General features: G+C 33.2%; 1 protein-coding gene across 1 annotated transcript; it reads left to right on the top strand.

Moving 5' to 3' along the window:
• The first annotated feature begins 43,834 nt into the window (after positions 1-43,834).
• On the top strand, positions 43,835-59,270 carry LOC139523693 (uncharacterized). Its single transcript, XM_071317903.1, has 3 exons — positions 43,835-44,019; positions 49,802-50,177; positions 55,833-59,270. Exons 1-3 carry the CDS (start codon positions 43,912-43,914, stop codon positions 56,555-56,557), a joined length of 1,209 nt encoding a protein of 402 aa, XP_071174004.1. The 5' UTR covers positions 43,835-43,911; the 3' UTR covers positions 56,558-59,270.
• The last annotated feature ends 12,819 nt before the right edge of the window (positions 59,271-72,089 follow it).

Genomic DNA, 72,089 nt, shown 5'->3' with positions numbered 1-72,089 from the left:
ATCATCCAAAGTCAGTTTGACAGATTGTGTTTTTGGAGAGAGTGTGAAGAGTGTTCCTGTTGTTTTTTCTCTGTTGATGGTAACACACCACTGCTTTGCCCATGTGACTATAATATCTAAAGCTGTTTGTATTCTATATTTAGCTGTAGATGCATACTCTTCTGAGCACCAGAGAACAAGATCGTCTGCATAAAGTGCTGATTGTACCCCTTTTGGTAGCTCTGGTACTAGGTCGTTCATAAAGAGTATGAATAGAGTTGGTGGTAATACTCCTCCTTGTGGGACCCCTTGTTTTAAGAGTACTTTCTGTCCACATTGCCCATCTACCAGCACTCTTGCTCTTCTATTATACAAGTAAGATTTGGTCCATTTGTACATTCTTCCACTGATGCCATGTCTAAGCATTTTTGCAAGGAGTCCATCTTTCCATACCTTATCAAATGCTCTTTGAAGATCTACAAAGACAGCCAACGTTACTTTTTTGGATTGGAAGGCATCTTCTACCACCTGGGATAGATGTGTAGTCTGGTCTTCTGTGCTTTTGTATTGTCTAAAACCAGCTTGTTCATTTCCAATGATGTTCTCTGATTCTAAGTACATGTGCATGCGCTTGTTTATTATGCGCTCCAACAATTTACAACAGCTGCTTGTTAGGCTTATAGGACGGTAACTTGAGGCTTTTGACTTGTTCTTTCCTTTCTTTAGTATTGGCATCATTATTGAGTCCTTCCAGCATTGTGGGACTTGCCCTTGTCTCCAGCTAAGATTGAATATGTCCAGCAAAGTATTTAGTGATGAGTTCCCTAGGTGTTGTAGCATCTCATTTGTGATGTTATCTGGACCTGGAGACTTTTTCTTCTTAAGCTTTCTTATAGATTGTTTCATCTCAGACATTGTGATGTCAGTCTGCATGATATCATGTGCTGGTGTTTCCTTTCTTTCTCTAATTTCGGTTCTTATCTCTTTTTTATGTGAGGTTGGGATGTTAGTATTGCTTACTTCTTCATAACCTTTTGCAAATGTATTTGCAGCAGCTTTTCCTGTGATTGTTTTTCCTTCATCTTCTAGTGTTATCTTTTGGCCTTTATTTCCCTCATCATTTAGAGCTTTTGTCAAGTTCCACAGTTTTGTTGTATCCTTCTCCATGTTCAGAGATGATGTTTTTTCTCTCCATCCTCTTCTCTGGCATTCAAGTTTTGTTTTGAGGTGTTTTGCCTTGCTTTGTTGAAGTTTGATGTTATTCTCCTGGCTGGGGTTTGATTCAGCCTCTTCTCTTGCTCTTGTGAGTGCATCATGTGTTTCCTGAATTTGATTGGACCAGTATTGCTTGTAGTCCTTTCTCACACCCCTTGGTATACTTTCTTTTGCCGCTCTTACTATGCTTGTATTGAAAATCTTGACAACATTGTTGATGTTCTTTCCTTCAATAACTATGTCCTTTGTAAGTTCATTTGCTCTTGTTTCAAATTTTCCCCAGTTTGCCTTCTTGTAATTCCATCTTGGTAATTGAGCATCAATAGTAGTTTTTGTTCCTCTGATGGATAGTATGACTGGGCGATGGTCACTGCCCCCTAGCTGGTCACATACCTTTCTACTGATATTCTGGTGTATATCGTCAGTACAGAAAGCTAGGTCTGGTGAGAATAGAAGGTTGGTGTATCAGTTGGATCATTGACAAGGATAAGATGGTGTTCATCTTGTCAATCTTCTATGGTTTCTCCTCTTTTGTCTATTGTGGTGTATCCCCAGCTATGAGATTGGCTGTTAAAATCTCCTACCATGAGAAAGTTACTGTCTGATGTCTGTATGGTATCTAGGGAGAGTTTTTTATCATTTGGACAATAGAAGTTGACAATGTTGTAAGAGCTTTGCCCGATGGTGACTTTGCTTTCAAGATATTCTGCTTCCTCCATATATGTTTTAATCTCCCTGGCATTTATGTTGTTTCTTACTAGGGTCATAACACCTCCTTTCTTTCTTTCTTTTCTGTCACTCCTGAAAACTTGGTATCCTCTGACTTTAAAAGGTTTTCCTTCTTGCAAGTGTGTTTCCTGAATACAGCAGATGTTAATGTTATTTTCATGTAGAAAATGCTGCAGTTCATCTCTTTTGTTGGATGCCCCTTCTGCATTCCAGTGCATGATGTTAATGACTGGTTGTTCTTTCAACTTTGGCTTGGTGTTTTTCCGGCCAGTAGCTCTTCTTGTTCGTCCCCTGACTCCACAGGACGAAACAAAGGTACCTCCAGTAGCATTTGATGGGTTCCTTCGAGACAGGGAACCCGGCACTGCACCTGCCTGGTGGGTCCTCACAGGGCGAGCACCATATCGATTGGTTGTGATTTCAAGTGTCATTATGGCTGTTTGTGCGTGGTATTGTGGTCTGTTAAGAGTGCGCTATATAGCCCAACACCGCCGTCTTCAGCACTCTAGGTTTTCTGTAGGGGTTACCTCACCCTTAACTTCTGAACAAGTGATCTGATCCTGGAAGTACAGGAAGGATGTTGCAGATTCCTAAATCTGGATTTTCCTCGAGGTTGTCTCCTGAAGCCTTTCCCTGGCGTACGGGTATGGCCGCAAGGCAGCGGAGGTTTTGAGTCAGAGTTTTCCTTCTCCTAGATGGGCTACCCTCCAAGGTTGACGAACCCCATCTGCCCGAGACTAACAAGTTCATGAATTGCGAGCTTAAATTACAATATCCTTTATAATCGTGCGTATGTGTTATGCACACTTTACATTAAATAGTTAATCAGTGTTGCTAAAAGGTTGACGGTAAAGTGTTTCAGAAAAATAATTCGTTTCTAATTACAAATGCCTACAGGTCAATCACACTTGACGTCACAGGCTGCATTACGTCATTTGAAATTTTGTCACAGTGCAGTAAACATGGCGTTCTCTTGCACAAAGTATAAAGATTTGAAGAAAGTATTGCATGTGTTTCATTAATATTCTGCTTTGGACATGACTCTAACGATGGAAAATATAATGGTAGCATACCGGTAAGTCAAATTTCTGTATTTTTCACAAAGCATCAACATAGAGGGGGATAGGAGGGTTCCTGATCCCGAAATCCCGGCCCGTTTAAAAACACGAAATCGCGAGGTGCCGAATTTAAATAAAGTAAATCCGACATCCCGAAATCACGAGCTTAAAAACACCCGATCCCGGAGTCCCGATAAAGGCCCTATCCATGCATCCATGACCCCCCTCGCCATAGTAAGTCAGAACATTAGAATGATACGATATGAATCAGTAGATTGTTCGTCGATCATCATTTTTAAGTTCAACGACAAGTTATAATAATTATATTTATTACTTAGTTTAGTGGATAAAATAAGTCATTATTCGCACAGTGTTCATCATGAAAACGATCACATTGATTTCAAATAATTTTAAGAAAGCACTGAGGAGTAGTCCAAATAATTATGACGTCTTGAAAGTCTATAATATTTTTTCGTCATGATTATTTGGACTATGTGAGGAGACATTTTAGGAGCTGAGTGACTGTTAAAGTTATTTGTAAATTATCTGAACAAGCTCATGTCATTTCCCTGTGGTTACCTTTAATTTCTTATGTGAATTTAGGGGAAGGCGACCCGTGTCAGTCACCTCTTTAATAGCTTATGAAGGCTACAATTTAGGTCAAAGCATAGTCCAAATAATTATGACGTCTTGAAAGGCTATTATAATTTTTTTCTTTGACGAATAGCCTTTCAAGACGTCATAATTATTTGGACTAGTCAAAGCAGACCTTTATACATGTATAGTTTGGTGACCCCGGTAACCAACCTTTTTAAAATTGATCCTACATTAGATCCGCAAATGAATAAGTTCACTTTTTTTGTTCTATTTCTAGCTTCTCTCATGTGATAGCGGTACCTTTTTGGTCACTATTTATGTGTTGCGTTTAAATATGAATTGTAACACTTTATAGTGACTGAACAGGTAAAACAAATACTTCTCAAGAAACAGAAAAAGAAAACTACTTGGAACAGCACCCGGCTATGTATAGCTATTGTATGCATAAAAACTCGGATTGGAACATCATGGACGATATAAATGTTAGTCATGTACTTAATATATCAATTATACATAACGCATTTTTTTTTAAAAGTCTATCGGCTTTTTCATGCATTTTTTGTTTACATTTTGACATCAATCGTTCAAAAAGGCTAAACTAACTTTGTGAAAGTTTCAAACAATGAAAAGTGTTTCATTCGCCAAAAATCTCGTGCGTTTCTGCGAAAAAAATCACGCGCAATTTTGTGAATGAAAGGGGAAAGTAGATCCTTACGCGTTGTATTCGCGCATGTCAATTGCGTACTAACCCAATAATTTTTATATCACGGCCAGTCCACTGATACTGACTTTATCAGCAAGTACACATCAAAGGAAAAATATACAAATTACCGATAATGTGAAAAGAAAAACTTAAGTGTCATAAATCAAAGGAACCAGTATTTCACGACTGTTCAAATTGCGCAAACCTGTATAAACTGCATAACAAAGATTACCAAACAAAATCTGGGCAAACCGAAGGAAATCCAAACGGGGAGAAGTAGGTGTGGTCAATAAGGTAACATTATGCTGCGTATATATACCAGTAGTAGCATGCACATGCAACGCAAATGTTACTTTAGACAAAAAGAGGACTTCTAGATTAGACAATTGGGAACTGCGACACAAAATATGGTTGCAATGACAAAAGTGAAGGTATAGGTATTGTATCTAATCCTTCGTGAACCTCGGTGAATGTGATGTATATTTTCAACTTTACTCCTCGACGTCATGGTCATGGTCAACTTTCAACCAAAGATGAAGAACTGGATCTTCCATCACTGTAGTGGATACCTAAAGTGCATAAGTGTCCTTACAAATAACGGTATATTGCTTGGTCTTCTAACTGCTCCACGAAATTTCTTTCTAATATATTAACATATATTTTATCAGAAATCAAAGCAAGGCTTCAATGTTATTGTGAAACTGCTGATTCTAGATGTAGTGTGATTCAGATGTGGATACTAAAAAATCCAAAGATCTATTAAAGTACAAACAATCTGAGACTCTTTCATCTTGCACTAGTATTAAAACATTTGACTTTTCTACGCTTTACACAAGTATTCCATATTCCAAATTAAAAGACAAATTGAAAGAGTGTGTATTGCTTTGTTTCTTAAAAAGAATGACCAACGTAGATACAAGTATCTTGCCTTGGGGAGGGATACATCCCTCTTAATTGGTAAAGGATTATTCTGATTTAAAGATTCTCTAAAACTGACATTATCAAGATGCTGGATTATTGGATTGACAACATATTTGTTACGTTTGGAGAACGTGTTTTTCAACAGACTGTCGGCATTCCAATGGGAACAAATTGTGCTCCTGTTCTTGCCGACTTATTTCTTTATCATTATAAGGCTGACTTCATACAGAAACTGATAAGAAGTTAGCAATATCCTTTAACTTTACTTTCCGCAATATAGATGATGTTCTCTCACTAAATAATTCAAAATTTGGTGATTATGTTGAACGCATATATCCCATCGAACTAGAGATAGAGGATACAACAGATACAGTTAGGTCGGCCTCCTATCTTGACTTAAATCCAGAAATTGGCAAGTAAAACAAAACTTGCGACAAAAGAGATTATTTCAGCTTCCTTATTGTGAAATTTTCATTTCCAGGTAGCAACATTCCAGCAGCGCATGCATACGAAGTATATATCTCCCAATTGATGAGATAATCTCGTGCTTCTATTTCCTATCAACAGTTTCTTGATAGAGGGTTGCTGCCCACGCAGAAGTCATTAAACCAACAGTTCAAAATGGTGAAGTTGAAATCATCCCTTCGTATATTTTACGGACACCATCACGAGTTGGTTGACCGTTATGGAAAACATTTTTCACAGATGATATGGGAACTTTTTTCTTGCGTCGTAACTACAATCTACTACAATGAATGTGACCTACCGAATTAGACTATTTACCGGGTTTGTAATAACATGAGGAACACGACGGGTGCCACATCTGAAGCAGGATCTGCTGACACTACCGGAGATCATGAGATTATCCCCAGTTTTAGTGGGGTTCGTGTTGCTTAGTCTTTAGTTTTCTATGTTGGTCCATGTGTATTATCATTTGTCTGGTTGTCTTTTTCAATTTTAGCGATGGCGTTGTCAGTTTAATTCCGATTTATGAGTTTGACAGTCTTTCTGGTATCTTTCACCTCTCTTTAACATTAAGGGACATTACAAAGTTGATAAATTTACAGACCAGAAACCTATTCGGATGTCTAAAGACTTTTTAGTTCAGACATTTCCATATCGTATCGACCAACCAATTTGTGATAGTTACTGTGTTTCTTTCAGACGTTCTTCTGCATAACTTTGCTCAGGAAATATTTTGCATTACTAGTATGTAATTTTTTGTCTTTTTATAATTTTATGAAAAAGAAGATGTGGTATGATTGCCAATGAGACAAATCCCCATAAGAGACCAATGAAACGAATTAACGACTATAGGTTACTGTACAGCATTCAGCAATGAGCAAAGCCCATACCACATAGTCAGCTGTATAAGGCCCCGACATGACAAATGTAAAACAATTCGAACGAGAAAGCTAACGGCTTAATTCATTTACAAAAAATGAACGAAACACAAATATGTAACACATCGACAAACGCCAACCACTGAATTACAGGTTCTGACTTGGGACAGGCACGTACATACAGAATGTGGCGGGCTTAAACGTGTTAGCGGGACCCCCTTACCTTGGACAGTGGTGTAACAGTACAACATAAAAATCAACATGAACAATATACATGTGTTAGTAAATTTTCCATCCAGCGTAAATTTGATGAGACAAACACCGCCTCAGTTATCTCGTTGAAGAGTTTTCAATTCGAGTATCGGATAACATGGGTTCTGACCCCGGCCGGCACAAACTACAGACTTTGAAGTGGGTTCTTGTTGATTTTCCGTAACACGTGGCTTTAAAATGTAAAATCAAAGACTATTGAGTCAGAATAAATATGTCCACTTAGGGTAATTTGTCTTCCTGCAGACTGCAGCCTTATGAGCTAGCCCAATAAAGACAGTGACACAAACAACCCATGCAGTAACACGATGTCCACTAGAATTCAGCACTGTTTTAACATGAATTGTCATTGATATGGTCAAATTTATGAAACTGTTTACAAAACTTCAATTAGTTTGACAACCAATTGGAATTTTGAGACTTTTATGGTTTGTTTTTGCTTTAAGTTATTCGAATGTCGCTGATGAGTCTTAAGTAATTTAACACGCATCTGGCTTACAAAAGTACAAACATGATATATTTGACTTTGTTGCGTTTGAGCTCTCTCATTACTTGGCGGTCGTCGTCTAACATTCGTCGTCCATCGTCGATATCCGTTAACTTTTACAAAAATCTTCTCCTCTGAAACTGCTGGGCCAAATTTCACCAAACTTCGTCACAATCATTATGGTGTATCTAGTTTGTAAAATGTGCTTAATGATCCTCCCTGCCCAGCAACATGGAAAACATGGTTAAAATAGAGCAAAGGGGTAAAATGCAGTATTTGGCTTATACCTCTGAAACTAAAGTATGAAGTCTAAGAGCAAATGTGACAATCAGTAAACATGTTTATCAGGTTAAGATCTATCTGTCCTGACCATTTTCAGACGAATCAGACAAGCCTTTGTTTTGGCTGCTGCCCCTGAATTGGTAATTTGATGGAAATTTTGCAGTTTTTAGTTAGTATCTTTAATATTATTATAGATAAAGATACACTGTAAACAGCAACGATGTTCAGCAAAGTGAGATTTACTAATAAGTCAAATGATAAAAATGGTCAATTGACCCCATAAAGAGTTATTGCCCTTTTAAGTCTTTAACAAATGTCTGTAATCTTTTACAAAAGTCTTCTCTTAAAACAACCGAGACAAGTTTAACCAAACTTGGCCACAATCAGCATGAGGATATCTTGTTTTAAAAATGTTTCCGATGACCCTGCCTGTCATCCAACATGGCAGACATGGCTAAAAATTGAACATAGGGGGGAAATGCAGTGTTTGACTTATATCTCTGAAACTAAAGCAAAAGTATAACGGTTGCATTATTTCATGCATCAATTGTAAATCAAAATATCAGGTTAGCGACACAGGCTCCTTAATTGGAGCCTTTAGTTTCCGTTGATATTATTAGGTCTTTTCCACTCCACTTTTTCGTGGAAAGACCTTTTGGTTTTCTTCTGATTATTATTTTTTTTTCTTCCGCCTAATTTTTTTTCCTTCTCTGTTTTTTTTGTTTCGCAAGATGTCGCTTAGATAAATGAAATATGATATAGAGAAGTTTATGCGCTTTTGAAACTGACTAAACCGAATACTTTCCCATATAAGAGTTATCTCCACAAACACTGTTTTTCTTGTTATTGCTTAATTTTCGCAACCGTATAAGAAACCGACAAATTTATTTTACCAAATTGCTCGTTATATCCTCAGGATGATTTGATTAATTTTGACTGAAGCTCCTGAGACTCCAAATGAGAGTTATTTCCCCTTTTATATTTGATATAAGTGATATGCATTTTTAACTGGAAAACCATAAGTGGTAGAGGCCTAGGGTCTTTTTATTTGAGGTCCTTGGTCCAAAAAAAATGAAAATGAGGTCAAGGTCAAAGTCATGATTAAAATTTTGATTTTGGCTTGTTATCTCTTATTTTCAGAAATCATATAAGATATCGACAAAATATTTTCACACAATTGTTAGTTACGACATGTCATAACACATAATTTTTTGTCGAATGGGTACGTAAACATTTGACGCAAGTTTTCCCACTTTTTATATCTAATATCATACGAATGGTAATATAACTCATTAACAATATAAAGTAGAGGACAAGAGTCTTTTGATTTGAGGTCCTTGGTTTATGACCTTGAAATTGAGCTCAAGGTCATATGCTAATCAAATTTTCTAGATTTTGACCTTTGCTTTTACCTCATATGTACACATAATAAAGCCATGGGACTTTTTGCATTAAGTTGTGAGCAATGTGACCTTGAAAAAGCCAACCGGAAGTGACCTTTTGTAAACCGGAAGTAGCTTTTTTTGGTACTAAATCAATGTAAAAGTATATAGAACCATATATTTTTGGAATCAGTGTCAAGTAAACTATCAAACAATACCAGAAGTAATTTTTTTAAACCGGAAGTAAAAGATTATCTCCCTTTTCTATATACTTTTTTTAAAGAAACGATATATTTTTGGAATAAGCGTTCAATAAGCTGTCATTTGACGCTGAAATTAACATTTAAAACCAAATTTTAATATTTTCATATAAAAAAAGGTCTTAACTGGTGGAAAGACCATCAATGGTTCTCTGAACAATTGGTTTTTAATTATTTGTTGTATTTCTTTGACATGTGGATATCTAATTAAAAGACTAAACGCATCTTTTATTTATTTAAATATCTAAAGTTAATATAGGACTTAACTAAGGAGGATACATAAATGATTGACTGTCCAGAGGCAAATACTTCAAGAATGCATATTAATGACGGAAAGTTATGTAGAGAATAATTTTCAGACAAGAAATACGAAATCGCATGCGTTTTCGTGATAAAAAAAGAGCGTCGGAAAGACGGGAGTCAATTACAAATAATACAAACAACACCATGGCCGTATTATTACTCAATATACACAATAGTGTTGGATATTTTTGTTTGATTTTTATAACTGTTACAAATTGTCACATGGTGTCTTCTTATGTCGAACAAATTGCAATATATGTTATTATTCAAAGTTCTGTAATTTATGTTTTGTCATACGTAATGAACGCCTAAAATGTTAACTATACATGCCACACTTGATAGAAATACGGACATGAAAGACAGCACTTTTTTTTATAAAAGCGTCAACAGAAATTAATACATTCCAAAACGATGCTTCATTATCACTTCATTATCACTGAACTAGTATATATATTCATTTAGGGGCCAGCTGAAGGACGCCTCCGGATGCGGGAATTTCTCGCTGCATTGAAGACCTGCATTGGTGACCTTCTGTTGTTGTCTTCTCTATGGTCGGGTTGTTGTCTCTTTGACACATTCCCAATTTCCATTTTCAATTTTATTTCGTCATTTATTGAACTTTAGAAGTGTTTCTGAATGCTAAAGTTGTACTTAAATGTAATGGTGACACCAATATCGAACTGAGTAACAAACTTAAGAATCCGATGACCGAACAGTTCGAATACAACGACCCCGTGACAGGTAGAGTAGTGTCGGATCTAGACTATGTCGGATCCAGGATTTTGCAAAGGGGGCCGAAGTATGTAAAAAAACATTGGATCTGTTTTTGGCGAAAAAAAATTCAATGGTTCTTGACGTGGGACGTGTATATTTCATAGTTAAAGTGTAAGTGTTGGATATTTTTTTATGCCGTATTCTTCCCATTAATTGTCTATTATAAAGTTAAATGATTGGATGGATCCAAAGCTATATACAAGTACTAATATATTTGATATGAGACTTGTCAGTAAAAATGAACATGGGAAATTCTCGTTTGTTGTATGTTTAGTTAGCATAACCTCAAAGATTTCTTGTTGTAAACAAGATATACGCCAGGCTATTCAATAAAATTTACGATACGATCGGCACGAGTTAAGAAAGACAAACAACAATTTGTATCCAAATGTTTGGTTGAAATGTTTCACCCAGCAAGGGTAGTGGTGGGTTTCAAATCAACCAAAGGCTACGAATGAGTCTGAAATGACAACTATTTTATGCATGCCGATCGACACATGGAGACATAAAGGCCACATCCAGCAGGCAGGTTGCAGTCAAGCCTTGAAAAACGTATACAAGTCTAAATTGAAAACTACGTTCAAACCTATGATTGCGTTGGATAAAAACCGCAATTTTTATACGTGTGCATGTAAAACAAATTTCGTTGTAGAAGGGTCTAAATACTGCACAAACAACATTTTCCAAAAGACCAAAAAAAGTGAAAAAGTATATTTAAACAAAACGCATTTGACTAACAGGTCGAACAACTGTTGTTCTTAAACCCTGCTGACTGCCATTGGCGATTGCCAAATAAAATTGATCACAAGATGTAACAAAATGGATCTTAATATAAATTTAATACTAAACAGAAAACCGAATAAACTTGTGGCCAAGATGTTATGCCACGAACACAAGGTGTCAATATATATATATATATATGAAATTTATAAACAGACATTCCGGTCAGATATGGGATTTACATGCCTACCCCCGGCCCAAAACAATTGCGCCCACTTTTTATTCATCATGATATGTTCATTTATAAAAGCAAAAAAGTGGACAAGACTTTTTGTTTAAGGCAAAAATCATGTTCAGAATTAAAATAATTTTCTCTAAAATATCTCGTACGCCCTCTACGCCCCCCTCTGTATTCGCCACTGTAGAATGCAAATTACCTGTCACCAATTCGATAAACATGTAAAAATATGAGAACAACGAAAACAAATGAATTTAAGGTCTTTTTGTAATGTTACCATTTTATCAGAGTCAATCCTACACTGCAACAAGTGTATTACGATATTTCTCCACTCGAGACAGTCAAATTTGATTATTTAAAGTGCGAGGCACCTATGAACTTCAGAATCTACCGTAACCGGACGTATAGCGGATAAAACGGATGTTGAAAGAATGTGAAACGGACTTCTACCGGACGTATAACGGATAAAACGGATGATGAACGGATGTGAAACGGATAAATGCCAATTTAAAATTTCGTTTCAGAAATGCGAATTATTGGTATTTCAGATTTCTTGAGTGTCATAAATGCTTATTATTAATTATTAATCTTAAAGTAACGCACGTCCTCACTATCAAGCTGTTGTGATTCAGCCAAACCTTACCCTTTGGCGGCATTTTGAATACCAAACCAAAACCAGTTACAAGGTTTTAAATATTTATGCGATTGACATGTATTATTATTTTCGTCTGTAATTTTTATGCATATCTTGTTCGTCCGTTTTATCCGGTACGCTTCCGTTAGGTGTCCGTTTTATGCAGTATTCGTGCGCTGGATGTACGTTCGACATCCGTTCTGTCCGGTACGTTTCCGTTTCTCCTCTGTTGCGTGTCCGTATATATACAATCGTTACTCTTTCGTTTTGTTTGGTCAGTACACCAACGGACTCCAAACGGATAACAATTTTGTCAACGGAAAACTTTTTTTTCATACGTTAGGGATCCGTTAGTGCTATCCGGTAGGATTTGACCACAGATTAAGATGCAGATTTACACGCGTGTGGTCAAGGGGAAATAACTTAAATAAGTTTGTTTTAGTATATTTAAGCTTATACTGTTGATTGATCAACATGATTTTTTGTAATACATGCTATTATCTTGGCCCCTTTAATGAACCTTTATCATAAAAATTTTATTTAGATTGGTAAACTAAATTATTCATTAAATAATGAACAGGATTAATTTAGCGAAAGAGAAGAGATAACGCAAGAAGCACGTTACCCCTAAAATGTCCATTGTGTAGTGCTTGTTTATCTGATTTGGTCAAACTTGCCTAATATTCATAGCACCATCACTACTGCATAGTGTCATCTACAATTCACTGCTTGTAAGCTTAAATAATACATTATAAAGAAAGATAAGAGAGATCTAAGAATCACCAACATATAATACAGCTCACTTAAAACAAAGTGGTTTCCTCTAAAAATTCATGCAGAATCTGATGGTCAGTAGTTGTCGTTTAATTTGTTGATGTGGTTCATGAGTGTTTCTCGTTTCTCGTTTTTTATATAGAATTATAACCTTGGTTTCCTCTTTTGAATGGGTTTACACTAGTTATCTTGGGGCCCTTTCTAGCTTGCTGTGCAGTGTGAGCCAATGCTCCGTGTTGAAGACATGGTTTGACCTATTATATAATGGTTTACTTTTATAAATTGTGACTTGGATGGAGAGTTGTCTCATTGGCACTCATACCATGTCTTCTTATATATATCTATTCATGTATAATAATTCAAATCCATTAAGGTTTTGTTTTTGAAATGTAGTGTAAAGTGGTAATGATACTACATGAATAAAGGATATTTATTTCATTATATAGTTTACTTATGTTATCGTTAAAAGAAGAAAGAAAATAATTTAAATTGTCAATGTTCAGACAGTAACACTGTCTCCGCAAAAAAGATGTATTTTTTTGTGATAGATACATATATAATCATGAATTTCATAAGGATTTTGTTGGACTGTTTAAGAAGATTTTACATTTCTCTAAGTTTGTATGTACAAGTTTTCAGCAAAATACTGGCTATGGATTAAGCTCAGCCTCAAGCATACATTTACTTAATATGATATGAAAAAAGCAAAACTAAATCAGCTAATTTAGCATAATCATAGTATATTACATATTGTAGCATATATTAACTATCTATAACAAGCTATGACATGCATTTACTTAACATATCAAAAAAGCAAAACTAAAGTGGCAAACTAATAAATTAACATATACTTATCTATAATAAGATATGGCATTCATTTATGAGGCAAATACGAAAAGCAAACCATAGATTGTAAAGTAAGCAAATTAAACAATTCAAAATAAAATTAATAAACAGCTGTGCTATGAGTGCATGATACGCCCGTCACATTTTATTTTAAGAATAAAGTTCAATAACTTCGAATTCTCAATGTCTTATCAGAAATTTGTGAAAAAACTAACGAATAGATATAAACCAGTCACCAATTGAAACCTTAATGAAAACTGTTCAAAGCATTTTAAAGGTGTTGTCGAAAACTTGAAAATCACCCTTTATTTATAAATAAAATCCCATATCTCGAAAGTGTAAAATCTAAAAATTACAAAATTGAATGGGAGCTTGCATCAATATAATTATATAAACAATGACCAAAGTTTCTTTCTAATTGGTGAAATCATTTTTGAGTTATTGCTGTTTATACGGGTCTCTAAAGTCATATGGCCCCCTTAATTTCTAATTCGTGTTTGCACTTAGTCTCTTTTTTCTAATTTTGAATGGGTTATGAGAGTGCAAGAACCTTTCCAATCTAATTAAAATATTGATCTCTGATTACGTTATGCTACATATGCAGTATAACGTAATCAGAGATCAATATCTTAATTCACCCCATCCTATAAGTATTTGCTTTATCAATAAGAAAGTTATAAGTGTTATTTGTCTTTTAGAGATTGTAACAACGTATACTGTATGTACCGTACAGTATACTACAGTATGCTGTTAGCTTACTTGAAGATGAAATTTCTTTTCGGAAACACTCGCTTTTTTTTAATTGTAACAGATTATACAGCATATATACTGTAAAGTGTGCTGTTAGCTTATTTAAAGAATAAAAGTATTTTCGGAAACACTCTTATTTGTTATGTTTAAGAAAGAACGTGGTATTTGAATAAGAAGAAAGCTGCGGCCATTTTAACAAATTTGGTAATTTACATTTTAAAAGGTAGATAGATTAACTACACATACTGACAGCGTGGGTTAAAATATAATAGGGCAATACGCACAATATTAGTCTAGTTTTTCGATTAATTTTACGCAGCAAATAATAAGAAAAAAATGAAATTTATAAGCAATGTTGTTTGATTTGGTTTATGTTTTTAAAGAAAACTAGTTGATTAACTGTGTTATCAGATTTCTTTTTTCAATTTGATTGAATTTCAGTTTAACTTCGACTGTACATACTTAGGGAAGATAGTAAACATTTTGTGAAGGCAAGGAATGGTCACGATATTTTCCATTTGTTTACTGCTTAGGAGGGGGAGGACATGGGTAAGAGAGACAGGGAAAAGGGGGTAGGAGAAAGGAGAGGAAGGCTGGGAGAAGGAGAAAAAATAAAATATCTCTCCTTTTAAAAAATTATCTAATATTTCAAGAAAAAATATCTCAAAAGGAGATGTTTTATTCTAATGGGAGAAAGAAGAACGGGGGTAGGAGAAAGGAGAAGAGGGGTGGGAGAAGGGTACCCCCTGTCCCCCCCTCGCTTAGAAATAACATGGGTGACCCTTAAAAGCATGGGATATCATGACCCATCCAAATTACACCCCCAAACCCCCTTTACAGGCCATCGAGTCTTCTTTTTTTTTTTGGAAAAATAACTTTGACCGATTATGATGTTAAATTATCAAATTTACAAACTATCTGAAATTTAATTAGAAATATCCGTTTGGGCTCTAGATAATAACAAAGAAATGAATCAGAGTGCAACAAAATTAACTTATAAATAACGTATCATTGTTTATTTGCCAAACTAGGCCCAAGACCACAATTAATGACCCCGCTTTTCGTTGTCCACGAATATAGTTCCTTTTAATTAGAGTGTATTTTTCCTTAATTTTTTTTCTTTCCTTTCCTCACTCATTCCTTAAATCTTTTTGGGTGGAAATGAAAGAAGAGAGGTCAAATAAATTTTTGGAGGTTGTATTTTAACTGATTTTGATATGGAATGAGTGATTAGGTCAAGTGCAAAAAGGTGATATTTACAGTTTTCGGAACATCTCTTGACTTGTCAATAGGGGTATGGATGTGTATTGGCTAAATTTGTAAAAATGATTGCTTCAATCTTTCTGAATTTTGGATATATATTTGGACTAGGACAATACATTACACACACAAAAAATTGGACAAAAGTGCATGGTGCATTTTTTTTAATGATGCAAAAGGTTATAAAGAACTGATAGAGGAATTAATTGTGGTCTGTGGCCACTAAGCTGGAAGATTTGAAACACTTCCGGTAGGGGCGTGTACAATAATGAAACCATCTCGGTGAAAGCATGACTTTTTCTGGATTTTGACAACGAAAAACAAGCAAATAAAAAAGAATCTAAATTACTTATCTCACTTTATTTTTACGACGAAACTGGAACGAAACTATAAGAATAAACTTTCATTCTTAACCTAGTGGATGCTTGTCAATTAGAGATGATGTTAAAAAATTTGTAAAATTAAATTCTTAATTTTTTTTTTACTGAAGATCATGGAAATTAATATAAGGTAGTTGTGGCCTAAATTGTGTCAAGTTATGGATAAATTGATAGTATTTTAGGTAAAATGCCACACATATAGTAAGAGAGGGGATGAATAAAACAAAATCCCAATTTTGAAAAAACAAAAATATTAATAGACCTTTACAGATTTACTTTCTGCTTTCTAATTATATTTTTTACATTAAACATCAGAGCTGTATGCCATAAAATAAATGGCTTATAAATTAAAAAGCATATATACTATCATAAATTCAATAGGAATATCTAATAGGAAATTTGTCCTAAAACTCTTAAATAAGTTTAGGTTTTTGCAGTGCTATGCATGAGTCAATAAATCTATGATTATAATAATTATAGTGAATACTTTAGCTTGGTCGATAAAAGTCCCAGATTTCAGTAAAAATCTTATTTAAAAAAAGAAATTTAGAAATATACAAAATTGTAAATGATAAAATTTGTATGAAAAGGGAGATAATAAGAATCTTTCATTTAAAGTAGCGTTTCATTAGAGCTTTTTTTTTATTATTATGAACAGGAATATATACTTATATATAAATCTGCAGCAACATGAAATGACCTTTATTTATTTTCAGTTTGAAGAGCTTTAATAGATAGATAGATAGATAGATAATTTTATTAACCAATCATGGTGCCCAAAATTTGAGCTATACAATCAAATGAATTACAAAATAAAGCACAGAAAATGATTAGAATGATTAAAGTACATTAAATATGTATTGATGTCATATATAACTTTGTACAGTTTATTTATTACTATTGCCATTAAAGTCTGATTGTAAAACCATGGGTTTTCTTTTTCAATTATAAAAAAGAGCATTCAGGAATAAATTTGAATTCTAATTGAATAAACTCTATAAGGGGAGATAACCAAGAGGTGTTCTACTAGAAGTTTTATTACACCAGATCTATTAGTAGACAAAAGGTAATATGATATTCTCACAATATTAATTGCATACACAATATAGTGGTTTATCAAGAAATGAAAACACAAATATATAAGAAATATGTCAATGAGACAGCAACTGAACAATACAAAAAGAGACAAGTAGAGGTCAGTAAAATGTTTACAGAAAAATTAAAACTTTTAGATATATATAAAATAATTTGTAGCAAAATAAAAGTGACCTACTAATTAACATTTTGTTTTAGTTGGCGACATAATAATTCTATGCACTGATGTAGTTGATGGTTATAGCAAGTCATACCTGTTGGTAAGTAAACATTGTAGTCAAATTGTATAGAAATGTCTACTAGTTTGTTCATAGTGTATTTTATTTTAAATGATATAATTCTGAATTGGGAGATATATAAAAGGTACTTATGTTTCTTTACATGTAGCATCATATCAGTGCTTTTATTTCCTTTGCAATATATATATATATATAGGAAGATGTGGTGTGAGTGCCAATGAGACAACTCTCCATCCAAATAACAATTTAAAAAGTAAACCATTATAGGTTAAAGTACGGCCTTCAACACAGAGCCTTGGCTCACACCGAACAACAAGCTATAAAGGGCCCCAAAATTACTAGTGTAAAACCATTCAAACGGGAAAACCAACGGTCTTATCTATATAAACAAAAACATTTTGCACAAATATAGCAACGTTGGTTTTGGCAAAACGTCACATGTTATCATTGCACAATAAATTGCATAGATAAATAGTGTCTGACCAAGAAATACAAACAAAAAAAGCGGGGACAGTAAACTGATATTTGCGACCATCAAATCCCCAATTGATGCCGTCGGAGCTTAAAATACAAAATACGCAAAAAAAATTCAGTCATATGCCGTCTGCACTTTCGCATACGTCCCATAGCATCAATTGTCAATTGATGCCGTGTAAATAAGTGACGTTATCCAATAAAAATGATCATTACAAATGTTGTTGCATTTGAAAAGACTGATATTTCTTATATAATATACATATATGTGTGACAGTACTGTACACAATAGATACAATACATGTTTGGAAAAAAAAATGATAGTATTTGATATTTAGTTCTGATAAGCTTAAATGATAATCAAACATGACTTGACTATTTTTACTATTCGGTACTTGCCTCGTTTGAACTGTTGTGAAAAGAGGGAGTAGGCAGTTGGGGCTTTTACTGTTTTTCTTTTTTTGGTAGGACGAACTCCCTGGCCACCACGCTTCTGTTTTGCTCTTCTGTTACCAATCCAGACCTGGAGGAAAATACTTGAAACATTATGTTACAAAAATGTAATAATTAATGTTTTCACCAGTTGTGAACAATAAATAAACATTTAAGGTAGATAGGGTGTCTTCTTCCATTTTGGATTTTGAAATACCAGAAAACAAGGTCTAGATTTTTGATCAAATGTGCAAATTTTTAAATTAGTAGGTAATTCATGTGTAAGATATTTCATTATGCTATAGAAAATACCATGTTTTATCATATTTATGATTGTATTTTACCAAAAAAACAAATACTTTTGTTTGATTCATTGTTTCCCAACTTTGCCAAATAAGGAGAGACAATCCAAATGCAAGGGCAGATAATTCAGATAGTGTTACTTTTACAATAGAATGTGTTAGGAATTTACAAATTTTACTATGTAGCAAGAAAACGAGTCCAATGACCCCCTTTTTCTTCTTATCTGAAAGAAGAATATCTGAGCCATCTTCTCATACTTTATCTCAAAAATCTATGGTGTAGTTTTCGTTTTATGACCGAAAATTGGGTTTTCCATGAATAATCTATACAAAATTTGACAATTTTGCACAACCCGTAGTGTGAAAATAAGTCTGGTGACCCATTTTTTTTTATTAATGTTCTTAAACAAGTAGGATATAAACTACATGTTGGCAAATTATTAAGAAATGCTATGGATTATAATTTAGACACCCCCATCTACCTTAAAACGTTTCCATTATTGCTGAACACTTAAAAATGTACAGGACATTGATGGTATGATATGATTAATTGGTTCATTGATTGATGTTTTACACCACTATCAGTGATATTGGCTATTCTTGGCGGTGCCATGCACATGTGGTGCACGCTCTGCATACCCGTCTAGGGTACTTGAGATCAACATCAGTTTGTTTAAGTTTTTTGATTGTTTCTTTTTTGGGGGGAGGGAGGCAGTCTTCATTTTTCTGTGTTGTGTTTTGTGTACTTTGACTTTTTCTGCTGGTCTGTTGCTTTGATAGCCAACGTTTATTTTCTAATTTTTCTTATGCATTTTTTTGGGGTACTATCTTTCGCTTATTTTTATATCACACTTATTCAAACATGAATGCAGCATGCCATTGCTATTTATTAACAAAATAAATGACTTTCTTTATACTTCTATAGTCCCCCCAAATAAATTTTGTAACTCTTGCTTCCTACTTTGGGCAAAAGCTAAGAAACTAGCATACCTCAATTCTCTCCCTGCTAATTGATGTTTCATTACTCAAAACATCAATTTCTGCAGCATGGTCTGAATGCAAGGTTTCATATATGTATCTGATATAGACATTTGAGGTGAAATTTCATTTTTTTTTAAATTTTTGAACGAAAACCGGAATGATGTTCATTATTTATGACTTATAATGGACATCTGTATGAATCTAGATGAAAAACAGCAATAAACTCTGTTCCTTTTTAGTGTGTTGATTTTTTTCTTGTGCATTAACTGATATTTTGTCATGTATGGATACCCTATAAGCTATATCATTTGTTTGTCTGTATTCTGTTTTCAAATTCGAGTACATGCGGTACGGATCGCGATGACATGGTCAATTTTAAAAACAGTATAAATGCAATTTTTGGTATCAGAGGTAAAGGTCATTAGATTATTAACAATTCTAAAACCCTTTACATAGATAATAATAGCTAACTGACTTGACATATAAACAATATTATAATAAGGCTTAGAAACGGGAAAATGCAAGTAAATGCACTATTATCATTCGGTGTCTTTATACTGCAATCTAAAAATACATTTTCAATTGTTGTGTTATGTGTTAATGTAATTAATTGATTTAAATATTGGGAAACTTCTGCTTTTATAAAAAATGCAGGCGGAGAAATATACAACACAATAAAATTTACATTACCTGTTAAAATCCGCAATTGATGGTGAATGAATTTGTTTGAGTAATGAACTAAAATATCAACAATAAGCATAAAACGTAATGATTTATAGTTAGCACGCCCCTGTTTTAGTTACAAAGTGACGTAACTCAAAAAGTTTTAATCTTATTTTCACCATAAAGTATACAGATCATTTGACCATCATAAGAAACAACTATGTTAAGTTTCATGAAATTTGGATAAGTTATTTTCAAGTTACGGGAAGACATGTTTACGCCGGACAGACAGACAAGACGAACGGACACCGGACATTTGTATACCATAATACGTCCCGTCCCGTATAAAAATGAAACAACCCTCCTTTAAGAGTAGTCTAGTCCGACAGATAACCAATTATCTGTCTGTAGGACCAGAGACTACTTTGAAAGGAGGGCAGTACTATACCTTACCGAACCATGCCTTCACGGTTCAGCTAGCAAGTAAGCTAACCAAATATATTACATTAAGCTACATACTCATTGAAAGTCTCTAAAGCAATTCCGTCATATCGTTGAGATAAATTTGAAAAGGTGTGCTTCTTCAATTATCAATAAGTTATTTCATATACATGTACATTCATTGTGGTGCTTGTTTGGTTTGAATGTTATAATTAATGATATAAAAATTTTATAACAGCATGTGTTATAGATTTCTTTGCAAAAAAAAAATCTAATATCCCTAAATGTTTCGGTTTAAAAAAAAAAACCAGCAGTGCAAACTCTTTGATTTTGTTTTATGTATTTGTTCATGTATGTATTGTGAATTTGTGCAATGAATTGATATGTAAACCATATACAAATGCCGCAGTTGGATCGGCATGTTTGTGAATGAAAACATATTATCCAGGATATCAGAGGAAAATGATGGGAACACATTCAGACTTGCACATATTCGCATAAAGAATGTGGCGAGTTTAACTTGTTTGGACAGAGATGTGGCATAACAACATGACAACAATATCAGTTGGAAGGTGGCATTGCACAAGGCCATTTTTTTTCTCTGGCTGTTTATGACGTCTTTACACTAAATCCATTGAATGTAAGATGTGTACAGATTGATAGTTAAGTCTTAGATGCATGATTTTTTATTAGTTGTTAGTGGCTTTGAACTAGCTGTCAATTAACTGCGAATACTCACAGATCTGTTTCAAGTGTTTTTTTGATGTTAGGGTTTACATTTTTGTACAAGTACCCGGTCACGTTCACTTGTATGTTTGTCCATCTGATGAAATCATCCTTTTTTAAACTGATTTTAAAATTTATAGTTTGTTCATATGTTGTACTGTTATACAACTATCTCAGGTTAGGGGAGGGCTGGGATACCGCTTACATGTTTAACCCCGCCACATTATACATGTATGTTCGTGTCCCAAGTCAGGATCATGTAATTCAGTGGTTGTCGTTAGTATGTGTTACACATTTGGTTTTTGTTCATGTTTTCTTATATAAAAATAAAGCCGTAATAGTTTTCTCGTTTGAGTCTTTTCTGGGGCCTTCTATAGCAGACTATGTGGTATAGGCTTTGCTCATTGTTGAAGGCAGTATGGTTACATATAGTTGTTACTTTCTGTGTCATATTGGTCTCTAGTGGAGAGTTGTCTCATTGGAAATCATACAACGTCTTCTTTTTTATGTTCAATTGGGACTTATACATTAATGATCATTTTTTTTTAAATTACATTTTAAGTCAATTAAAAGACTGGACATAAACTCAGATCGACGGCCCGTATCCCAAATCTACGTCCTATGTAAAGGTATGTTCTCTTATCTACGTCCTATGGAAAGGTATGTTATCTTATCTAAGTCCTATGGAAAGGTATGTTTTTGTATCTACGTCCTATGTAAAGGTATGTTCTCTTATCTATGTTATATGTAAAGTAATGTTCTGTATGTTCTCTAATCTACGTCATATGTAAAAATATGTTCTCTAATCTACGTCCTATGAAAAGGTATGTTCTCTTATCTACGTCATATGTAAAAATATGTTCTCTAATCTTCGTCCTATGTAAAGGTATGTTCTCTAATCTACGTCCTATGTAAAGGTATGTTCTCTTATCTACGTCCTATGTAAAGGTATGTTCTCTAATCTACGTCATATGTAAAAATATGTTCTCTAATCTACGTCCTATGTAAAGGCATGTTCTCTAATCTACGTCCTATGTAAAGATATGTTCTCTTATCTACGTCCTATGTAAAGGTATGTTCTCTAATCTACGTCCTATGTAAAGATATGTTCTCTAATCTACGTCCTATGTAAAGGTTTGTTCTCTTATCTACGTCCTATGTAAAGGTATGTTCTCTAATCTACGTCCTATGTAAAGGCATGTTCTCTAATCTACGTCCTATGTAAAGGTATGTTCTCTTATCTACGTCCTATGTAAAGTCATGTTCTCTAATCTACGTCCTATGTAAAGATATGTTCTCTAATCTACGTTCATGTAAAGATATGTTCTCTAATCTACGTCCTATGTAAAAATATGTTCTCTAATCTACGTCCTATGTAAAGGTATGTTCTCTAATCTACGTCCTATGTAAAGGCATGTTCTCTAATCTACGTGCTATGTAAAGGTATGTTCTCAAATCTACGTCCTATGTAAAGGTATGTTCTCTCATCTACGTACTATATTAAAAGAATGTTCTCAAATAAATGTCCAACATTTGTGCTGGCTTCTGTTCAACGTCCAATTTCAAGTCTATATAGATGTAATTTCTACCTCATTTAGTATCTGGTGGAGTGTAATCTCACTGACACTTGTTCTACATTTTTTAAAAACAACAAGACAGCAACACCACAATATATATATATATATATATATATAATCAAAAGACATCTGGGTGCAATAAACAGTCTTTCATGCAGGCTGCTTCTAATATGAATTGGAGTAAACCCATTTTGGATCATTTGAGATTACTGTTTTAGATTCATGTATATTTTTGTGTTTTTAATTTATTATTTGACTTTTTTCTTACGATATTGTTTGTGCTACTTCAAAATATGCCCATTGGTATTTTTCAGCAGCCATAGAAGTAAGAGGATGTGGGATGTGGTATGAGTGCCAATGAGACAACCTTCCTTCCAATCAAGGAGGTTAATATATATCTAATATAGCCTCCTTGGTTCAAATTAAAAATTCAGCAAGTTTGCCATTTATAAAGGGGGATAACCGTTTAAGAACCTTTAAAGTGGCACCACCAAAATTCAAACTTGATCTGTGAATTAAAAATATATATATATGTACAGCCATTTGACTTTATACAGTAGATCTTATAAATAAAGGCAACAGTAGTATACCGCTGTTTGAAACTCGTAAATCGATGGACAAAGAAACCCAAATGTAACATCAAAACCAAATACATGAATTTGGGATAAAAATGTACTGTGACACGTCTTTAGTAATGTGAATTCACTCTCAAATATAAGAGAAAACAAACGACACAACATTAAAATGAAACACACACAGAAACAAACTATAATATAACAATGGCCATAATCCTGACTTGGTACAGGAATTTTTTTAAACAAAATAATGTGTCTGATTAAAGTTTCTATATTGATATTAGAGTTCTGAAAAATATTCTGTAAATGGTAAAAAAATAATTTAAGGGCAATACATGTAACTCCTATAGGAAAATGTTTGACAGTTGTTACTTCAATGGGCACTGTTAACATTTCTATATTCACAGCGGTTGGCCTTCAATATCATGTTGAATTGCATACAAGATGACAGGGTAATTTAATACATTTTTCAAAAAAATCATTCAGGTTAATTTTTATTAACAAGCCCTTAAACTTGTTAAATGATCTAGTTGTGTGTGTTTTGGGGGGTCAAAACATTCCTTAAAAGATTTTTTTCTGGTTAGCTAAATAAATTTAATATCTAAATTAGATTGAGAGTCAAAACTACCCATAGAAATTGTTACAGCCTTGAAAATACTGCATTAAGCTTGCATCCTTTAAATGATCAGTTTTCAATGATGACAGACAAATAATTATATTGAATAGGAATAACAACTGTTAATGACAAACACTCTATTAAGGCAACATAGTCTGACAAGAAAATTTCAACTAATTCAAAAATAAAAAAACATAAAACTTTTTAACTTATATACATACAAGCAAACATGTTTAACCCCGCCACATTATTTATGTTTGTGCCTGTCACAAGTCAGGAGCCTGTAATTCAGTGGTTGTCGTTTGTTTATGTGTTACATATTTGCCTTCATTCATTTTTTTTACTTAAATAAGGCCGTTAGTTTTCTCGTTATTTTACATTGTCTTATCGGGGCCTTTTATAGCTGACTATGCGGTATGGGCTTCGCTCATTGTTGAAGGCTGTACGGTGACCTATAGTTGTTAATATTTGTGTCATTTTGGTCTTTTGTGGATAGTTGTCTCATTGGCAATCATACCACATCTTCTTTTTTTATAAAAATGCTACAATACTAAAATGTTAAGAGAAAATATGCTAACTTGATCTACAAATATTTAACTAGTCATGGTGTAAACTTTATAACAAATATCCATTCAATATCTTCAAGCATAAAGAAAAAAAGTGCGGAAATCTGATTATCTGAGAGAATATTTTAAGTCCATGGACCATAAATTTACACGAAATCATCAAACAGAAACAAAATTTTAAACCTGATTTGTTACGTTTGTCTTAGTAAGACTTAATCCATTGAATATCTTCATTTATTTATTAAGTTCAAGGAACATAACTCTGCACAAAATCATCAGACCAGAACAAAATTTTAAATATAATTTGTAACTTGTCAGGATAAAACAATTCACCAAATATCAAATCAATATCTTCAAGCACAAAGAAAACTAAAGGCTCTAAAAAGCCTGTGTGGCTCACATTGGTCTATCATGTCTATGGGCATATTAAACATTAAGTACATTCTCCAAAATTGTAGACCAGAATAGACAGTAATTTGTGCTCCCTTTATAGCTTGCTGTTTGGTGTGAGACAAGACTTCATATTGAACTATAATGGTTTATTTTTAATAATTGTGACTTGGATTGAGAGTTGTTTCATTGGCACCCATACCACATCTTCTTATACTGTTATATCTCCCAATTAAAAAACTCTCTATTTTGTTGATCTTGTATTGCTGATCTTTTAGTCTGTTAAGTTTTTTCGAATAATAAATCTTGCCAATGGGCCCCAGGTGAGCTACTAAAAAAGTGTGGAAAACTGATTTGCTAAACTGGATGACTTTTGCAAAATGTTTTGTTGACCGTGGACTTCAAGTTAAAGAGAAACAATTTACTTAATGAGTGCAAACCTAACCCTTTCTATATCCCTCAAGGGAGCTGAACAGAGGGATATTTATTCTTCATTTAATTTACACTTATGATTAAAAGAGCTAAAACAATTCTATAACTATATACATATATCGCTACATTGAAGACCTGTTGGTGACCTTCTGCTGTTTTTTTTTATTTGGTCAGGTTGTTGTCTCTTTGACACATTCCCCATTTCCATTCTCAATTTTATATAAGAGAGAAAACTGAAAGTGAGTTTGAATTATGGCAAAAGATAAATCCAAAACTTGCTTTCAAGTCATCATCCTTAGGCCTTATTTAAAAATTAATCAACATCAGGAAAAGCATCATCATGATAAAGTATGAGTATAAAATCCTTAATTTTATATAAATTAGTTGTTAATTGATTTTCTTTGGCAGATACACATTCAATGTAGTCTACATTTTTGTATATATTAAAAAGCTAAAATATCTTTTACATTAACTTCAACTTGTTAAAGTAAATGATTTACAAATACCAAAAAAATCGTATAGTACTTGTTTAAATGGCAAAATTCTTCTTTCCTACATTGTATATGTTGATATGGTTATGCCTATCACTAATGCAGCCAGCAGTAACTTTGATATCATCTGATCATTACAAATTTTATAATGCTAAATTGCTATTGACCAGTTGCATTGGTTCTCTTCACTTCACTTCAATTCAAATTAATCCTTATATATATATAACTCGTCTAAACATCAACCCAACAATGTTAGATCTGTAAATTTGCTTTCGCAAATTTTTGGTTCTTCCCTCGCCGGTGTCATATGGTATTTTGAACCCCATGGTAAATTGACCCCGGGGTCAAAATACCGCTATGGTAAATTGAACCCCCCCATGGTAAATTGAACCCCCCCTGTATGGAAAATTGAACCCCCATGGTAAATTGAACCCCCCTGTTTTTTTCATCCTAGATGAATATTAGAACATTTTACATTATTCTAAAACTTATCATAGATTAAAAAATTATTCATACAAGAAGGGGAGGTACATTTTCCATGCTTAATTAAAAAAAATATCTTTGCTTGGTATAAGTGCTCTGAAGTCTTTACCAACAAAATGTCATTCAAAGTACTTATTGACACATTATAACTAGACCATATGTAGCTTGAATGCTTTATTTATTTGTAATTATAACATATGTATATACAATGTATATATATAAGGGTAGTTTTGATTTTCCATGGTAAAAAAGGGGGGAGGGGTCAAAATACCATGGCAAAGTAAAATTTTCAAAATAACTTTTCCAGCAAGTTTAATACATACAAACTGCTTATTTGTGTATTCTAACTATATAAAAAAGTTAGAATTGCCAGAATTTTTATAATTAAAGGTCTAGAGTAAGGGGTTCAATATACCGCAGGGGGGTCAAAATACCATGGCAAAGTATAATTTTCAAAATATCTTTTCCATCAAGTTAAATACATACAAACTACTTGTTGGTGTATATTAACTACATATAAGAGTTAAAATTGCCAGAATTTTTTGAATTGTCTAGAGTAAGGGGTTCAATATATCGCAGGGAAACAAAATACCATGGCAAAGTAAAATTTTCAAAATATCTTTTCCAGCAAGTTAAATACATACAAACTACTTATTTGTGTATTCTAACTACATAAAGGAGATCGAATTGCCAGAATTTCTGCAATTAAAGGCCTATAGTAGGGGGTTCAATATACCGCAGGGGGGTCAAAATACCATGCCAAAGTAAAATTTTCAAAATAACTTTTCCAGCAAGTTTAATACATACAAACAGCTTATTTGTGTATATTAACTACATATAAGAGTTAAAATTGCCAGAATTTTTTGAATTGTCTAGAGTAAGGGGTTCAATATATCGCAGGGCGTCAAAATACCATGGCAAAGTAAAATTTTCAAAATATCTTTTCCAGCAAGTTAAATACATACAAACTACTTATTTGTGTATTCTAACTACATAAAAGAGTTCGAATTGCTAGAATTTCTGAAATTAAAGGCCTAGAGTAGGAGTTCAATATACCGCAGGGGGGTCAAAATACCATGGCAAAGTAAAATTTTCAAAATAACTTTTCCAGCAAGTTTAATACATACAAACTGCTTATTTGTGTATTCTAACTATATAAAAAAGTTAGAATTGCCAGAAGATTTTTAATTAAAGGTCTAGAGTAAGGGGTTCAATATACCACAGGGGGGTCAAAATACCATGGCAAAGTAAAATTTTCAAAATATCTTTTCCATCAAGTTTAATACATACAAACTACTTGTTGGTGTATATTAACTACATATAAGAGTTAAAATTGCCATAATTTTTTGAATTGTCTAGAGTAAGGGGTTCAATATATCGCAGGGCGTCAAAATACCATGGCAAAGTAAAATTTTCAAAATATCTTTTCCAGCAAGTTAAATACATAAAAACTACTTATTTGTGTATTCTAACTACATGAAAGAGTTCGAATTGCTAGAATTTCTGAAATTGAAGGCCTAGAGTAGGGGGTTCAATATACCGCAGGGGGGTCAAAATACCATGGCAAAGTAAAATTTTCAAAATAACTTTTCCAGCAATTTTAATACATACAAACTGCTTATTTGTGTATTCTAACTATATAAAAAAGTTAGAATTGCCAGAATTTTTTTAATTAAAGGTCTAGAGTAAGGGGTTCAATATACCGCAGGGGGGTCAAAATACCATGGCAAATTAAAATTTTCAAAATATCTTTTCCATCAAGTTTGATACATACAAACTACTTGTTGGTGTATATTAACTACATATAAGAGTTAAAATTGCCATAATTTTTTGAATTGTCTAGAGTAAGGGGTTCAATATATCGCAGGGCGTCAAAATACCATGGCAAAGTAAAATTTTCAAAATATCTTTTCCAGCAAGTTAAATACATACAAACTACTTATTTGTGTATTCTAACTACATAAAAGAGTTCGAATTGCTAGAATTTCTGAAATTAAAGGCCTAGAGTAGGGGTTCAATATACCGCAGGGGGGTCAAAATACCATGGCAAAGTAAAATTTTCAAAATATCTTTTCCATCAAGTTTAATACATACAAACTGCTTATTTGTGTATTCTAACTATATAAAAAAGTTAGAATTGCCAGAATTTTTTTAATTAAAGGTCTAGAGTAAGGGGTTCAATATACCACAGGGGGGTCAAAATACCATGGCAAAGTAAAATTTTCAAAATATCTTTTCCATCAAGTTTAATACATACAAACTGCTTATTTGTGTATTCTAACTATATAAAAAAGTTAGAATTGCCAGAATTTTTTTAATTAAAGGTCTAGAGTAAGGGGTTCAATATACCACAGGGGGGTCAAAATACCATGGCAAAGTAAAATTTTCAAAATATCTTTTCCATCAAGTTTAATACATACAAACTACTTGTTGGTGTATATTAACTACATATAAGAGTTAAAATTGCCAGAATTTTTTGAATTGTCTAGAGTAAGGGGTTCAATATATCGCAGGGGGTCAAAATACCATGGTAAAGTAAAATTTTCAAAATATCTTTTCCAGCAAGTTAAATACATACAAACTGCTTATTTGTGTATTCTAACTATATAAAAAAGTTAGAATTGCCAGAATTTTTTTAATTAAAGGTCTAAAGTAAGGGGTTCAATATACCGCAGGGGGGTCAAAATACCATGGCAAAGTAAAATTTTCAAAATATCTTTTCCATCAAGTTTAATACATACAAACTACTTGTTGGTGTATATTAACTACATATAAGAGTTAAAATTGCCAGGATTTTTTGAATTGTCTAGAGTAAGGGGTTCAATATATCGCAGGGGGTCAAAATACCATGGCAAAGTAAAAATTTTAAAATATCTTTTCCAGCAAGTTAAATACATACAAACTACTTATTTGTGTATTCTAACTACATAAAAGAGTTCGAATTGCTAGAATTTCTGAAATTAAAGGCCTAGAGTAGGGGTTCAATATACCGCTGGGGGGTCAAAATACCATGGCAAAGTAAAATTTTCAAAATAACTTTTCCAGCAAGTTTAATACATACAAACTGCATATTTGTGTATTCTAACTATATAAACTAGAGGCTCTAAAGAGCCTGTGTCGCTCACCTTGGTATATGTGAATATTAAACAAAGGAAGCAGATGGATTCATGACAAAATTGTGTTTTGGTGATGGTGATGTGTTTGTACATCTTACTTTACTGAACATTCTTGCTGCTTACAATTCTCTCTATCTATAATGATCTTGGCCCAGTAGTTTCAGTGGAAAATGTTAGTAAAAATTTACAAATTTTATGAAAATTGTTAAAAATTGACTATAAACATGATAAAGGACAATAACTCCTTAGAGGGTTATAACTGACCATTTTGGTCATGTTGACTTATTTTTAGGTCTTACTTTGCTGTACATTATTGCTGTTCACAGTTTATCTCTATCTATAATAATATTCAAGATAATAACAAAAAACATCAAAATTTCCTTAAAATTACCAATTTAGGGGCAGCAACCCAACAACCGGTTGTTGGATCCATCTGAAAATTTCAGGGCAGATAGATCTCGACATGATAAACAATTTCACTCCGTCAGATTTGCTCTAAATGCTTTGATTTATGAGTTATAAGCCAAAAACTGCATTTTACCCCTATGTTCTATATTTAGCCGTGGCGGCCATCTTGGTTGGATGGCCGGGTCACCGGACACATTTTTTAAACTACATACCCCAAAGATGATTGTGGCCAAGTTTGGATTAATTTAGCCCAGTAGTTGCAGAGGAGAAGATTTTTGTAAAAGATTACTAAGATTTACGAAAAATGGTTAAAAATTTACTATAAAGGGCAATAACTCCTTAAGGGGTCTACTGACCATTTCGGTCATGTTGACTTATTTGTAAATCTGACTTTGCTGAACATTATTGCTGTTTACAGTTTATCTCTATCTATAATAATATTCAAGATAATAACCAAAAACAGCAAAATTTCCATAAAATTACCAATTCAGGGGCAGCAACCCATCAACGGGTTGTCCGATTCATCTGAAAATTTCTGGACAGATAGATCTTGACCTGATAAACAATTTTACCCCATGTCAGATTTGCTCTAAATGCTTTGGTTTTTGAGTTATAAGCCAAAAACTGCATTTTACCCCTATGTTCTATTTTTAGCCATGGGTCATCTTGGTTGGTTGGCCGGGTCACCGGACACATTTTTTAAACTAGATACCCCAATGATGATTGTGGCCAAGTTTGATTAAATTTGGCCTAGTAGTTTCAGAGGAGAAGATTTTTGTAAAAGTTAACGACGACGAAGGATGACGACGGACGCAGGACGACGCCGGACGCAAAGTGATGGGAAAAGCTCACTTGGCCCTTCGGGCCAGGTGAGCTAAAAAGTTAGAATTGCCAGAATTTTTTTAATTAAAGGTCTAGAGTAAGGGGTTCAATATACCGCAGGGGGGTCAAAATACCATGGCAAAGTAAAATTTTCAAAATATCTTTTCCATCAAGTTTAATACATACAAACTACTTGTTGGTGTATATTAACTACATATAAGATCTTTTCCAGCAAGTTAAATACATAACTACTTATTTGTGTATTCTTACTACATAAAAGAGTTCGAATTGCTAGAATTTCTGAAATTAAAGGCCTATAGTAGGGGGTTTAATATACCGCAGGGGGGTCAAAATACCATGCCAAAGTAAAATTTTCAAAATAACTTTTCCAGCAAGTTTAATACATACAAACTGCTTATTTGTGTATATTCAACTACATATAAGAGTTAAAATTGCCTGAATTTTTTGAATTGTCTAGAGTAAGGGGTTCAATATATCGCAGGGGGTCAAAAAACCATGGCAAAGTAAAATTTTCAAAATATCTTTTCCAGCAAGTTAAATACATACAAACTACTTATTGGTGTATTCTTACTACATAAAAGAGTTCAAATTGCCAGAATTTCTGAAATTAAAGGCCTAGAGTAGGGGGTTCAATATACCGCAGGGGGGTCCAAATACCATGGCAAAGTAAAATTTTCAAAATAACTTTTCCAGCAAGTTTATATACATACAAACTGCTTATTGGTGTATTCTTACTACATAAAAAAGTTAGAATTGCCAGAATTTTTTGAATTAAAGGTCTAGAGTAGCGGGTTCAATATACCGCAGGGGGGTCAAAATACCATGGCAAAGTAAAATTTTCAAAATATCTTTTCCAACAAGTTTATTACATACCTCGCCATGGTATTTTGACCCCCTTGTTGTATATTGAACCCCCTACTATAGACCTTGAATTTCAAAAATTCAAGCTATTCTAAATCCTTAACATAGTTATAATACTCCAATAAGAAGTTTGTATGTGTTAAACATGCTGGAAAAGAATTTTGAAAATTTTACTTAGCCATGGTATTTTGACCCCCCCTGCGGTATATTGAACCCCCTACTATAGACCTTGAATTTCAAAAATTCAAGCTATTCTAACTCCATAACATAGTTATAATACTCCAATAAGTAGTTTGTATGTATTTAATAAACTGGAAAAGATATTTTGAAAATTTTACTTAGCCATGGTATTTTGACCCCCCTGCGGTATATTGAACCCCCTACTATAGACCTTGAATTTCAAAAATTCAAGCTATTCTAAATCCTTAACATAGTTATAATACTCCAATAAGAAGTTTGTATGTGTTAAACATGCTGGAAAAGAATTTTGAAATTTTACTTAGCCAGTGTATTTTGACCCCCCCTGCGGTATATTGAACCCCCTACTATAGACCTTGAATTTCAAAAATTCAAGCTATTCTAACTCCTTAACATAGTTATAATACTCCAATAAGTAGTTTGTATGTATTTAATAAACTGGAAAAGATATTTTGAAAATTTTACTTAGCCATGGTATTTTGACCCCCCTGCGGTATATTGAACACCCTACTATAGACCTTGAATTTCAAAAATTCAAGCTATTCTAACTCCTTAACATAGTTATAATACTCCAATAAGTAGTTTGTATGTATTTAATATACTAGAAAAGATATTTTGAAAATTTTACTTAACCATGGTATTTTGACCCCCCTGCGGTATATTGAACCCCCTACTATAGACCTTGAATTTCAAAGATTCAAGCTATTCTAAATCCTTAACATAGTTATATTACTCCAATAAGTAGTTTGTATGTATTTAATATACTGGAAAAGATATTTTGAAAATTATACTTAGCCATGGTATTTTGACCCCCCTGCGGTATATTGAACCCCCTACTATAGACCTTGAATTTCAAAAATTCAAGCTATTCTAAATCCTTAACATAGTTATAATACTCCAATAAGAAGTTTGTATTTGTTAAACATGCTGGAAAAAAATTTTGAAAATTTTACTTAGCCATGGTATTTTGACCCCCCCCTGCGGTATATTGAACCCCCTACTATAGACCTTGAATTTCAAAAATTCAAGCTATTCTAACTCCTTAACATAGTTATAATACTCCAATAAGTAGTTTGTATGTATTTAATAAACTGGAAAAGATATTTTGAAAATTTTACTTAGCCATGGTATTTTGACCCCCCTGCGGTATATTGAACCCCCTACTATAGACCTTGAATTTCAAAAATTCAAGCTATTCTAACTCCTTAACATAGTTATAATACTTCAATAAGTAGTTTGTATGTATTTAATAAACTGGAAAAGATATTTTGAAAATTTTACTTAGCCATGGTGTTTTGACCCCCTGCAGTATATTGAACCCCCTACTATAGACCTTGAATTTCAAAAATTCAAGCTATTCTAACTCCTTAACATAGTTATAATACTCCAATAAGTAGTTTGTATGTATTTAATATACTAGAAAAGATATTTTGAAAATTTTACTTAACCATGGTATTTTGACCCCCCTGCGGTATATTGAACCCCCTACTATAGACCTTGAATTTCAAAGATTCAAGCTATTCTAAATCCTTAACATAGTTATATTACTCCAATAAGTAGTTTGTATGTATTTAATATACTGGAAAAGATATTTTGAAAATTTTACTTAGCCATGGTGTTTTGACCCCCTGCAGTATATTGAACCCCCTACTATAGACCTTGAATTTCAAAAATTCAAGCTATTCTAACTCCTTAACATAGTTATAATACTCCAATAAGTAGTTTGTATGTATTTAATATACTAGAAAAGATATTTTGAAAATTTTACTTAACCATGGTATTTTGACCCCCCTGCGGTATATTGAACCCCCTACTATAGACCTTGAATTTCAAAGATTCAAGCTATTCTAAATCCTTAACATAGTTATATTACTCCAATAAGTAGTTTGTATGTATTTAATATACTGGAAAAGATATTTTGAAAATTATACTTAGCCATGGTATTTTGACCCCCCTGCGGTATATTGAACCCCCTACTATAGACCTTGAATTTCAAAAATTCACGCTATTCTAAATCCTTAACATAGTTATAATACTCCAATAAGAAGTTTGTATGTGTTAAACATGCTGGAAAAGAATTTTGAAAATTTTACTTAGCCATGGTATTTTGACCCCCCCTGCGGTATATTGAACCCCCTACTATAGACCTTGAATTTCAAAAATTCAAGCTATTCTAACTCCTTAACATAGTTATAATACTTCAATAAGTAGTTTGTATGTATTTAATAAACTGGAAAAGATATTTTGAAAATTTTACTTAGCCATGGTGTTTTGACCCCCTGCAGTATATTGAACCCCCTACTATAGACCTTGAATTTCAAAAATTCAAGGTATTAATTCTAACTCCTTAACATAGTTATAATACTCCAATAAGTAGTTTGTATGTATTTAATATACTAGAAAAGATATTTTGAAAATTTTACTTAACCATGGTATTTTGACCCCCCTGCGGTATATTGAACCCCCTACTATAGACATTGAATTTCAAAGATTCAAGCTATTCTAAATCCTTAACATAGTTATATTACTCCAATAAGTAGTTTGTATGTATTTAATATGCTGGAAAAGATATTTTGAAAATTTTACTTAGCCATGGTATTTTGACCCCCCTGCGGTATATTGAACCCCCTACTATAGACCTTGAATTTCAAAAATTCAAGCTATTCTAACTCCTTAACATAGTTATAATACTTCAACAAGTGGTTTGTATGTGTTAAACATGCTCGAAAAGATATTTTGAAAATTTTGCTTAGCCATGGTATTTTGACCCCCCTGCGGTATATTGAACCCCCTACTTAAAACCACAAATTAAAGAAATGATAGCCAATAAATTGTAAATTAGATTATCTGCAATACTATTTATCAAAAACAGGGGGGTTCAATATACCGCAGGGGGGTTCAAAATACCATATGTGAAAAATGACCCCGGGGTCAAAATACCATGCGGTATAATGACCCCGGGGTCATTTTACCGCATGGTATTTTGACCCCGGGTTCAAATTTTAGGGGGTTCAAAATACCATATGACACCGGGATTCGAACCCATGCTACTGTGATATCGTGACACCATATCGCCTGCACTGCAGCCATCCCGCTAGACCACACGACCACCTGGGCTCTCAAAAAAAGAGCTTTCGGTGGGCATGTGTTACCTTTCCACGTCAGTTATATATATTCATCATCATATTTGAGTGCTGCTAAACTCTGTAAATTATATTACACCATGTTACATGTACCAGAAAGTGTAGACATGTAAAGGCATTAAATCATTAAGGTTCATCATAAGGAATTGAAAAATATGGCCGTGTTTACACCTCCAAAATTACTATAAGTACAGACAAACTGGTACATCCAGGAAAGTTTTAAGGCATGGCAGGAACTAGATATATAAAAGTTATATGAAGTCTACGTTTCAGAAAATTAAAAACTTACCTGGATTTTGATGTTCATTTTTTTTCAGTCTGCAGAAGATAGCAAAATAAACAAACACCCGAGTTTCATTTGATACGGTCCACTCAGTTACACCGTTTAAACCTGTTAAATCACCTATTGTTTACAGGTGTCTATTGTCCATCTATTGTCCATTTAAATCAATACTACTCACAACATTGATTATATGAGGGGAGCTTCTCAATCGTTTTCACTACTTAGTTAATTTTTGCACCTTCTGCAGGAACGAAAAAAAATGGATAGCAAAATCTAGAAAAGTTTATAATTTTCTGAAACATAAAATGCATTTAAAATTTATATATCTAGTTCCTGCCATCCCTTAAAACTGTTGCAGGTGTATAGGTTAGTCTGTACTCAGAGTAAAATTTGGGGTGTAAATACGGCCATTTTAGCCAAAAGGTTATGATGAACCTTAATGTTTATGGATGTATGGTGCCTGGTGGTCAGGTGTAATTTTGTTGCTTTCTAATTAAAATGCATAGTTTATCAGTTTATAGTCTCTATATTATCCTTTCCAACAATTTTTATATTTTTATTCCGCTGAAATGACCTCAGGTAAAGCGGCGCATTCATAAAATTTCTGTATCTCAGGGATAATTCATGAGTCTTTCTTCTACTAACGCCAAAGTATGCAAATGTGTCCGTGAATACGAAAAAATGTCCGGTGCAACTACAATGTAGTATCAGGTGTTTTATATTACTCTTAGTAGGTCGGTCCAAGATGTACTAGTCCATTATGTTATCTTCTCCGATTTTTTCACCATTTTATATAAACACTCCAGGTCCATAATCGTATTTCAAATTTTTCGTTGTTATAGCAAGGTTATGCAGGCAAAATGGTTGATCCTTCAAACAAAAAATCAAATGTATGTATTCAAAACTATCAATACTTCAAAATATAAAAGTAACAAATCAGGATTTGTGAAGAGTTATCTCTCTTGAAAACTTAATAGTCACAAAAATGTCGGTAATGATATGAATAATTCCCGTTTTTGAGGATTGTATTGATTTCATTACTGATCATTACTGCTTCTAATCTTAAAACAGGACAGAAGAAGGTTTAAAAGCACGTTTAAATCTTCAACTGTGTAGTTCACGGATTTTTCAAATTTATTTTAACAAACGCTAGTATGACTATCAAATGAGTAACGGCTTCACATACAATTATACATAAACGGGCGGAGTGAATATAGTTAATTTTTATCAATATGAAAGAACCTTTGTCCATCATTTTTATCAAAATGAAACCCTTTCAAAAGAGTATTAAAACGCTGCTAACCACGTGTTATCTCAAAAGCACCATTAACTGTTCTATTATCGTTAGATATTACCAGTAATTTCATGTTCATAAGCTATAGGCCTACCTGAAATGCCATTATAATATATACTATATATATAAATTAAAACAACTGGAAATGAAGATAAATGTAGCTGAAGTTCTGATTGCTGGAAAAGGGTAAACAATGGCTGGATATATTCTTGGAAGCAGTTCTGGAAGTGATGTCATCATGACTTAATTCCGAAACAAATCAGTAAGCATCCTGCAACGGAATTTACGGATGTCTAGCAGAACCTGTTACTGCTTTAATAAGCTAACAGCATACTGTAGTATACGGTACGGTACATACAGTATACGTTGTTACAATCTCTAAAAGACAAATAACACTAATAACTTTCTTATTGATAAAGCAAATACTTATAGGATAGGGTGCTTAATTAGATTGGAACCTTTCCTCCTTTATAGAAACTGGCAGGTCATCTAGTAGGCGTATCTTTGATCCTTACACATTATAGGCTTTGGAGTTAACAAGGTGTTTACCCCCAAAATGTAGAAAACGAACTAGGATAGGCTTTGGCAGAGATACATGTATATGTTACAGGGAATTTGTAAAATCAGGGATTTTGTAAAATCACTGGACTAATCAGTGATTGTGTAAAATCACTAGTTGTAGTTCGTGTTAACAGTTTCAGTGGTTTTGTAAAATCCCTGAAATTGTTAGGGATTTTACAAAATCACTGAAAATAGAGCTAGGGATTTTGTAAAATCCCTGATTACAATAAAGTATAACATGCTATTAGAAATGTGTTTTTCTTAATATAAAGATAGACCAAATGAATGATCACTAATGATTTAGAAATATATTTGTACTATGAGCTAGAACTTGTGTATAATTATAATGACTAAAAGGCATTTAAAAGGCTATTTAGACAACTCTGAATTTGCTTATTTTTGCAAGACAAGTTTGGGTGACATCCCTACCACTTTAAGCTATTGATATGTGAATTTTCTTAACTATGCTGTACATGTCTTCAAGACATACATACTATTTTTAAAACATCTTCATCTGATGAATATCGTTTTTAACATTTTTTTTCAAATCTTCACATTGAAGAACTACATACCTTCATTTATCATCAAAATATTTACTTTATTTGGATTAAAAGAGTTGAGAAATTTTAGAAACGTATTCAAAGTTATACCACTTTGTGATAGAATACATGTGTCTGATAAATGACCAAAGTAGGTAAAACTTTGTTTATTTTTGCTTGGTTAGATTAACCTATTCATAAACATGCAAGTACAAAACAAAGTATTATTACCTATATTTTCTGTTGTCTTTTTTTATTATTATTTTGTGAATATAAATGTTATTTTGTAGGCAGCAAATTAATAATGCAACCTTTATTTGCTTTTTATATATCAATTTTCATGCAGCAATAAGATGCTCTTGATCTGATATGCATGTAATATTTGCCACTGGATCACATACCCTAACCCACTCAATTTCTTATACCTTACATATGTGTTTTTCTTCTCAAATGACAGCAATCAACCTAATGTTCAGTTTTTATATTTGATTTAAAAAAATTGATATAATTGGTTTTATTATCTACAGTAATTATACAGAAAAACTATAATAAACAGTAACTTTCTTTCAAACAGCTAGTGATAAGAGCTTGTGTTGTCTTCTTTCTATGGCTTATTGACAAAATATTCCAAAATGTTTATCATATTTTCCCTGGTTCCATATGTTGCACTTTAATTTTACCTCAATCAATTGAAGTAACTTTTGTGTGTACGTTTGCTCTTGATTTCAAGACATTTGTGCCTGAGCCATTGTTCTACAGTATGTCAATTGTTTTGTGCATGAAAACCGCTCACTAATATTAAAATAAAGACTAGATTAACCTCAAACTTATTGAGTGTTACTGTTGTCATGGTTGTAGTCTATTTTCACAGAAATTCTTAATAAAAATGAATGAATGTATTTTACAAATTCCCTGAATTTAATCAGTGAATCTGTAAAAAAGATCTTAATTATTTCAGTGATTTTGTACAATCACTAATCAAAATCAGGGATTTTATAAAATCACTAATCAGTTCAGTGATTTTACAAATTCCCTGATTTTGTAAAATCACTGATTTCACAAATTCCCTGTAACATATATATTGTATTATATGTCTCTGGTTTTGGGCACTTTCCATGTGTTGGAACTTTGTGTGTATTTGCAAGCGGCATTGCATTGGTTTTCTGATCGTCCGTAGCAACTTTTCACTGAATAGCTTTCGCATTATTGCATAGACGTTCCTCTTGATTGCTGTCATTTACACCACAAATAAGTATATTATATTTATACATAGTGATTTTTTTGTAAGGTAAATGGAAGCCAAGCTAAAAACTAGTTTGTTTACACATATGCCAAACTATTAAGTCAAAAGCAAGTTTGTTTTTTTTAAACATTTATGAAGCTATATACGCTAAGATAAGATAAATTTTATTTCCAATAGAGGACCCGTTATAGGCATAGTCAGTACATTGTTGCAATAAACAATACACAAGAAATGAAAAATGAAAAACAACTGAAAAAAATAAATGAAATATATCAAATTGAGTTTATAATACATGTAGTCACGTAAATCAGTATGTTTCGTGTTAATTGACCGTGCATGCACCAGAAGCAGCATCCATTATAATAATAGTTTTATGAGTCAAGTCCTTACTCGTGGCTGATGCATATGAACAAATAGTATTGTTGTTCGTATGCAGAAGTCACCAAGTGCAGGTGCTTTAAGGATAATCAAGCCAATACACAGAAACATGAATACTTTAACACTCTACAACACAAGCATGAACTATAATTACTCAAAAAGGATAACTATATTAGTCCATATCATAGTTCTCCTCATGGCTAATGCACATACATGCGATTAATATGTAGTATCCAAATGCAGGAGCCACCAGGGGCAGGTGCTTAAATGTGCTTGGGGATATGGCAAGCCGTTCTCGTCAAAACTATGTTTAAACCTTTTTTTCGAAAAAAATACACACTGAGATTTAAAAACCTAAAATAACACACTGCGAAATCAAAATTACACACTGAGATTTAAAAAAATAAAAAACACACACTGAGAATTCAAAATTACATACTGAGATTTTAAAAAGATACACTGAGATGAAATAAATTGAAAAACACACACTGAGAATTGTTAATTACACACTGAGAATTGTTAATTACACACTGAGATTTCAAAAATACACACTGAGATTAATATGCAAATTACTAATGAATATTCATAAGATGAATAATTCAACAGATTAATATCTTGATCTGAAGAACTCTTGTCATTATATTAATATGAAATGCGATTCCTTTAACCAACATTCGTAATAAATTTCAAGACTTAACATCGCTCATATTCATAAGTTTGTTGCCTATAATTCAGATCATTACTACCATTAATTAAACATGTGTCCCTTTTCAAAAGTCTTCCAACTGTTTCCCTGATTTCGCCAGTTAATCTTTAATATTTTTGTTACGGCTATAATAGACACTTGAGTAAAAATTTCACTGCATTCTTTTGCAGATTGTTCCAATGTGTTCTTATAATTTTGATAAAGTTTTTCACCATTTGGTTATATTTTATAATAAGAGTAAGTGGGTATCTTTCTTGTTCTTGTATTTCTAAAGTTTTTTTTATTAATAATTTGGAACCAAATCGAAGGACTAACGAGTTCTGTCCCCTTGTTGTTTTAAGCTTGTAATAGATTCAGATTAAGTATGCTAATCAGATATGTGCGCATAAAAAGTGCGCACAAATCTCAGTGTGTAATTTTAAATTCTCAGTGTGTAATTTCAAATTCTCAGTGTGTGTTTTCAGTTTATTTATTCTCAGTGTGTCTTTTTGAAATCTCAGTGTGTAATTTTCAATTCTCAGTGTGTAATTTTCAATTCTCAGTGTGCGTTTTTCATTTTTGTAATCTCAGTGCGTCTTTATGAAATCTCAGTGTGTAATTTTTAATTCTCAGTGTGTAATTTTCAATTCTCAGTGTGTAATTTTCAATTCTCAGTGTGCGTTTTGAAGTTTTTAAATCTCAGTGTGCTTTGTTGTAATTCTCAGTGTGTAAATTTTACGAAAAATGGTTTAAACATAGTTTTGACGAGAACGGCTTGCCATATGGGGACACAGTTATATATATATTTTGTGTAAAATCTTTGTGAATAATATATGTAGTATAACGTAATCAGAGATCAATATTTTAATTAGATTGATTTGGATTTGGATGCAGCCTCTATCACAACTTGTCCAAATGTGCATGTGTATATATGCAGGACTCAAATCTCAAATCGTCGCCCCCGCAAACGTTGGCGGAACCCATAGATTTGAACACCATTCCAGATATAGGCATTTCCCTCGACAACAATTTCCAGATAGTCTCAAGGAAGATGTGACCTATTACTAGTATTCGGAAGGCGGACGAAATGTGCTGTACCGGCCAAAGCCCGCGATGATCAACGGCACCCATTTTTTCATCGAGTTTTTAGAGAAAGGAGTTATAGAAAACATTTTACTGTCTACGACTGGCAAAGTTTATAAAGTGAAAGATAAAAAAAAAAAAACGGATATCAATTTGATTTAAATCGTCATTCAATAATAAAAAAAGATGCATTAACGAAGAAATAAATATTACTTGAAAATTGAAACTGATGATTTCTGTTTTATAAAAAAACAAGAATGTGTCCTCAGTACACGAATGCCCCACTCGCACTATCATTTTCTATGTTCATTGGACCGTGAAATTGGAGTAAAATCTCTAATTTGGTATTAAAATTAGAAAGATCATATCATAGGGAACATGTGTACCAAGTTTGAAGTCGATTGGACTTCAACTTCACCAAAAACTACCTTGACCAAAAACTTTAACCTGAAGCGGGACAGACGGACGAACGAACGGACGGACAGACGCACGGACGAACGAACGGACGGACGAACGGACGCACAGACCAGAACACATAATGCCCCTCTACTATCGTAGGTGGGGCATAAAAATACCTTCTTAAGGGACTTACTAGACTAGTTAGTTTAATGAATGGGTTAAACAGGTACCATGCAAAGATTAGAAAATGTTTATTTTTACGGGGCACATCATTTCAATCTTGAAGTCTGTATTAAGGTATATGAATTTATCATTTACGTTTTACTTTTACCATCACGATTTGGTTGACCATTATTGAATGTTTATTTCACAAATGTTTAAAGACATGCTTCCGTTTTCGTACATGCATGTCCACTTATTTAAGACAAATCATTGGGCGTATAGGTACTGCATTATTTTCCATTTGCTCATCATTTGCAATTGATTTGAAAACCGTGAACATATTAAATCCGCCATAGATTAGGAAATTACAAAACTTGCCATAGATTAGGATTATAAAAAATCGCCATAGATTTGGGATGGCATAACGTCACATTTGCCATAGATTAGGAATCTGCCATAGATTTGGAACCCACCATAGATTTGAGTCCTACATATATGTGGCGTTTTTCAATAAAAGTGTGAATTTCAGACCTAAAAATGGATATCAACTTGTCTAAAATTTTATTTCAAGAGTTATTTGAATACCTCTATTATATACCTGTTTGTAAATAAAAATTGCAAATCTTAAATATTCTGTAAAATGATATTATTTTCATAAATTATGTACTGTTTCGTAGGGGACATTTGTCCACTACGAAACTACTTCTAAACGTACAGTTTATTGCATTTAAATGTCTCCTGTAGGCCTTCCAGTTTGTTTTACTTTATATACTAGAAAGATCTCATTTTTTTCTGAATTAGAGAACCATTTTTATATCGATAAAGATTAGACAGTACTTCACATATGAAGGTAAAACTCATGTTACGTAGTGGACATTTAATGAGTTTCGTAGTTGACAAAACCGTTTCGTAGTGGACAAAAAGTTTCGTAGTTGACATCAACCCTATTCTATGTTGATAAAAGCATACTGAAAATTACATGAAACCAACCCTTGTTATTTGTTTTGCACGAATATAATTGAAAAAAGAGTAACAAACGACTTCTAGGTAGTGGTAGTGTCCACTACGAAACGTTTTTCTCCCATTCTTGTTTCACCGTTTCGTAGTGGACATATTCACATTTTTTTATCCCCCCCCCCACAATCCCTATATTGCAATAGTAACAAGAATGATTCAATTTATCAAAGCACGTACTAAGCTGTACACTTATAATTTTTTCATAATTTTAATACCAGATACCAGTGAAGGAGATTTGACCCGTTTCGTAGTGGACATTATTTAACAAAAATACGGTATCCGTATGGTTCATTTGATGTGCTCAATTTTTTTGGCCAACAATTTTAAAACAGCCGTTATAAAAGCATCACTTTTTTACTAGATCCTAATGTTTATATCTCTTGCAAACTTTGATTTTGTAAAACTGTTTATAAGCACAATTTAATGACTTCGTTTCGTAGTGGACATCAGTTTGTCAGGAATGTCAGGGACACACCTAAAATCAAAAATCCTTTGTCAAAAGCTGTTTATTAAAATATGTTGGCTCTAAACATACTTTTGAATAATTAAAGAACTTTATTAAGTAAAAATAACAGTTATTTCAACACTTTTTTTAACATTATTTCAGAGTATGAATGTTGAACAGGAGGTCTAAGGACAAAGTCATGTCATTTTGGTTATTTTGAACCATTCTGGAATCAATATATTATTTAAAATCTCTCCAAGAAAAAGTATATTTCTTTGCTTAAAAGGGTTAAATCTAATTTAATGTACTGACTGCACAAAAAATAACTTGTAAAGATTAAACACATTTTTTTAAAAAGTGGCTGGGACAAGAAATGACGTATTTATTGAAAGTCTTGAAAAACGCCCATAATTATTTGTGATTCACTTTGTTATATTGTAGAATAATTTATGATGCAATGAAATATTTGATTTTTTTTTTATATCATACAGTTTAAAAATCAGAGATTTTATTTTTAAGCATACATGCTGGGACTATTAGCCTATACTACCGTTAGTATTAAATAGTCCCAGATACATGTGACTGAGGCTCATTTTAGATGATTTTTTTTAATAAATAGGATTTCATTGCAACACATTGATGCTCCATATTTTTTTTTTAGGTTATCAATTCTTACTTTAGTCTAGTTATTGATTCACACTTGATAAATGTGCCTCAAATATATTGTTTACTGGTGGTTTCTACTCCTCGTTTGAAAAAGTCTTCTCGCCATTTTACCATCGGTTTCCCTCCCCCTCACTGATATTCCCCTGATTCATGATATAGAAAATTGAGAAGATTGCCGAATTTTATCAAAACAGACATTATGGCGACGCAGACAATCAATGCATGCATGCCCAACATGAAATCCACAAATTGCAAAAGACACAATGTAGACCTATGTGATGACGACGAACAGAGAGCGTTAGCTTTTGTAAGCCAATTACTGTTTATTGTTGACTGGTATTTTCCTCCTATCGAAGGAGCACTCCCGAAGACTATGTTTATAAAACATTACATACATGTAGATGAATATGTACAGGGACTTAGTTTTAACTTACTGTTAGAATCACTATCACCCATATACAAGCCATTGGCACTCTACAATATATACACAGTGGCGGATCCAGAACTTTATGTACATGATGTAAGGGGGACAGCTCCAGATGTTCCCCACAAAAGTTGGGCATGTTGGGGGGGGGGGGGGGGTGGGTGCTGGATCCGCCTATGATACATATATATTAAAGTTTGTTGCACTGGTTACTAATGCAAAATTGTTCTTTGAACAAAGTCTCTTGAAAAATGTCACTATATGCAGCTATCAGGGGCAGATACAGGATTTCAGTTTAGGGGGGCGCAATTTTTTATTTCCGCCGAGTGGAGCGAGGTAAAAAAAAATTTGAGGTAAAATTATTGAAATTATATTCTTCTAAAGGGGTGCAATGTAGGTATTTCAAACTATTGTGAGGTAAAATTAGCGAGAAATTAAAGTTTAAAGCAGAAACCGACTAAATCCACCATGTCCACCCTGACAACAATCTACAATCACTAGTGACTAACTGACGGATGGATGGACAGAGTTGAAAAAATATGTTCCTGTTCCATGAAGAACCTTTGACTTATGATGGCAAGGTCTCCTACAAATTAGAAAAATAACAATCTCCTAACACCCCTAACTTACACACTTGGAGATTCATATTGCATATATTTATGAGTTTATAAAGCTACAGTTTTAAATCTGCAGCCCAAAAAATAGACTGAGCTGAAGATCATGCAAACATTTTATTTTGATTCTGTGTTCCTATGCAAACCAATCTACAATCAAGACACCAGCACTTATAAAATGATCTATATAGCAATATCCAGTAATAAATATCTCAACCAATCCTTGAAAGACATGGTGCTGGCAGTTGTGACAAAAAGAAATACAGAAACATCACAAAAATAACCCTTGTTTGCAGATCATCAATGTGTCTAAGCCAATTGTACATGGTTTCAATAATGTGAAATGAAACCGATTCACTGAAGAATTACTTTAACACTCCATAACACCAGGCCGACAAACATGGTTAAGACCATGTAAATGTGAAGAGTTGACAGATAGGCGGGCGGAACAACGGAGGCAAAGTGAGATGAGACAGATCACAACAGCTCACCTGACCAATACTAGTGTTAGATTTTGCAAACGAAAATTTCTACTTTTCGCCGTGATTTTTAATTGTCCTTTTATAATATCTGTTTTAACACTTTATATTTTTGCAGGTCGTGCCAGACTTTATATATGAGGTGTTCGCTGAAAAAAACACTAAAATCAGAATGAAATGCATTTACAAAGTTATGTTTATCTTCTGGGGATCCCAAGCATGTACATGATATAATACGGTAAATAATTTGACAAAATTTTCAGGTTGCAAGTAAGAAATATATAAAGACACAGAGATACAAATTATTAACTAATCTTTTGCTTGAAACAGTATTTCTATCTTTCAATAAGGACAGTAAGAAAGAATCTCACCTGGACTGTTTTCTTGGCTGTGCCATGATGAAATTGTGAAAGTGAGTAAGGTTTAGGGATGTTTTGGAACTTCAATTATCAAAGAAATTTACTTAAAATACCGCAAATACAATGTAGCAATTGTTTTCACTTTAACTGCTTAAAACCTATTTTATTTTTCATCCAATGGGGGGGGGGGGGCTATGGATTTTGTTTTGGACAACTTTTTTTTTTCGCCTTCAACAATCTATTTTTTTGGCGAGAAGTCGAAAACAATTTTTTTCTTTCAATTTTAGCATTACATATATATATAGTGCTGAGGGTGAAACAAACATTTTTTTTCCCTCAGAATCAGAAACAAATTATTTTTTTCTCCCAAAACTGGAAACATACTTTTTTTTCCAAAAAAATCCATAGCCCCCCCCAGAAAATCAAATGGTTGCTGCCTTAGTAATCACCTTGATTCTGTTAAACTGACAGTTTTATATACTTTTAATGTTAAAAAAGATGGAATGGTCTCTTCTGATACTCAAATAAGTTGAAGACAACCCATGTTTAAGTTTTGCAAATTTTAGGGGGGCCCACGCTCGCCACCCCCCACCTAAATCCATCCCTGTCTATGGTCACAACTTAAACCCACATACAACACATGGAGATGCAAATATGACAGAAAATTTGATCAAATCATGGTTCATCAGGGATTGTTGCAGCAGCAAGACAGTATTACATGCAACTGCCCCTCAAGTGACCCATGATCTTTGCAAGACAGTCTTGCGACAGTTCCATGCCCATCCCACAATGAACCATGTGAACCCGATGACCTTATTAAAGTTCCATAGTACACTTTGAATAAAATTGCTGAAAATTCACATGAAAATTAAGTATATATACAGCTCCAATAATACCAATAAACGGATAGCTTGCTCCAGCTATAATACAATATGCATCTTTTAATACAGTTATAACCAGTCAGAGCTCAGACATAAATAAGTCTGAATCTGCTTTTGACTCATAGAGGTCTAAATTTGAAAGTTTTAGGATTTGTCTCCCTTTAATGCAAGACAAAATACGACTTTAATAAGTCAAATATTGTAAAGCAAGAAATAATTGATCAGAATCAAAAAGTTGCGAATATCGACTTCTACAAGTCGATAAGTGATCAAAATTGGTTAACTTCAAGACCCACGCATATTTATAAGGAGGTCATGCATCTAAATCAAATAATGACAACATTGAAAGACAATGCTTTGTCTTCTAAAGAAAAATATGAATGAGAGTCTAAAAAATCGAAGATAATGTTAATTAACCTTACAATGCAACCACCTGGAACCACACTTTATAATGAGGTAAAACATCTGTGTTCAGTAAGGATGTTCAATTAGACAATTAAATATAGATAGCTCAAGTCCTTGTGAACTCTCAGACAGGTTTTTGCTGTCATAGGTGGTGTAGTTTGGCCACCAAGTGAAATTAAGATTTTTCATCAACATAAATAGACCCAAACAAGTCTGTCATTTTCTGACTTAGATACATGTAAGTCTAAAATTGAAAACACATTTTTATGATAAATACATGTTTTGACTTCTTTAAGTCGAAAACAAAAATGGACTTGTTTATGTCTGAGCTCTGACTGATAACAGTCAGGGGACTTACTTAAATGAGTTATTTTCTAAATCACTGATTCAAGTAACATTATCCACAAAGGTTGGAAGTAAGAGTTGTCTTTCTTTAATAATCACCTATATAAGTAGTACAAATTAATCAGACAAATGGTAGAAGAAGTGATTTAATTTTATTGTAACTTTAAATATAGAATACTAATGATCCAGGGACTAATTATGTTTCTAAAATTATCAGAACCAACATCTGCATGTGTTGATAGGATGACTAGATCACGAACAGTAGAATTTTATTACATAATCTGAAAGATGAAACCTTGAACTTGACAGGAAAAATACTCCCACTGCTGGGAAAAATCTGTTAAGAAGTATCTTTTCATTATGTAAAGCCATTATTATAGCATTTTTTTCAACTGAAATAGAATTTGCAGCTAAATGATAGCATCAAAGGCATAAACCTTGCTACTTAAAAGAGGCAAAAATGTCATTTCTTTTCAATTTTACTAATGAAAAGATATTATTTAAACCTATGTTTTTTTAAATTTTGGTAAAACTACAAAATCACAATTTGTGACAAAACTTCGAATTTGCTACTCAAATAAGTGATTCTCAGTGATTTGGCTCCTTTGATATTTCTCCCTCAATTTCATGTCTTTATTGTGATAAATCTGACCAGTGTAGCCAAGTGGCCTATTATCTTTTAGTTCACCTTGCCCAAATGGCAAAGTGAGCTTTTTCCATCACTCTGCATCCGTTGTGCGTCAATTGTCCGTTAACTTTTGTTTTATAATCTTCTCCTCTGAAACTACTAAAGTGATGTTTACCAAACTTTGTCCAGATGTTCCTTAGAGTAACTCAAAATTATGTTGATTATATTGATTCGTCAAAAAACATGGCCACCATGGCTAAAAATAGACCATGAGGTCCAATACCTGATTTTTGCTAATACCTTAAAATCAGTAACAGATATCAAAAATTGATCAGCACATTAAGATTCTACTTGAACAGAAATGTTCAGGTTGATCAGAAGATCTTGTCTATGAGTTACAAGCCCTTTAAAAGTATATTTGCATTTTTTATTTTTATTTTCATCATACATGTCATATATTAGAAAATATCTTTAAAACTGTAACAGTTAAAGTCTTAGTTCAAATTGAAAATAGTTCAGATTAACAAGAGAACATGGAGAAGGCAGAGGAATTTTTCTGAATTTTCAAAATGGCCACTGTAGTTTGTACATGTTCATTATAGCTGTTTACCTTAAAAGTCAAATCAATTCGAATTAGTTCATAAACATTTCAAAAATGATCCCATCTACATGATCTAAATGGAAATTAGGGTAAAGGAATTTTATGACACTGTGAACTGTATGCCGACAATTTTAGTTTTTAATTGCAGCTGTTTTGAAAATAGCAGCCAAAATAATAAGTTGCTCTGATTTTGACAAAATTCGGTTATCAAGTAGATTATTAGGATTATGACGTTACGAATCTTACGATTGCATTTTATCATTGAACAGTCCTTTTTTTTTTAAATGAATGATTTTCAAAGTGACCAATTCCAGCTCCTTGGAGCTTCTAGTTTTATCAGAAGAATTAATAGGATTAGGGTCAATCTGAGGGATAATTATGCCCCTGCTGTATGGCAATGGGAACATAAAGCTGTAACCTTATTGGCCTGTATGTACGTTCGTCTGAAATTAGTTTCTGTTCTCTTACTTCAGTTTGCCCCAAGCAAAAGTTTTTTTTAACATATATACAAATGTATACACAATGCTAAGTAACATAAAACACAGATCTTATTCATATTTGGGTACTGTCACTTTTGCTGTTTAATATGACCCTTTTTAACTGGAAATTGTTTTCTGTCCATTCTCTCATTACAGTTTGCCTCAACCAAATTTCTTCAAATCTTGAAACTGATACACATTGCTATTCAACTAAGTATATGTACCATAAAACATAGATTTAATTCCAATTAGGGTGGCATCACTTCTACGTTTTCTGAATTATTCCCCTTGTAATGTTTTGCCAGCAGTTGTTGTCCTCCTGATTAAATATGAATTACTTGTACAAGTAGTTTCCCTGACTGACTATCATATGTTCAATGTAAATTTGTGACACGGAATTCATCTTTGGGAGTCTGACATCATCCCTCACCATTATCACTTAACATAGGTCACTTGACTTCTTTCATGCTGTTATACTTATTTTTGCGACTTTCGCAAGTAGAAAAATAACGTGAATATAAATCGTTGCTAATTTGTTATTTTTTTTATCTTTCCTTATTAACATGATTAAACTATATCCAGAAATTAGAAAATCGCAAAATTAAATAGCCCGGAAAAAGACTTGAAAGGGTAAAACACAAAATAAAGTATTTGCGAAAATAAGTTGGTTTACAGTAGTTGCTTGTTTTATAATGTTAAGTGCACAATAAAGTCAAAAGTCAAGACAAGGTGCACTTTGGAATTGTAGATGACCTATGTTTCAAAAATATGTTACATTTCATAATTTAAAAATAACATGTTTTTTCTGTAATGTGCGTACCTCTTTGACTAACATATATGCTATGTAATACAATTATTCTCATAAAACTTTCAGGGATGGATGGCATCTTATAATCAAAGAGCAGTTTGTGTAAGGATTGTGTCTCCTGTTGTCAAGAATAAGATAGCTAGAAAGCCAAAGCATGTTAAATTCATGACCAGAGAAGCCAGCTCTTGTGAGGGGCCTGGCTACGAGTACATTGAGGCAGGCATTTGGTCATACAAGGACTTTTATGGATGGCTTGCCAGATATTTAGAGGGATTTGAGATTTCCCAATTAAAAGATGAATACTGGAATAACATATCACAATGGATAGAGCTTTTAGATTATAAGTATGAATTAGTTGGATCTGTAATGCAATGGGTAACTAATTCAACCATGACAGCTGAAGCCTTAAAAAAGAAAGCAGCTGATATAAAGCTTTCAACAGGTGAGACATAACATAGCTAGAAGATATTTTTAACTGTAAATTGTTCCTATATCTGATGACAATAATAAGGTTTTTGATGGTCCCAAATTGACTTTGCTAGTTATGCTTTAGAATAGCATGTAAATACTAGGTATTTGTGACACATTGAATTGCAATTGGAAGAGGGCAATCCTACTTGTAAAACACTATTTTATATGCCCCCGCCATAGCAAAATGGCATTCAGTTTACCTTGTCCGTCTACGTACCTCCCAAAATTGGTTTCCGTTCTCTAACTTTATTATGCCTCATCCAAATGTTTTATTATATATGAAACTTACAACCAATGCATTTAACCACACAACACAGGTCAAGTTTGAGTTTTGGTGGCTTCACCTTTACCATGTCTCAACTAAATAATATGAAACTTATACACATGCAATGCTCATTACCACAAAACACAGATCAAGTTTGAATTTTGGTGACGTCAAGAGTTATGCCCCTTACAAATGGAAAAATTGCTGATTTTTTGGTTTCTGTTCTCTAACTTTAGTTTGCCTTGACCAAATGTTATGAATCTTACACACAATGCTCATTACCACAAAACACAGATAGAGTTTGAATTTGGGTGGCATTACTTTTACATTCAGGAGTTATTCCCCTGTACATGTTTATCGTTCTTAGGGGTCATCCCCTATACAAATGGAAAAATTACTGAATTTTTGTTTTCTGTTCACTTACTTGTAAATTTTGTCACAACTATTATGAATTGTATATATAATGCTTATAACCACAAAACTCAGTTGAAGTTTAAATTTGGTAGCGTCACTTTTACAGGTCTTGAGTTATGTCCCTTTATAAGGTTATATGCTAGCAGGGCATCATCTGTGTCGTTATGGACATGATGGACACATTGTATATTTTTTTTATAACCATCCTAATTCATCTGTTTAGAATATTGCATACATATAGTGATTGTTGTCTGTGCTGCCCAAAATTTGTTTTAAATGCAAATTGCAATATTTTTGTAAGGCTGAATTTACTAGCATCCTGCATACAGACCACATAAACATACTATGATTATGTCTCCCACTTCAAACATTACAAAACTGCATTAGTGAGTCATTAGTGGGGAGACATAATGTGTTTTTTATCGAATTAAAGTATGAATGATAATTAGGGTCAGACTTGTATTTCGACAATATACTAGAATAGTTTGACATAAGACACTATGAAAATGATTGAGTTGGACCAGACATACAGTCAGGGGTACTACTTGTACAAATAATTTGTATTTACTTGAAGAAGTGATATTAATATACTTATATACATGATATAAGTACATTTATAGGATACATAAATACAAGTGAATTTTATTAAATTGTACAGGTGAAAATAAAATGCCAGGCTTAGTTATGTCCCTTAGACACTCAGATTTTTTACTTATATCAGGGGCGTAGCTGCCGTTAGGCACTTTAGGCACGTGCCTACACATAATTTTTTCACAAATATTTTTTTTGTTGTTAAAAAAATTAATAAACAACGTTATATATATGTACATGAATTCCAGTGAAGTTGTCACAACTCTAATTATCGAATGTCATGTGTACACTAGTCTCTTGTCCTTAGTGAATGGAATATTGGATAGAATTGAATGTTTTTTTATGTGTGTACCTTATATAGAAACTATAAACTAGAACTTTGGTTCAGATCATTTCAATTCTATCAACAAAAACAAAAACCAAAACATGAACTTCAACTTAGACACATGAATTTTTAATAAGTTGTTACTAGTTTTCAACTAGCTTTCCACTTTGTCTTCATCCGACTTGCCAATATTGGTCGTCCGTTTGGCTGTGCAGGATGTATAAATACGTAGTCACGTCTGGTCAGAATCGGGAAATTTAATATTATGCCTAGTTGTAGAGAGAATGCCACTCTTTGAGGAGTTCGTAGTTGGTCTACTGAAAGGCAAAGTTTCTGCTCCTATCGAATAATCCCTCACTTTCCAATGCATGGCATTTTCAAATTTCAAGACCTTTCGTCCTGTACAACACCTGTTACCATGATTACAGGACTAAGCTCCCTGTTGTGTTTATTGTAAATAATCAATTTTTTTTTTGTTTTTTTTTTGTTCTAAACTTGCATAAATATTTTACACTGGATGTTTAAAAATCAATCTATCAAATAGCTTCCAGTAGTTTTGAGTACTCTCAGATCTACGTGTAATGACCACAATTATTAAATTCCTAAGCAGGTAGCAATTTTACAGTAGAGCGGGATATAAAGAAATACGAATTTCTTGAATTTTGTTACGTTAGAACTTTTGCATTGGCATCGACTATGTGTGTATGTGTTTGTGTGGCTAGGGTGAAGGTTTAAGAATCAAAAGATTGATGGTGATGTCTTTCTAGCCAAAATGATAGTGTTATTTAATAGTAATATCAGTGTTAAAGTGCACGTGCCTATCTTTTTAATGAAGGATCGTCAATATGAACTATCAATTAAGTTAAACGTAAATATCGATCATATTGGAATAGATTTGAAAATACCAAACAGGGTGTACTGCTTAATTAAAGGGATACACTGATCTATGCTGGGCAGTACATATTGTAAATATTTTTTTTAATATTTGATTTTCCAATTGTATTGCTTTATTTAATTCACCATTCAGATGTTATGGTAAATTATTCTTAATTCTTCAATTTTTTCATCATGTATATTATAATTATCATGATTAAATAATCAGAAAATTTAATATTTTTGTGCATAAAATTTTGCAGCCAAAACGCTGAAATCCGTTTTCCGAAGGGGGCTTGGCCCCCTGAACCCCCTACCAGAGCTCTGCCCTGGACCTGCTGGAGGCCTTCAGCGGCCCCAGACGGTGAGACCCCCTGCCGATTTGTGCCTACAGTTGAAAGAATACCTAGCTACGCCCCTGTATCATGTGTATATAAATGAAAAAGTCATCAATCTTCTTTTCTTCAATTCTTAGGATTTCTTTGCTCTAATAGAATTTGAGATTGTCTGCCCTTTACATATGTCGTTACTAATCATTTAAGTGTTATTTCCTGGTCAATAACAATCCAATTTGTCTGTTATCTTCAGAACACTGGTCATTTACAAGCCCCAAAGGAGCAATTTTTGAAGGCCTTGCACACATACTTAAGATCTTTGTACAATCAGTTTCTTTGTTTGATTAATGAAATGAAACATTTAACTCTAATAAAAAATTATGAAATAACCTTTGAAAAATCATTAAAGGCATGTTTTTACATCTCAAAAGTTGAGAATTTTTGTGAGATAATGATTGTAAAAATAATTCACTTACTATACAAGTAAATTTTTGAGAAAATTCAGGGGATATTATTCAAACATTATATTTAACTTGTATAGGTATATTTTTAGCTCACCTGGCCGGAAGGGCCACGTGAGCTTTTCCCATCACTTAGCGTCCAGCGTCCGTCGTCCGTCGTTGTCGTCGTCGTCCGTCGTTAACTTTTACAAAAATCTTCTCCTCTGAAACTACTGGGCCAAATTAAACCAACCTTGGCCACAATCATCATTGGGGTATTTAGTTTAAAAAATGTGTGGCGTGACCTGGCCAACCAACCAAGATGGCCACCATGGCTAAAAATAGAACATAGAGGTAAAATGCAGTTTTTGGCTTATAACTCAAAAACCAAAGCATTTAGAGCAAATCTAACATAGTTAAATTGTTAATCAGGTCAAGATCTTTCTGCCCTCAAATTTTCTGATGAATCCGACAACCCGTTGTTGGGTTGCTGCCCCTGAATTAGTAATTTTAGGGATTTTTTGCTGTTTTTGGTTATTATCTGGAATATTATTATAGATAGAGATAAACTGCAAACAGCAATAATGTTCAGCAAAGTTAGATTTACAAATAAGTCAACATGACCAAAATGGTCAGTTGACCCCTTTAGGAGTTATTGACATTTATATTCAATTTTTAACCGTTTTTCGTAAATCTTAGAAATCTTTTACAAAAATCTTCTCCTCTGAAACTACTGGGTCAAATTAATCCAAACTTGACCACAATCATCTTTGGGGTATCTAGTTTAAAAAATGTGTGGCGTGACCCGGCCAACCAACCAAGATGGCTACCATGGCTAAAAATAGAACATAAGGGTAAAATGCAGTTTTTGGCTTATAACTCAAAAACCAAAGCATTTAGAGCAAATCTGACATAGTTAAAATTGTTTATCAGGTCAAGATCTTTCTGCCCTCAAATTTTCAGATGAATCCAATAACCCGTTGTTGGGTTGCTGCCCCTGAATTGGTAATTTTAGGGAATTTTTGCTGTTTTTGGTTATTATCTTGAATATTATTATAGATAGAGATAAACTGTAAACAGCAATAATGTTCAGCAAAACAAGATCTACAAATAAGTTTTTTCATGACCAAAATAGTCAATTGACCCTTTAAGGAGTTATTGTCCTTTATAGTTAATTTTTAGCATTTTTCATAAAGTTTTGTAAATTTTTAGAAAATATTTTCCACTGTAATTACTGGGCCAAGTTCATTATAGATAGAGATAATTGTAGCAACAAGAATGTTCAGTAAAGTAAGATCTACAAACACATCACCATTACCAAAACACAATTATGTCATGAATTTATCTGTGTCCATTGTTTAACATGTACATAGACCAAGGTGAGCGACACAGGCTCTTGAGAGCCTCTAGTTTTAATTTTCAAGTAAATAAAGATTACTTGTACAAGAAGTACCCCAGACTGACATACATGTACATCTAATTATGTATATTGTCTTACGGAAACATTATCTTTTATGATTACTCTTTATTATTTTATTTTTTTTGCAGTATTATTTTATTTGCTTATGTAATGTATGTGCTTTTAATATCCTGCTGTAATGTATGTATGTTTGTCTTAATATGTGTGTTTTGTTATATGCCTGTTTGTAATTTATTATAATGTCGATTTATTATATTTATGTTACTTTGTTTACTATGTATCGAAAATAAATAAAACTTTGATTTGATTTGATTTGATGCATTCTAACCCGCGGGCTTATTTTCACATATAAATCATATTACTTAGAAAACTTCAATCTAATTAAAAACCGATCTCTCATCGCTCCTGTTTCTGATATGTCGCGTGGGAGATCTAACGAAACCCGCTTTGAGGTCACATGTGAGTGAACTAAAAGTCATGAATTTATAAAGATATGCAAATGAGTTGACGACCTATTAATAAGCCAATCAAAAAAGTTTATGAATTATTATGACTGACGATTTCGTCGTAAATAAAATGAGTTACATCCCTTTGCCTTACGTTAAACTTCCAAGATCGTGGAAGACTCAATTTCATTGGTCGAAAAAGACACACCTACGAGGTCACTCACATGTGACCTCAAAGCGGGTTTCGTTAGATCTCCCACGCGACATATCAGAAACAGGAGCGATGAGAGATCGGTTTTTAATTAGATTGAGAAAACTTATACATTGGTAATTTGTTATTGTTTACATATAACAGTTTTCTCTAACATAACATGTTAAAAAACATGATTTGTTTGATAAGCTATTCAGGCTCTTGAAATCCCTTTTGTATAAATTTGTGATGCCAAAACAGCTATTGTTTACCTTTTCCTTTCCAAATGTACATCCACGTACATTGTATGAACTTTCTTTGTTTCAGGCCAACAAAAATATCTGTCACATTTTGGAGCAGCTTTGAAGTGTGATATGAAAAAAGGCACAGCAAAAGCTTGGATGGAACAGTTAGTACAGAAAATAGTTCAGACCACTGGTAATGACATTGATGATGTATCTTGTATAGCACCTTCTCATCATTGTAGTTCCAACACTATTATTGAAAGTATTTGTGGTGACTTGGAAGATGTAATGACACAGATGGAGTTTAATGCACCCTTTGTACAAACTCATGATGGTTCATTGACATCAAATTTATCCTCATTAAGTCTTGAATCTTATTCTGCATCATCCAACACATCTGCTGAAACTGGTACTTCATGCAAAAAAGTTTCAAAATGCAAAGTTGTGCCAGATCTATGTGTTGCTATTGCTGATGATCCAGGTTCCTTTCCATTGGTGGTTGAAATGAAGCCAGCATATAGTGAGAAGGAAGGTTATTTTCAGAATATGACAAAAATGCTTTCAAGACTTTTCTTCCAAGATGCTGTATTTGGTTTGGTTGTTACACCTAGAAGTTATCAAATGTCTGCTATTGTTAAACATGGAAATAAGCTTCATTATTTAGATTCACCAGAAATTCCATTTGTATTTTTGGATCAGAATGGAAAAGGGAAACTTGATCTGAATAGCCTTGATCATTTGTATACATTTATTAATTCTGTTTTAAAGTGGGCATTTAAAACACGATGCATTTCCAAAAAAAAATGACTGAAAGTTGTCAGTTTAATAGTTAAAATGACCATTTCCCTAGTTTTTTTGGTTAACATCTTGAAAACTGTAATAGCTAAAGCCAAAATTGATATTGCAAATTGTTCAGCTCCTCAAGATCTACAAAAATGTCTGCATAGGCAAAATAGTCAGCTTTTATGTTTAAGAGTTATCTCTCTTTAAATACTGAAATTTGCTGATTTTGGTATATTTTTGTTTTGAAATTTGCTGATTTTGGTATATTTTTGCTTATATCTAAAAACTATGAACAAGAGCATGAAGAGTCAAAAATTAAAATGGTGAATTATACTACTCTTCAAGATCTACAAAAAAAGTTTACAGGGGCTTTCTGGTTTAAGAGTAATCTTTTTTGTAATACTGAAACATTCAAACAGGTGAGCAATTCAGGCTCCTTGGAGCCTATATTTTCATTTGAAGTTTTAAAGAAATTTACATTTCTAAAATTAATATTTTTGGCACTTAGCCCTCAAGGTCATTTTTTGTCGAGCCTGCAACTTTTGTTGTAGAAAGCTCGACCGGGATAGTGATCCTACGGCGGTGGCGGCGACGGCGGTGTTAGCTAACTTCTTAAAAGATTTATATTTTAGAAGGTAGAAGACCTGGACGCCTCATACTTTGTATATAGATGCCTCATGTTACGAACTTTCTGTCAGTCAAATGTCCAATGTCCTTGACCTCATTTTCATGGTTCAGTGACTACTTGAAAAAAGTTAAGATTTTTTGTAATGTTAAATTCTCTCTTATTATAAGTAGTTGGATAACTATATTTGGTATGTGCGTACCTTGCAAGGTCCTCATGCTGTCAGACAGTTTTCACTTACCTCAACCTCATTTCATGGATCAGTGAAACAAGGTTAAGTTTTGGTGGTCAAGTCCATAACTCAGATACTATAAGCAATAGGTCTCGTATATTAGGTGTATGGAAGGACTGTAAGGTGTACATGTCCAACTGGCAGGTGTCATCTGACCTTGACCTCATTTTCATGGTTCAGTGGTCAAAGTTAAGTTTTTGAGTTTTGGTCTATTTTTCTAATACTTTATGCATTTGGTCAACTATATTTGGTGTATGGAAATATTTTATGATCTATAAGTCTGTTACGCAGGTCTTATTTGACCTTGACCTCATTTTCACGGTCCATTGCTAAGTGTTAAGTGTTTGTGTTTTGGTCTGTTTTTCTTAATTTATAAGCAATAAGTCAACTATATTTGTTGTATTGAAGAATTGCTAGCTGTACATGTCTGCCTGGCATGGTTCATCTGACCTTGACCTCATTTTCATGGTTCATTGATCAATGTTTTGTTTTCTTGGTTAATGTTGAGTTTATGGGACAGTTGTAATAAAGCTTTATATTTAGGTCTATCAACATAATATGAATGATTAGTAAAGAAGGCGAGACATTTCAGCGAGTGCACTCTTGTTTCTTTTTTGAATGAGTAATTTATATCTGAGCTGCCTTTTTTTGTCGTTTGAGGTAGACTTTTTATATTCAGCATTTGGGTAGACCAACTCAGGATGACATATATTAAAGGGAAACATTTTCCAGTGAGTGATCAGAAATTTTTATAGAGTAAAAGCTAAGGTATGTTGTATCATACAGTGAAATTTCATGGCGAATTTTTCAGTATGGGAACTTGTTATAAAGGCTAATTTATGTGGGAAATTAGTCACATTGAAAATCATATTAAGACAAAGACCCCACATGTGACAGTAGAACATATTTTATATATAGACGTATTAACAATGTGCACCACATAAACTATTCTGGAATCACTTATTTTGCTTTCAAATTAAAAAATAAATAAAGAGGGGATGCCTAGAAAATTAATTAAATCCTGCATTTACCCACCTGTGTTATCATAAAATTCTTTTCTCAAGAGATTATAAAAGGGGACATTGACATATAAAATGTTCTTTGTCTTCAACTTTATCCACGGGGCATTTTTTACATAATCTTTGTGATTTATATTTATAGCTTTTGGCATATCTATCCACCTCTTTTTTCTGATCTTACAGAGTCTATCTTTAAATTCATTAGATTGCAGATATTTTTCTTTGCCAATTTTTTGAAAATTTAGAAATATGTCTTGAGTTTACCTTTACCTGATTCAACAGTATTTTCTCTAAATTCTTTCCAATGATTCAGAATTATTTTACCTAACTTATTCTTAACAATAGCACACAATGTTCACACTTACATTTATGTTTGTTAAGTCTGGTTCTGTCATTAAGTAATCAATATTAGAGAGGCCCCTCATGGGGGGGGGGGGGGTCCTAGTAATCACATAATCACCATTTTTTTGCCAATATAATCACATAATCATTAAATATTTGCTTATCTTTAGTAATCAAATAATTATAAACTAAAAATACAGTCCTAGGTAATCAAATAATCATGAAATATTTGGCTTAATAATCAAATAATCATTAAAAAAACGGCCAAGTAATCACATAATCAAAAACCCCATGAGGGCCCTCATTAGACAATCATGTAGTAATATTTGTTTCTGACAAGAAACTTTTCATTACAAATATATGCAAACAGCATCATATAATGGACCATCATTTGTGTTTTCTTAACTATGAGCATATTTTAGACCACAATAAAAATAAAAAAAAATGTGTAGAATACATGAATTGTGTGTGTGACTTTTCAGATATATGTCTTTTGAATAAATGTTTTCTAAAATTTAATCGTTATTCATCTTCTTCCTCTTACATGCAACTGAAGTGGTTGAAAACATAGATTGCGATAAGGCTATCAATTTATACACACCCGAATCACATAAAATCAAGTAAATATCCGTCTTCAACAATGAGTAACACACTAGGCAAAGTAAGCTATATAGGTCCCTACATGTCAAAATGTAAAACAATGAAAAAAAAGAGCGGTAAAACAGCCAGATTTATGTACACAACGATAAATGAAAACAAATAAAATGGCCAACAAACAACCACAGCAGTGCACTAAAGTACAGGTACATGCATACAGAAATAAGCAGGTAAAACATTCTTGTGAGCGCGGAATCATCCCTCCACACCGACAAAAAACACACAAACAATTTACAAAAATTCTAAATTATACAAAAGTTAGTGGGAGTGAGAGGGCACATATAGTTACTGGAAGCTAGTTCAAAAACAGTTGCAATTAATAAGTAATTCCTGTTCCCCATATACAAAATGAGGAGATGTGGTTGTATGATTGTCATTGAGACAACTATCCACCATAGTTCAAATGAGGTGGATGTAGACAATTCCCACTGTGTAATTGTCATACATTGAGATACTTTCAAATAGTCTACTTCATAATCAGTCTGAGAAGTATTTGTGCAATGCTAAAATAAAAGTACCGAAATCGTTCATAATCGTAAAGTTCTCTATTGGTAACCCTTTAATGCGTCCATGTATTTATGTTCTTCAGAATGACTTTCAAATGTTTGGGCTAGAATGTTCCTGATGAAGGCAATGACGTCTTTACACTAAATCAATTGTAAGTTGCATCAACTTTCAAAGTATTTGAGTGTAGTGTATAAAAAGAACAAAAGGGAACGGATAATTATAGTATATCTTTACATATAGGTTTTTCTTTCAGATATACTTATAGAAATTAGTAGACGTGTTATGATTGCAAATGAGACAACACTCCACACGAGACCAAATTATACATAGAAATTAACAACTAACGGTCACCGTACGGCCTTCAACAAAGACAAAAACCCATACCGCATAGGCAGTTATACATGTAACAGGCCTGCAGTTCTTAGTACTTCCAATTGCCTGTGTGATTAACACCCTTTGGCAAACTTGACATGCATATTCAAGACGATGTACATATGAAACACCGGGAACTGCATAACGCACCATTACCTGTTTTAATTGTTTTTCTATAAAAAAGATCATGCACTGGTTACCTTTTTTGAATGGCACACCAAGTATATATGTAGGACTCGGAGGTGCGTATTGAAACTTAATACACGTGTTCCCTATGATATGATCTTCAATTTAAATGTCAAATTAAGAGTTTTGACCGCAATTTCATTGTCCACTGAATTTAGAAAATGGTAGTGCGAGAGGGGTATGCCGCATCCGTGTACTATGGACACTCACATTCTTGTTTTCAATCATTAGAATTGCTTTAAAAAAACTTTGATAGTAGCGTCAATTTCTGAACGATAAACTGAATGGCTGCTTTTCTTATCTTCATTATTTACAATTAGTATAATGTTTACTAAAACGTTAGACTGTGGGGACTGGACATTCAATGACTGTTTTCAATTAAACGATACTTTCGTATTTTACATTAAAAAAAAACCGGTCACTGTACGGCCTTCAGCAAAGAGAAAACCCATACCGCATTGACAGCTATACAAGGTCTTTAGTTCTCATGTTGATGTTCTAAATGCCTGCATGCTTAACACCCAGTGGCAAGTATTACAAGCATAGTCAAGACGATCCATAGGTGGAACACCGAAAGCTGCATAAGTCAACATTACCTGGTTTTAATTGTATTCTATGAAATTGTCAACACCATGCACCGGCTTGCATTTGTAAATAAAAACACTAAGTATATATATATGTATGTAGGACTCGGAGGTGCTATGGGGACGCTGAAGTGCGATGGTCACGCTGAAGAGCGATGGTCTACGCCAAAGTGCAATTGTCCTTTCGATTGTGCAATGATCCTTTCGCTGACGTGTAATGGTTAATAAGACACGCGATGGCTAGCTTAAAATTTACGAATGTTCAATTATCATAAGATCTTGATTTTTTATCAGTTGGTATATAGATACCAAACATTCTACATTTTCTCCAGTTGCAGTTAAAGACACCGGTGATATATTTTACTCTTTGTTCTCATTCTGTTTCACAATAGCCGTAACTCGCATAATTTATTTCGTTCTTACAAACTAAGAAGTATATTCTGTCAAACTACCACACTATTAATGCCCCACCTAAGGGCATTATGTTTTTCAATCGGTGCGTCCGTTCGTCTGGTTGTCCGGTTGTCTTTTCGAATTCGTCCGCTCGTCCGTCTGTCACACTTCAGGCTAAAGTTTTTGGTCAAGCTAGTTTTTTATGAAGTTGAAGTCCAATAAACTTTAAACTTGGTACACATGTTCCCTATGATATGATCAGTCTTATTGCAATGCCAAATTAATTCATTATTACATTGCCAAAACGAAATGCTACACATGCTGCCCTTGTAACGCATTGAGTATCCCCAAAATTATTCCGAGAGAGTGGTTGTGCCAAATTGAATATTGTTACTTATTTACATGTTTTCGACTAATTAGAGCAAACTTTACAAAAATAAGCAGAAATCGATTAGTCTACTAAAATACATCAAAAATGATTATAATGAATCACTAATTAAATGTTTGAATCGTAATTATTTACACATTTTCTACAGAGCTTGACGAATGTCAACTTCAGATGGTCTTCTCTATACTCATGTACCTTAGCATCTAAGAAAAATAACTCAACTACAAACTTAAGTTTGTTGACTAGCTCGCTGCGTATATCTTTTCTGAGCTGCCGCTTTTATTACAATAGAGCAATATTATAACAACATAACATATATACAAAATACTATTTGCCATCATCTTCCAAATTATCAATATTCAAAACACACAAAATACTGTTTCGTGGCCGATCAGGAAAAACCAATTGGAAACCTCACCGTGTAGAACGCCACTTGCGGGGTGTCGGCTATGTTTGACATGGGGTGGCAATTTTGAAGCGAAGAAAAGTAAGAAGGTAAGTTCAAGCATCAAATTTTTTTATTTCTAGAACTCTCAGTACCATATAATGTATTGCACGGAAGGAACCGCAACATAATCTATTTCCTGAAAGCAGAAGCAGTCGTTTTCAGTGCTCAGTTTTCTCAAACACTTCGCCCTAGTTTTCCATGTTGCAGATTTTGAGGCTTTATATGCAAATTTCGGTATAAAAAACTACTTTACACAGCTACCCTCCGTATCATTTATATAGAATTGTATTCCTCTCATTGACTTATACCAAATACCAGTTTCTTAGTTAAAATTGATTGGTTTTAAAACTGTTATTCATCAAAATATAAAGTGTCGCCCGGGGTGTCAGATTTTGCGTCGCAAGGGGTAGAGGCTTGTCATAAACAAAAGAATACATTTTCTTGTAAATCGATCTCTATCTGATACTTTTTAATTCAAACTCACCTACACAAATAGGAACATAAATGTAACAGAAATTCAACCCAGAAAAACACAGGTTACATCAAATTCTTCAAACTTTATTCAATTCCGGTTCGTTTAGAGATATGTATATAGTCAGAGTAGACCTTCAAAGTAGATATGATATGATAGATGTGTAACAGAAAACGGATAGTTCTAGCTGGGCGATTACGAACGAAATAACTGTCTTGAATCATTTTTTCTTGTAAACCTGTTCCGTTGTATATTGTGTACAAGTCGTTGTATTCTCATTGACAATTGTAGTATCATCGTCTTCAGGATTACTTGAAGTTGTGTTGTCATTGGCTGAAAAAGATGCCGGTGAGTGTTTCATTGGAGAGAGTGTTCTAATTCTTTTAGGAGTAATCATTATGGATTTTTGCGGCGTGCACGAGTGCTTTTTAGATGAACCTGCTGATGAACTATGATGCATTTTGGCTGGTGGAGGCTTCGGGCATATCTTATATTGAGGACTATTTTGTGATGTTTTGGTTTTTATTGAGCCATAGCCTTGACTTTTTTTTACCATGATAGTGACTGAAAAGGAAAAAAAATCGTTTACCAGTTTGAAATCTAAATATTTTAAGCCATTTTTTTTTTACTATGAATGAAATTAAAAACACATGTTTTATAAGACCAAAAACAGGCAAAATGAAAAACCTTTATTTTGTCATGGTAAAGTAGATGTGAATGAAATCAAAAGCATATATTTTATAAGACCAAAAATAGGCAAAATGAAAAATCCTTGTTTCGTCATGGTAAAGTAGATGTGTTTGAAATAAAATGTATCATATGAAGACTAATTTACAAGCAAATATGTATTTTTTTATGACAAGCCTCTATCCCTTGCGACGCAAAATCTGACACCCCGAGCGACACTTTATATTTTGATGAATAACAGTTTTAAAACCGATTGATTTTAACTAAGAAACTGGTATTTGGTATAAGTCTATGAGAGGAATACAATTCTATATAAATGATACGGGGGATTGCTGTGTAAAGTAGTTTTTTATACCGAAATTTGCATATAAAGCCTCAAAATCTGCAACACGGAAAACTAGGGCGAGGTGTTTGAGAAAACTGAGCACTGAAAACGACTGCTTCTGCTTTCAGGAAATAGATTATGTTGCGGTTCCTTCCGTGCAATACATTATATGGTACTGAGAGTTCTAGAAATAAGAAATCGTGATGCTTGAACTTACCTTCTTACTTTTTCTTCGCTTCAAAATTGCCACCCCATGTCAAACATAGCCGACACCCCGCATGTGGCGTTCTACACGGTGAACCTGCGTCCTTTTGTCAATGCCATGCGAAACTGAAGTGTTGGACCGCACTCATAAAACATAAATGTGCATGTACAAAAAATGCTCAATCTAACTAAATAAAAGGGAGTTTTAGTCCGAAGACTACGGCTATAAAAAATTTATAAGACAGCGCCAAAAATTCATACGCCTCGGAAATACCTTACCGAGGAGACAATAAATTCACGCTTTACTGCGTGCCGCGGGAATGATCTATTCTTATATAACGACTGTAACAGTCAGATTTCCAATTAACGTCCTAAAGTTGAATCATATGATCTTGGATACCATTAGAACTACAAGAATTGTAGCTGCTCCTATTCGGAAAGAATGTCCACTATATTTATCGGCATTTAAAAAGTGTGATAGAATTGTTTTCAATTTGTCTATAAATAACGATCTGCGTAAAGCTAAATTAACATTGTCAACCAATAGCGGATCCAGTGTATGTAAAGTGCGGATCATAAAATATCATTTTTACTGTATATGCCATAAATGTCTAATGTAGAATGATAAATAAACAGACGAACTTTTTTTAATTTTTGAAGAAAATGAAGAAAAATAGTTAAAATGTATATGTATTCCATTTAGTTTCTTATAAAGCGTATAGAGATCTTTATCCTTATTTTTTTTATCCATTTCCATGACACTTCACCACTAATTACGTACATCTTGATATAGATTGCACCTTTGTTTTCCCGTTTAAAAGGTTTTACACTGGAGCCCTTTATAACTTGCTGTTCGGTGTGAGCCAAGACTCCATGTTGAAGACCGTATTTTGACGTATGATGGTCTACTTTTATAAATTGTGACTCGGATGGAGAGTTGTCTCATTGTCACATACGACATCTATATGGCTCAAAAACGAAACGAGACGGGATAAAAGGGATGAAAAAATCTACGCTACTTTTTTAATATATTTATAATGGGCTTTATATGAGTCAAAATAGAGTAAAATAGTGGGTCGCATTTGGGTATAAGCGTCACGCCGGATTGCCGATTTTTTGCAAGCGTGACAGGTGAAAGTGAAATGATTGTGTAGAGAAAAACGGGAAATGAAGTCTAGCGGGACACGGATAATTACAAAACATTAGAACTGCATAGTATAAGCGGGATACGGGAATCTGACAAAACAATAAGCGGAATACGGGAATCTGCCAAAACAGTAAGCGGGATCCGGGATCAGAACCCCCCAATGAGACCCCAGAAAAAGATATTTTTGTATATTCATCCTATTGTTACAGTCATGCCTTCAATAACAAAAGTATCCGATGCATGCATTTTTTCAAATTTTTGGTCCCTTTTTCAATTTTGTGGGGTCCAAATTTATAGACAAAAGTCCTTTAATATAGATATTTGGAATTCGTTGACATGCTGAATCTGACCATGTATCAAGTTTGGGGATTTTTTGCCTAGTTGCTGAAATAGCCCACATAGAGTTCCAAAGGGTCTAAAATCAACAAAAATGAATTGTAGCATGCATTTCGTGTACAATAACCCAAATTTGCATGGTTTTACCTCTGTGGTAGTATCCATTCGCGGATCTAGAATTTTTCATAAGTAGGGGCCCACTGACTGCATAAGAGGGCCCGCTGCTGTCACGCTCCAGTGATTCACTATATAAGTTAAAATCAAGGTGAAACGTAATCTGAAGAATACAATATGACATTTTGAGAATCGCTTTTGTTACAAGTTTGAAAAGCTATATATTTGATGAAGAATGAATGACGAGTTTGTATTTCAATTGGAAAATACATGTATCACAAATCCTAAAGTCATCAACTAAGTTTTTTTTCATTTGTTGCAAGTGCATTTATCACATAATTCTACAATAAAAATTCCTTGCATCTTTGAAAATTCTACATTAATAATGACTGCACTAACAGTGATAATTCATCGCATCTATAGTTAAAATGGATCGCTTTCAATAATCGATATGCTATATTATGATGCTTTTATAACACTTATTTGAAGTTTAATGCTATGTTTGTATATTATAAAGACATATCACAATGAAAATATGTTAAAACTTAACTTAAAATCCTTTAACTTGATATTTTCAAAACGTAAACAAATACAGTTTTCCCATGATCCTTTATTCTACAATAGACATACCCGCATATAACAGTAAAACTGAACTAGCTGGATTCGCACTTTATATACACTGGGATCATTATCTGTTGCACCGTTCATTTTTCTGGATGTTACGTATTTTGACAACTGTACATATGGACCAAAATTATTATTAGTTTTACATAGTTTAATGATAACTCCATGACGAACTGTTGTATGAATTAAAACCAAAAGAAAATGAAAGAATTTTAAAGTTTTCTTAATCACTATAATTGATGAGTAATTATAATCATTTGATAAATGTTTTTACACTGACTATTTTTCACTTTATGTTGTCATTATGTTATTTCATTTGTACTCTTGTTAAATACTATTTTGTTTTAAAATATCAGGTCATTTAAAGTAAGATTTTTCTGAGAACTTAATTAATACAAGGAACATAGCTACATGTAAGAGCTTATAAAGGTTTAATTATTGTCGTTAAAGAGAATATACTTCAGCGTTGACTGGATGGAAAGCTGTAGGGCATAACACATTTTTTGAACCTTATAAAACATCACAGAAAAGCAGATTTGTTATATTCTTATACAAGACCTGTTTATTGTCTCTTGCTTATGACCTTAGATATATTATTGCTGCCATGTTTATGCTAATGACCTTATATATATTATTGCTGCATGTTTATGCTTATGACCTGAGATATATTATTGCTGCATGTTTAAACTGATGACCTTAGATATATTATTGCTGCATGTTAATGCCTATGACCTTAGATATACAGTACAGCTTTCAACAATGAGCCAGAACTATCAGCATTAAAATGTCTGCAAAAAAAAAAACCACCACAAAAACATTCAAATGGATAAACATAGGACACTGTGTGTAAGACATATATGCAAAACTATATTTTGAAAATTCAGAAATTATTGCTAGCAATTGTAAGTGTGATTTTTTTTCATTTCAGACTTAAATGCTATTTTATTTTTTGCAATATTTAGAATAATCCTGTTTACTTCATATACAAAATTTCAATATGCAAGTGTAAATTAGTGTGATTATAACTCTGTCAGAATTTTCACAATAATAAAAACAGCAATAAATGTCTGAATTTACAGTAGTTAAATTTTTGTTACTCAACTTGCACTATAAGACATTGTGATTTACTTTCAATTTAAGCATGCCAAGACAAAAAAACGTAGAACACAATATTATATATTACTACAATTAAGATACAAAGAAATATTTTACCCATAAAAACTAAGTCAGTTTTGTAAAATTCCTTCATTCATGCAATGCGAGGATTTTTTAATGTTCTTTTTAGTTATATCACTTCAAATGGGAAAAAGTATTGTTCCCATGGGAAAACATATTGTTCCTAAGGGAAAAAATATTGTTCCCATGGGATTTTTTTTTGTTCCGATGGGAAAAAAAATTGTTTCGATGGGAAAAAATGAGTTTCCTTGGGAAATTAAGAACTTCCCGTGGGAACAAACAATTTACTTATGTTCCCATGGGAACTTTAAAGTTCCTATGGGAACTCTAATCATCCCATGGGAACGGTACGCTTCCGTTAGGTGTCCGTTTTATGCGGTACTCGTCCGTTGGATGTACGTTCGACATCCGTTAGACGTCCGTCCATATCCGTTGCATGTCCGTGAAGCCTCGGTCACACCTTACCGGATAGCAGCTCTTATTCGGGCCAGACACTGTCATTTGGTGGCATTTTGAAGAACAAACTAAAACCAGTTACACAGAAACATTTTGAATATTTATGCGATTTCCATGTATTATTATTGTCGCCTTTAATTTTTCCGTATATCTTGTTAATCCGTTTTATCCGGTATGCTTCCGTTAGGTGTCCGTTTTATGCGGTACTCGTCCGTTGGATGTAGAAAAAGCGCCCGGGGGAAAGAAAAAGCGCCCGGAGAATAAAATATAGCGCCCGGGGAACAGAAAAAGCGCCCGGGGAAAATATATAGATATTTTATTGGCATGAGACAAATTTGTTTAGATTTGAAAATTGATTTTTTTTTATTTTAGACAATTAATTTGCAAATTCAGATAATAGACATTTGTAATAAAGCACAAAAACAAGTATGAATATTTCAATTTTAACAATAATATATGAATACTTTTCGAAAGATTGATAACAATGGATCACAGTTTTTGCGGAAGATTTATAAAATGTAAGACATCAAAAGACATGTTTTTCAAAAACGATATCAAAATGAAAAATGTATAAGACAACCCAAATTTCACAGATAAATATTAATTTAATCAAAAATTAAAAGAGGTACACATAATAAATCAGCACATAAAAAAGCAGTACTATACATGTACCGTAGTTAAAACAAGGGGGTAAAAAACAGGTGTTTGGTTTAAATTTAAGTCTAAGCATTAAAACCCTGATAAGCATAGCCATTGAACATGTTGAAGCAGTTTTAGTTTTATAAAATGATATAATAAATCTATCTCAGCATCTGTATAAAAAAGTGTTCACCATGCAGTTGCGAAAATATTAGACCTCAGGCACCGATTATTTTTAAATAACAAAATATACATTTTGATCGAGGACAATGTCTTTCATGATTCTTCTATATACTCTTATTTATATTTATTTACTTAGACGGCGTGCACAAAGCTGAGTCCACAAACGTAACGTCTTCAAATTACTAAAACCATTTACGACGTCGGCATTTTCCTCCAGGAAACAAGCGCGTAACAAAAACACTGGACACTTAGTTTATTACATAACTTTAAATATTTACGTTCAACATATTTCTTTTTTCTTTCGAACAAAAAAGTGCAGCAAATGCACATTCTGGAAATATAAATAGATATATGCTAAGAGCAGTGAAATGGAAATGATTAGCGATTATGTCGTGGACCATTTTCAGAAAATAGCGTTAAAACGTCATTTCTTAAGATTGTAACATACTAGCTGGACATTAAAAAAATTCAGGTGTTCAGTCTGGACTATCGAATTATTCATATTTTACAGATTATTTTAAACCTCTGGTTATGCACATTTGGAATACCAAGTTATTTTGAAAATAAAAAGATTATAATTACATATTTTTTTTTTGTCGATTCTTCCATTTCGATTATTAGTCCATCCAAATTACTACTTCTTACACATAACGAAGACCATTCCAAACTTATCTACCATGATCGTTTTTTATTTTTTTTACGATGAATTTCGTGTGATGTCCGAGTCTGAATCCGAACAATTCTATTATACGAAAATGCAGGAAAATATGATGAATTTGTATAAATTTTTGGGCAAAAACTCTAATTTATGCTTATTTAATGTTACAAGTTACACCGTATTTTTGCCGTTTTCTATATGCCCGTTTCATGCTTTATAGATTCAATTTTAACTTACCTTACTAGTAATGTGGATTTTAATGGCATGCATTCATCAATTTATCATAAAAAAATTCTTATTCCTATTCTTATTCAACAATATTTTAAACACGGTTGTTTAAAACTATTTAAAAGGCGCATTTTACAGTTGCCGTCAACTTTGTGCACGCCGTCATACTTATATACAATTTTGAAATCTAAAATGTAAAAGTGCAACAACACTTTAGATGTAGCATCGTACATATCCCCATTTATATTAAGGACAAAACAAGCAATGATTAGTTATTTTTTAAGGGAAAAAAAAATTGTTATAAAATATTATTATTTTCTTCTCCCGGGCGCTAATTTTCTTCTCCGGGCGCTAATTTTCCTTCTCCGGGCGCTTTTTCTTTTCCCTGGGCGCTTTTTCTTTCCCGGGCGTTCCCGGGCGCTTTTTAGTAGGACCGGGATGTACGTTCGACATCTGTTCAGTCCGGTACGTTTCCGTTTCACATACGTTGCATATCCGGTGTGTGTCCGTTATGCATTCGTTACTCGTCCGTTTTATTTGGTCAGTACATCAACGGACTCCCAACGGATAACAATTTTATCAACGGACAACTTTTATTTTCATCCGTTAGGCGTCCGTTCGTGCTATTCGGTAAGGCGTGACCGAGGCTTAAGCAAGTGATCTGACCATTAACCGACATCTGGAATAAACGTTTTTTTTCTCTTTTTTTTTGCTTAACTTTCAGTGACAAATATTACATAAATATAATCAACACGAATATATTTTGTTTGTGAGTTGGATTCTCTTTCACCAGACCAGACATACCTACATTTAATGTTTAGCAGTACTCTATCAGACATGTTACTCTACATAAATACACGTGTGTGTGCTAAATATTTGTCTTGACGGAGAAAACCAAGCATACAGAGTGATATTTTGTTATTGTTGAAGTCCGTACGGTCCCCTGTAGTAGCTTAGATCCACGATAGTTGGTCTCTGATGGATATCTGTCAATTATGCTATATTTTCTTATATCTAAAAGGATATATACCATGTTTATTGAGGTACAGGAAAATTTTCATCAGTATAGGACCATATTAACTAGGCTTAGACTAAAATTGTTTAATATTCCTAGATTGCTATAACGTGTGGCGGCGGTCACTTTTTTTTTAACTTGTTGGTCCCGCTGGGTTTCTTTAATTTGACAGCCTGCAACCGATGTAAAACTTCAGATGCTTCTCTTACAGTGATTGTACAGAAACAATATGTTATAGTTATTGACCAAGCAAGTCGGTATATGTTATTTAATCTGCACAGCTCGAGTGACCCAGCTTAACCCGAACGACGTAGGAGTTCGGGTTATTGGGTCATCTCGTGCTGTGCAGATTAAATACATATACCGATTTGATTGGTCAATAACTGTTTTAACACATGACGCAATAAATTTACGTAAACGTTTTAGAAATTTAGAAATGTGGTCGATATTCCGCAATCCACGGATCCTAGGAAATATTCTTGTAGGGTAAAGAAAGTGAGAAATACGACTTTGGTAAGTTTTAAATTGATAACTTTTTTTATATTTTGGCATATTCAAAAATTGCGATTTGATAGTAGATTTTTTTTTATCGTTTCTGTTAAATTTATTCCCAATTCTTATTTAAATAGAGGCGATTAAGACTTTGACAAATAGTGTACTTTCAAATCGGTGTATGATAAAAAAAAAAATCATAACTGAAAGGGTTATTGAGTTTAGATTAATTGCTTTTGAATTCTTTCTCCAATTATACTCTAAATGAGAAAGATGTTATACATGTATTACCTAAAAAAATGTTAAATAAACAGAAAATACCTTTTCTCTTTCCAATCTTTTACTACCCCAGCCCCCCCCCCCCCCCCCCCCCCCCCCCCAATTTCTTTTTATCTACTGTATTAATTTTTAAGATACGTCCATCTAAATGAAGTCTGATGGTTCTCCCGCTACCCCCTTCCCCCCTGTTTTTGATCCTCATTAAATTCGATCCAAAAATAGTCGCTTTATAGGAATAGTTAATCAAAAAGTCGTTAAAAATTCCAATGAGTCTAAAACTAATCCAAATCAGATTTTTTTTATTCGGATATTCTTAGATAATTTCTTTTTTGGCAGAAATTATAAAAAAAAATGTTTAAACTATCTTTCGGACTTAAAACACTGATTTCAGATTTATGTGGTACACAAAATATAATAAAATATGTCCTAGCTTAGATAAAAAAAAAAAATGAGAAACCTTTCTTTTTTCCTATTTTAAAACTACGATATTTGTACAAAGTTCAACACGGCGGATTCGGGGATAGGGGCGACTAGGTTGTTCACCCTAGGATTAGACAAGATATCGTTTTTTAGCATAAAATTGTCAATATTGTTTTTAGTCGCGCAACACTCGGTGATATTATTTTAATTTTATTGAATAACGCCCCCTCAATATCCAGGAACCGCCCCTAAAGGTAAAAATAGATTTGAACTGTGCAGTATATCTGAGGTAGTTAATGCACACCTTTGCTGTGCATTATCCAGATTATATCACAGTAAGAACAAAGG

Source organism: Mytilus edulis, chromosome 5 (assembly GCF_963676685.1).
Source record: "Mytilus edulis chromosome 5, xbMytEdul2.2, whole genome shotgun sequence".
NCBI classification, from domain to species: domain Eukaryota; kingdom Metazoa; phylum Mollusca; class Bivalvia; order Mytilida; family Mytilidae; genus Mytilus; species Mytilus edulis.
The sequence above is the reverse complement of the archived record's forward strand: the minus strand, read 5'-3'. Positions and strand labels throughout refer to the sequence as shown.

Excerpts from the sequence above, each read along its gene's own strand:
- LOC139523693 (XM_071317903.1), top strand. The coding sequence starts at position 43,912 with ATGGCGACGCAGACAATCAATGCATGCATGCCCAACATGAAATCCACA. Across the intron at positions 44,020-49,801 it reads AACAGAGAGCGTTAGCTTTT|GGATGGATGGCATCTTATAA; the intron begins GTAAGCCAATTA and ends TAAAACTTTCAG. Across the intron at positions 50,178-55,832 it reads TGATATAAAGCTTTCAACAG|GCCAACAAAAATATCTGTCA; the intron begins GTGAGACATAAC and ends TCTTTGTTTCAG.